Genomic DNA, 72,089 nt, shown 5'->3' with positions numbered 1-72,089 from the left:
TGTCAGTTTAAAACTTATATGACATCACAAACATAATAAGCATGTGTATGATCCCAGGATCCCAAGTGCATTCACTTCTGCAGCCATAGCTCTCTGATGAGAGAGACACTAAACAGAATGTGTATCTATTTCTCTGACACACACACACAAAAAAAAAAAAACCTTACCTGAAACAGAAAATTACTCCAAGAAGAATCCATTTTGAAGCAAGATGATGCCAGATACTTTTATTCCAGGTGTCAAAACTAGAAATAATATCCCGCTGAGACTCGGGGCCAACCAACCATAGGCTGGGGCCAACTGATGAATCACTCCACCTGCTGTAATAGCCTACCTAGTTCCTCTCTGCAGTTTTAAATATAAAAAAGGTGAATATTTCTGTGTGGAAGTTTAAATCGCGGTGCATTCAATAAAATAAATTGTTATTGAAGATGAATGATCAATTTTGAAAGGCTGTCAGTTATATGCCAATATTATATGACAGTAATGATGTTGAACTAAAATGTTGTTATATGGTGTGGGGACGAAAGGATGCAACATGACTAAAATGCGACAAAATGGTTGATGCATGCTTTTAATGATGCATTTACAATGCAATTTACATTGTATATTTATATTATAGCCCAAGGAAAAATTATATTCTCAAATCGATGCATAAATTAGGTTATTGAAAATAAGGAAAAATATATCAAAAGTAATAATAAGTCCGCAGTTGTTTGTAAATGCGTGGAGGAAGAGTCATTTATTTCGATAGCTCCGAGAGGCCAAAGCGGTGGTGGATTCCAAAGCCTCGGTGTTGCGTAAAATCGTGTCCCTAGCTAGAGAGTCCCTGATCGGCCGCAATCCAAGCTTCGCCTCGGCTTTTCAAACGAGAGGATGACATCTTTCTTTTTTTCTATTTCTCTCTCCCTCCCACCCTCGCTGTCTTTCTTCCTTTTATTTATTTTTTTAAATATCTTCCCTCTCCCCTCTCTATCTATCCCCCGCCGCCGTGTCCCCTGTTTAAAGGGAAAGTATTTTGTGTAGCCTATGCACCCTCCTTCCTCTCTGTTCTTGTCTCCTCCGTGGCGTAAGCTGTTTTCAATAGACCCGTGCATCCGCCTTCTTGCCTCCGTCAGTTCGGCCGACAGAAATACCTATTTTATCAACAGCTAGTAATGCAATAGAATTGCCCAACTCCAAACTTACATATCACAACATCCTTACAGTGAGATAATATTGAGAATACCCAACTAGCTGACATCGAGAGAAACGTATGAGCGCAATAAAACAAGATCACACGCATCTTAAAGGTAAATATACACGCTGCAGGTGCAACAGCTTCATAGCAATAGGAATATATACAGTTGAAGTCGGAAGTTTACATACACCTTAGCCAAATACATTTACACTCAGTTTCACAATTCCTGACATTTAATCCTAGTAAAAATTACCCGTCTTAGGTCAGTTAGGATCACCACTGTATTTTAAGAATGTGAAATGTCAGAATAATAGTAGAGATAATGACTTATTACAACTTTTATTTCTTTCATCACATTCCCAGTGGGTCAGAAGTGTACATACACTCTCAATTAGTATTTGGTAGCATTGCCTTTAAATTGTTTAACTTGAGTCAAACGTTTCGGGTAGCCTTCCACAAGCGTCCCACAATAAATTGGGTGAATTTTGGTCCATTCCTCCTGATAGAGTTGGTGTAACTGAGTCAGGTGTGTAGGCCTCCTTGCTCACACACACTTTTTCAGTTCTGCCGATAAATGTTCTATAGGATTAAGGTCAGGGCTTTGTGATGGCCACTCCAATACCTTGACTGTGTTGTCCTTAAGCCATTTTGCCACAACTTTGGAAGTATGCTTGGGGTCATTGTCCATTTGGAAGACCCATTTGAGACCAAGCTTCAACTTCCTGACTGATGTCTTGAGATGTTGCTTCAATATATCCACAATTTTCCTACCTCATGTAGCCATCTATTTTGTGAAGTGCACCAGTCAGTCCCTCCTGCAGCAAAGCACCCCCACAACATGATGCTGCCACCCCTGTGCTTCACGGTTGGGATGGTGTTCTTGGGCTTGCAAGCCTCCCCCTTTTTCCTCCAAACATAACGATGGTCATTATGGCCAAACAATTATATTTTTGTTTCATCAGACCAGAGGACATTTCTCCAAAAAGTACAATCTTTGTCCCCATGTGCAGCTGCAAACTGTAGTCTGGCTTTTTTATGGCAGTTTTGGAGCAGTGGCTTCTTCCTTTCTGAGCGGCCTTTCAGGTTATGTCGATATAGGACTCGTTTTACTGTGGATACAGATAATGTTGTATCTGTTTCCTCCAGCATCTTCACAAGGTCCTTTTCTGTTGTTCTGGGATTGATTTGAACTTTTCGCACCAAAGTACGTTCATCTCTAGAAGAGAACACGTCTCCTTCCTGAGCGGTATAACGGCTACGTGGTCCCATGGTGTTTATACTTGCATATATTTTTTTGTACAGATGAACGTGGTACCTTCAGGCGTTTAGAAATTGCTCCCAAGGATGAACCAGACTTGTGGAGGTCTACAATTTTTTTCTGAGGTCTTGGCTGATTTCATTTGATTTTCCCATGATGTCAAGCAAAGAGGCACTGAGTTTGAAGGTAGGCCTAGAAATACATCCACAGGTACTCCTCCAATTGACTCAAATTATGTCAAATAGCGTATCAGAAGCTTCTAAAGCCATTACATAATTTTCTGGAATTTTCCAAGCTGTTTAAAGGCACAGTCAACTTAGTGTATGTAAAACTTCTGACCCACTGGAATTGTGATAGATTGTTTCACTTATAATTCACTATCTGTACACAATTTTTGGAAAAATGACTTGTGTCATGCACACAGTAGATGTCCTAACCGACTTGCCAAAACTATAGTTTGTTAACAAGACATTTGTGGAGTGGTTGAAAAACTAGTTAATGACTCCAACCTAAGTATGTAAACTTCTGACTTCAACTGTACATCAAAATAACAAAAATGTTTTTATTTTCAATAGATTGTTAAGGCTAGAATAAACCACATTGAGGTTGGCTAATGCTCCAGAGATAGGAGTAAGAAATCTATCTGCATCTCTGTCTGTAAAAGAATGCTGCTGCGAATTTGACTATTGTAGTTACAATGGTTATTCCGTTAAACGTTAAATTACTGGAACAGTACACAAGGCAGAACAGAACACATCCAGGTTAATGGTCAGTGGCCCAAGCCCAGTTCAGACAGAAGGTGGAATCAGATCGCTATGATCTCCAGAAACTTAATTTTCAGTTCATATTTTCATTTGTTGCGCTACTAGTACTGCCTATTGATGTTTAGGAGGCAGCTACAGTAGATGGAAGATACCATCTTCTGTTTTTATCTCATTGAATGTATTTGATTTAATCTGGGTGCTTACATCACCTGCTAGCACCATGGTACTACTACTTTCTTCTCAGTCCCTGAAAACACTGAGCGAGAAAGAACAACTTGTGCATTGGAGACTGATGTGCTCCTGTTCTGTCTTTTCATAATATCATTGCAGAGTTACATTGGTGTCGCTCTTCATTTCTTGGTGGTTCTGTGATAAATCCAATGAGTGTGCAAAACAATAGGAACAATGTTCTTTCCATGACATAGACTGACCAGGTGAATCCAGGTGAAAGCTATGATACCTTATAGATGTCACTTGTTAAATCCAGTTCAATCAGTGTAGAGGAAGGGCAGGAGGCAGGTTATATTTAACCTTTCTAGGGCAGGCGTTCCGCTAGCGGGACCCCTCGACAACATTCCGCTGAAAAGGCAGCGTGTGAAATACAAAAATATTTTGGGGAAATATGTAACTTTCACACATTAACAAGTCCAAGACAGCAAATGAAAGATAAACATCTTGTTAATCTACCCATCGTTTCCGATTTCAAAAATGTTTTACAGTGACAGCACAACATATGATTATGTTAGGTCATAGCCAAGTAAAAAAAAAACAGCCATTTTTCCAGACAAAGATAGGAGTCACAAAAAGCAGAAATATAGATCAAATGAATCACTAACCTTTGATGATCTACATCAGATGACACTCATAGGACATCATGTTACACAATAAATGTATGTTTTGTTCGATAATGTGCATATTTATATCCAAGATTCTCAGTTTACATTGGCGCCTTACGTGCAGTAACGTTTTGATTCCAAAACATCCGGCGATTTTGCAGAAATACTCATAATAAACATTGATAAAAGATACAACTGTTATTCACAGAATTAAAGATAGACTTCTCCTTAATGCAACCGCTGTATCTCAAAGCATAATCTGAGAACGGCGCTCAGAGCCCAATCCAGCCAGAGAAATATCTGCCATTTTGGAGTCAACAGAAGTTAGAAATAACACCATAAATATTCACTTACCTTTGATGATCTTCATCAGAAAGCACTCCCAGGAATCCCAGTTTGACAATAAATGACTGATTTGTTCCATAAAGTCCATCATTTATGTACAAATAGCCACTTGTTGTTAGCGTGTTCAGCCCAGTAATCCATCTTCATGAGGCGCAGGCACTTCGTACAGACAAAAACTTGAAAAGTTCCATTACAGTCCTTTAGAAACATGTCAAACAATGTATTGAATCAATCGATTTAACATAAAACATCAATATTGTTCCAACCGAAGAATTCCTATGTCTGAAGAAAAGCACTGGAACGAGAGGTAACTCTGTCGGGAGCGCGCGTCATGAGACCAAGGCATTCTGCAAGACCACTCACTCAGAGGTCTCATGAGCCCCCCTTTATAGTAGAATCCTCATTCAAGTTTCTAAAGACGGTTGACATCTAGTGGAAGCCGTGGGAAGTGCAACTTTATTCATATCCCACTGTGTATTCCGTAGGCCAAGCTTTGAAAAACTACAAACCTCAGATTTCCCACTTCCTGGTTGGATTTTTCTCAGGTTTTCACCTGCCATATGAGTTCTGTTATACTCACAGACATCATTCATGGGCAAGAGAAAATATTTAAGTTCCTTTGAACGGGGTGCCAGGTGCACCGGTTTGTGTCAAAACCTGCAACCCTGCTAAGTTTTTCACGCTCAACAGTTTCCAGTGTGAATAAAGAAGGGCCCACCATCCAAAAGACATCCAGCCAACTTGACACAACAGTGGAGTCAACATGGACCAGCAGCCCTGGGGAACGCTTTCGTCACTTTGTAGAGTCCATGCCCCGACGAATTGAGGCTGGTCTGCTGTGCGAATTTGCTGAATATTGGCGGGAACTGGGGAGGGGGGGGGGGGGGGGGCAGGGATGGCAAGTTCTGTAGGAGGTGGTCCCCAGTGTGAACTGTTCCAGCTCAGTGCGTCTCCTCTGTATAGCTCAGTGATTTCAAGCTTCAGCTCTTCGATACACTCTAGTCTACCTCTCTGCAATTTTCTTCTTCTCATTTATAACATGTAGTTAGCCTGGATTCTCTCAATGGAGCACACGAGAGCAGTTAAGACCTGCACACCATCTGCTATGTCAAATTAAATCAAATTGTATGTATCACATTTCCCCAAAACAACAGTGAAATGCTTACTTACAAGCCCTTAACCAACAATGCAGTTTTAAGAAAATACCTAAAAGTAGTAAGAAAATAACAATAGCGAGGCTATATACAGGGGGTACTGGTACAGAGTCAATGTGCAGGGGCACCGGTTAGTTGAGGTAATATGTACATGTTGGTAGAGTTATTAAAGTGACTATGCATAGATAATAACAGAGAGTCGCAGCAGCGTAGAAGGGGGGGGGGGGAATGGTCTGGGTAGTCATTTGATAGGATGTTCAGGAGTCTTATGGCTTGGGGGTAGAAGCTATTTAGAAGCCTCTTGGACCTAGACTTGGCGCTCCGGTACCGCTTGCCATGCGGTAGCAGAGAGAACAGTTTATGACTAGGGTGTCTAGAGTCTGACAATTTGTAGGTCCTTCCTCTGACACCGCCTGGTATAGAGGTCCTGGATGGCAGGAAGCTTGGCCCCGGTGATGTACTGCGCTGTACGCACTACCCTATGTAGTGCCTTGCAGTCGGAGGCCGAGCATTTGCCATACCAGGCCGTGATGAAACCCGTCAGGATGCTCTCGATGGTGCAGCTGTAAAACCTTTTGAAGATCTGAGGACCCATTCCAAATCTTTCCAGTCTCCTGAGGAGGAATAGGTTGTGTTATGCCCGCTTCACAACTATGATGGTGTGCTTGGACTATGTTAGTTTGTTGGTGATGTGGACACCAAGGAGCTTGAAGTTCTCAACCTGCTCCACTACAGCCCGTCGATGAGAATGGGGGCGTAAGGCTCATATTGCAATTTTGGAAACTGGAGACTGTACCTACCTTTGAAATGTGGTTACGGGATTTAGGAAATGTAATACATATGGAAAAGATTCGATACAATACCTCCAATAGAAGTCCAATGTTTTACAAAATATGGCAGCCGATACTGGATAAATGGTCTAGTCCCGCTTCATAACTGGGTTGACGATCTGCTGCTACTCTGTGCTGTACTCCACTCAATATTTATTTTTGGCTTAACTACACTGCTTGTAATGACTATATGCTGACTTCCTATACATGTACCACCTAATAGGATTTTGTTTTATTTTGTGTATGTGTGAGTTAAGTTTTGTTTTGTCCTCTAAATTGGCCATCCCATTCAACAGTACAATGAATGTCATTGTTAGTATTGCTGTCTTTTTTATTTGATTTTTTTATTGTAAAATAATAAACATATTATTAAAAAAAAAAAAAAAAAAGAGAATGGGGGCGTGCTCGGTCCTCCTTTTCCTGTAGTCCACAATCATCTCCTTTGTCTTGATCACGTTGATCATGGTTGTTGTCCTTGCACCACATGGTCAGGTCTCTGACCTCCTCCCTATAGGCCAGGCCGTCTTGTCATTGATCAGGCCTACCACTGTTGTGTCATCAGCAAACAATGATGTTGGAGTCGTGCCTGGCCATGCAGTCATGAGTGAACAAGTGGGCGGGCCCGTCAAGAAGTCCAGGATCCAGTTGCAGAGGGAGGTGTTTAGTCCCAGGGTCCTTAGCTTAGTGATGAGCTTTGAGGGCACTATGGTGTTGAACGCTAAGCTGTAGTCAATCCAATAGCATTCTCACATAGGTGTTCCTTTTGTCCAGGTGTGAAAGGGCAGTGTGGAGTGCAATAGAGATTGCATCATCAGTGGATCTGTTGGGGTGGTATGCAAATTGGAGTGGGTCTAGGGTTATTGGGATAATGGTGTTGATGTCAGCCATGACCAGCCTTTCAAAGCACTTCATGGCTACAGATGTGAGTGCTACGGGGTCGGTAGTCATTTAGGAAGGTTACCTTAATGTTCTTGGGCACAGGGACTTAGGTAGTCTGCTTGAAACATGTTGGTATTTCAGACTCAAACAGGCAAAGGTTGAAAATGTCAGTGAAGACACTTGCCAGTTGGTCAGCACGTGCGCAGAGTACCCGACCTGGTAATCCGTCTGGCTCTGCGGCCTTGTGAATGTGGACCTGTTTAAAGGTCTTGCTCACATCGGCTGCGGTGAGCGTGATCACACAGTTGTCTGGAACAGCTGATGCTCTCATGCATGTTTCAGTGTTACTTGCCTCAAAGTGAGCATAGAAGTTATTTAGTGTCACTGGGCAGCTCTCGGCTGTGCTTTCCTTTGTAGTCTGTAATAGTTTGCAAGCCCTGCCACATCCAACGAGAGCCGGAGCCGGTGTGGTACGGTTTGATCTTATGCCTGTATTGACGCTTTGCTTGTTTGATGGTTTGTCGGAGGGCATTGCGGGATTTCTTATAAGCTTCCGGGTTAGAGTCCCCCGCCTTGAAAGTGGCAGGTCTACCCTTTAGCTCAGTGCGGATGTTGCCTGTAATCCATGGCTTCTGGTTGGGGTATGTATGTACAGTCACTGTGGGGACGACGACATCGATGCACTTATTGATGAAGCCAGTGACTGATGTGGTGTACTCCTCAATGCCATCGGAAGAATCCTATGAACATATTCCAGTCTGTGCTAGCAAAATAGTCCTGTAGTTTAGCATTTACTTCATCTGACCACTTTTTCATTGACCGAGTCACTGGTGCTTCCTGCTTTAATTTTTGTTTGTAAGCAGGAATCAGGAGGATAGAATTATGGTCAGATTTGCCAAATGGAGGGCAGAGGAGAGCTTTGTAAGCATCTCTGCGTGTGGAGTAAAGGTGGCCTAGAGTTTTCTTCCCTTTGGTTGCACATTTAACATGCTGATAGAAATGAGGTCAAATGGATTTAAGTTTCCTGCATTAAAGTCCCCGGCCACTAGAAGCTCCTCCTCTGGATGAGCGTTTTCCTGTTTTCTTATGGCGGTATACAGCTCATTGAGTGCGGTCTTAGTGCCAGCATTGGTCTGTGGTGGTTTGTAGACAGCTATGAAAAATACAGATGAAAACTCTAGGTAGATAGTGTGGTCTACAGCTTTTCGTGAGACTCTACCTCAGGCGAGCAAAACCTCGAGACTTGCTTAGATATCGTGCACCAGCTGTTGTTTACAAATATACATAGCCGCCACCCCTTGTTATTACCAGAGAATGCTGTTCTGTCCTTCCGATAGAGAGTGTAACCCGCCAGCTGTATGTTATTCATGTCGTCGTTCAGCCACGACTATGAAATATAAGATATTACATTTTTAATGTCCCGTTGGTAGGATATACCTGCTTGTAGTTCGTCCAATTTATTTTCCAGCGATTGTACGTTGGCTAATAGCATGGATGGCAAAGGCAGATTAGCCACTCGTCGCCTGATCCTCACAAGGCACCCCGATATCCTTCCTCTAAATCGCCGTCTCTTTCTCCTGCGAATGACGGGGATGAGGGCCTGTTCAGGTGTCTGGAATAAATCACTCTCGTCCGACTCGTTAAAGAAAAATTATTCGTCCAATTCAAGGTGAGTAATCGCTGTTCTGATGTCCAGAAGCTCTTTTCGGTCAAGAGACGGTAGCAGCAACATTATATACAAAATAAGTTACAAACAATGCGAAAAAAAATAAAAAAAATAGCACGGTTGGTTAAGAGCCAATAACATGGCAGCCATCCTCTCCGGCACCATTATAGTTGTGTCTCTGTTGCTGAGCTCTACAGAGTGTTTGAGCTCCTCAACCTTCAGCTGTCGCTCCTGGGTCATCTTCTGCACCTGTGCTTCAAGCTGAGCCCTCCTTTCTCCATACTTTTCCTAGAGGGAAGGTGTGTTGAGCCTTGTAGTGTGTCTCAGTGCAGAACTGACTCACATATGCCTACAGAACATCTCCAGGAGTCTGTCATGCTTCTTACACATCCTGTCGTCCAGGCTCTCCATGGGGTCGATCAGCTTGTGTCTCTTCAGGGCTGAGGCTGCAGTTGAGTCGCACAGAAAGAGGTTAGACACACCAGGAAAGAAAGAAGTGCCTTGCACTTTGTCCCAGTGCAGACATCACAGGCCACTTCTCCAGACTTAATAGGGTGCTGGCCTGGGCTGCTGGTAGCTTTCCCTGAAATAAAACTATCAACACAACAGTCCTATCAAAAGTAATTTTACACAGTGGACACTGGCACATGTAATTGCTATCCCAGTACTTTCTGATGCAGGTCTTGCAGAAGTTGTGGCGACTGGCTCAGTGAACACATCCAGATAGATAGAGCACTGGAACTGCTCTTCAGACAGCAGACTGCTGCAGGAAGCCATGTCTAGACAGGGACCAAAGATGAAATTATAAAGCTATATTACACAATTATAATGCATTTACTGGAATTATTGGTATAACTTGTGATAATACTTTATGAATAAACACATCCAGCCTAGTTGAAGTGATTAATACATTAAAGTGGATACCAGTGGAGGCTGCTGAGAGGAGGATGGCTCATAATAATGGCTGAAATGGAGTATAATGGCAGGAATGGAGTAAATGGAATGATATCCAACACATGAACCCCCCCTTCTTGTTTTTTGATACCATTCCATTCTGGCCATTATTATGAACATTCCTCCCCTCAGCAGTCTCCACTGCTGGATACCAACATTTCGGTGAAGTTTGTTTAGTTTAGTAAAACATTTTGCCTGCTTGACTTTTCAAACTGAATAGGGACCTAACTTGAAATGTAATTTTATATTCAACATTCCTTGGCTACAATAAAGTTTTTGATGTTACTGAACAAACTAATAAACACAACATGCAACCATTTCAAAGATTTTACTAAGTTACAGTTCATATAAGGATATCAGTCAATTTAAATAAATCCATTAGGCCCTAATGTATGGATTTCACATGACTGGGCAGGGGTGCAGCCTTGGGTGGCCAATAAGGAGGAGGTGGAGGTCCTGGGCTGGCGTGGTTACACATGGTCTGCGGTTGCGAGACTGGTTGGATGTACTACCAAATTCTCTAAAATGACGTTGGATACAGCTTACAGTGCATTTGGAAAGTATTCAGACCCCTTTACTTTTTCCACATTTTGTTACAGCTTTATTTTCCCCCTCATTAATCTACACACAATAACACAATGACAAAGCAAAAACAGGTTTTTAGAAATGTTTGCAAGTGCATTAAAAATAAAGAACAGAAAAATCACATTTACGTAAGTATTCAGACCCTTTACTCAGTACTTACTGTTGAAACACAATTAGCAGTGATTACAACCTAGAGTCTTCTTGGGTATGAAGCTACAAGCTTGGCACACCTGCATTTGGGGAGTTGACACCAGTCTCAACGTCAACAGTGAAGAGGTGACTCCGGGATGATGGCCTTCTAGGCAGAGTTGCAAAGAAAAAGCCATATCTTAGACTGGCCTATATAAAAAAAAGATTAAGATGGGCAAAAGAACACAGACACTGGATAGAGGAACTCTGCCTAGAAGGCCAGCATCCTAGAGTCGCTTCTTTGCTGTTGACGTTGAGACTGGTGTTTTGCTGGTACTATTTAATGAAGCTGCCAGTTGAGGCCTTGTGAGGCGTCTGTTTCTCAAACTAGACAATCTAATGTACTTGTCGTCTTGCTCAGTTGTGCACTCCCACTCTTTCTATTCTGGTTAGAGCCAGTTTGCGCTGTTCTGTGAAGGGAGTAGTACACAGCATTGTACGAGCATTGTATTTCTGATCAATTTGATGTTATTTTAATGGACAAAAAAAAATTGAATTTCTAAGAGACCCCAAACTTTTGAACGGTAGTATAATTATTTTTATTATATTATGAAAGCTACCATTTAAGTTACTATTCACCAGCTCTGTCAAAATAAGTTTGTTACTCACCAAATATGCCTGCAACTAGTCACATACTGCCGCTATGCCCGGTATGTACTTCCAAAAAACTAAAAGAAAATTGACAAGCAACTCAAAAATGAGCCAAGTTTTGTTTTTGACCGAAAGAGTCACCTCTTCCGTGTGACTAACGTACGTAAAGTTGATTACTATAGGCCCCTTGGGCCAATGTTTAATTTAGTAAATGGCGCATCAAAATTGGGCCAGTGGTATCAGATATTGCATGGGTTAGCTAGATTGATATACCTGAGAATGTCTTCCAAATTGTATCACTCCGAGTCAAACAGATATAAACAATGTGCCTGTTTTAGCACCACCTTGTGGTCAATATGATTTTTCTTGCATATGTGGAGTATTGACAGTGTTTTCAACGTGTACCAAACTTTGTTACAATACAAATATCCTTAACTGATTTATAAGCTTATATTTATGTGCCAGACCACACCCAAGTGTCTAAACATTTGAGAGACCTTAGTTACTAGATGCCACATATCAAGTTTCGTGCAGATTGGTCATTCGGTGCCGGAGTAGTAGCGTTTAAGAGTCATTCACAAAATCCCAAATAGCAGAACATTTGTTCTATGTACCGAATTTCATGACTTTAGATTCAAAGGGTGGGACCTTTCATAGTTTCAAATTGCTTGTTATAGCGCCACCACCTGGCCAATTTTGTAAATGCCGGATCTCTATGGTGTGCCACCTCATTCACCAAAGTCGTCAAAATCAGGCCAGTGGGGTCAGATATCGCGTGTGACATAGTACGTACGCTCGGAACAGATACAGACCCCTCCCAGATTTAATTGTGGAGGACAATGACGACGTTGCTAATGCCGCGAGTTGTCTTCAAAGCAGCATCAGAACTGAGTCATAAGAAGCCACACATCAGAAGCCCTAGCCCTGACTGTTATGTTTGTTACTTATATAATGACAAACCAGGGCGTAGGTTTAACTACTTTTTTAATGAACATATACTTCAGCTCGAAAATTCCTTGTTTAGCCATGCAAGGCATTCTTCAACCACCTGCCCCCCCCCCCCCCCCCGCATAGCCTGCTGGGTAACATAGTCAAAATGTTATTAACACAACACATCTTCCTTCCTTTAAAATAAAACTACACGTCACATCACATTTGTTTACTCAACCTGCATACCACGCAATTGTCAATAACACACATTTTCCCCCCTAATTTTTTACATTGCTCTCATCACTTAAGAGGCAGTAAACATATTCTGATGTATTCTTTTTTCCCCCAACTAAATAGTCTGTCCATCAATGCTCTATTGTGGCTCTATTTCTTTTCACATACAAACATTCAGTCCAGGTGCCCCTTTTGTAATTTTTTTACGCAATTCTCAATAAGACTGTCAGGGGCTCTGACAGTCCTTTTTGGTCGTTCTGCTGAAGTGCTTCCTGAAACAGTTGGACAGCGTTCGTTGTTAGTCAGGGTGTTCTGACTGAATTTTCAATTGCTTAAAGGCATTTGAAACTTCAGCAGTATCCTCCTGATGATCCTCAGTCCCTTGACGGAATGGCTGAAGCCTTAGATCCACTCTGTTTCGTCTCAGTTGTGATCCATTCTCCGTTTGGATCCCATAGGATCGCGGTGCAACTTCTCTCTGCACACACCCTCGCTGCATCCAGGTTCCTGTAGTGATGTCTCGGAGTCGTACATGATCTCCAGGTTTCAGTTTAGGTAAGTGTCTTGGACTTTTGTCGTGTCGCTATTTTTGTTTGTCTTTCTGTTTTTCCTTCGGGAGTTTGACTTTGTGAGCACCTCTGGGTGTTAGCAAGTCCTCGTGGATGTGTAGGTTGGTTCTGATGCGACGTCCCATCAACATTTGTGCAGATTATCTCCGCATATGTAGTTCTCACCGTTCTCACCGTTCTCACCGTGAAGCATGGATGAGGTGTGATGGTGCTTTGCTGGTGACACTGTCAATGATTTATTTAAAATTCAAGGAACACTTAAACAGCATGGCTACACCATCCCATCTGGTTTACGCTTAGTGGGACTCAATTGTTTTTCAACAGGACAATGACCCAACACACCTCCAGGCTATGTAAGGGCTATTTGACCAAGAAAGAGAGTGCTGCATGAGCTGACCTGGCTTCCACAATCACCCAACTTCAACTGAATTTAGATGCTCTGGGATGAGTTGGACCGCAGGAAAAGCAGCCAATGAGTGCTCAGCACATGTGGGAACTCCTTCAAGACTGTTGGAAAAGCATTCCAGGTGAAGCTGGTTGAGAGAATGCCAAGAGTGTGCAAAGCTGTCAAGGCAGCATAAATATAAAATATATTTGGATTTGTTTAACACTTTTTTGGTTACTACTACTTTTAACTGTGTATAGCATTATCATTAGCGGTGGGCTACAAACATTTAGCAGGCCATGCTAACAAATATACTGAACAAAAATATAAATGCATCAATTTCAAAGATTTTACTGAGTTACAGTTCATATAAGGAAATCAGTCAATTTAAATAAATTCATTAGGCCCGAATCTATGGATTTCACGAGTGGGAAGGGGTGCAGCCATGGATGGGCATAATCCCACACACTGGGGAGCCAGGCCCAGCCAATCAGAATTAGTTTTTCCCCTTAAAGGTGCTTTATTATAGACAGAAATATTCCTCAGCGCTCACCCTCAGATGATCCCACAGGTGAAGAAGCCGGATGTGGAGGTCCTGGGCTGGCATGGTTGGACGTACTGCCAAATTCCCTAAAACAACGTTGGAGGCAGCTTATGGTAGAGAAATTAACATTACATCTCTGGTAACAGCTCTGGTGGACATTCCTGCAGTCAGCATGCCAATTGCATGCTCCCTCAAAACTTGAGACATCTGTGGCATTGTGTTGTGGCAAAACTGCACATTTTAAAGTGACCTTTTATTGTCCACAGCACAAGGTGCACCTGTGTAATGATCAATGTTTAATCAGCTTCTTGATATGTCATACCGGTCAGGTGGATGGATTATCTTGGCAAAGGAGAAATGATCACTAATAGGGATGTAAACAAATGTGTGCATAAAATGAGAAAAGCCTTTTTTTGTGCGTCTGGAACATTTCTGGGATTTTTTATTTCAGCTCATGAAACCAACACTTTACATGTTGCGTTTATATTTTTGTTTAGTGTAATTAGCCTAGCACGCAAAGGCACACAAATGAGTACAAACATCCATCCCTGCAAACAAACTCCACTATCAACTCTCAAATATCTTACAGGAGTGCTGATCTAGGATTAGTTACACCTCTTAGATCATAACAAATAAGATTACATGGACAGGGAGGACTTGATTCTAGATCAGCACCCCTACGGGTCCTGGAGTGGTTTTCCCCCCCAAGTGAATTTCCTTTTAAAAGGATGCACAAAATGTAATCTTTACCTTACATCTTTCATGGTTAGTTCCACCAACTAATGTAGTTTGTGGGCATTCATTTGAACTGACACACAATCCAACCAAGTAGGTACAAATGAAGACAGCATCAGGAAGTCACTTTTCCGTTTTTTTATTTTTCAAAATGACTTGTGTTTCTGTACAACAAATTCTGTAGCAGACCTCCGCTCCACTTTGCATTGAACCTGAACGTAACTTGGCCTCTCTGTACAACAGTTCTATATCCCACCACACACATCCACTCCTCTTTCTATCAGATTCTCGCTCATCCCTGCCCCAACCAACTGAGTTGTAATCTCAATAGTCTTATGAGTCCCTCCCTCATCTCTCCGTTTGCAATGATGTGAAAGGACAGGTTAAAGTGAATTTCCACCAAAGTCCTTTCACCTGTGCTGTGTTTTCTATATGCCGGTAAAGGGGATGAAACAAGGAAAATGAACTTCTTTTGACTATTGAGACCCACCCCTAAGCGTAAATCAGCACTACATATGGACAGCGACAGCACACATTCTCTGTACCAGCAGCTCGGTCTCCATGCCCTAGTCTAAAAATCACAGCCTCTGAAAACGAATCCAGCATGTTCCGTCATGAACAATGTGTAAACTGAAGTAAACGACCCCAGACGTGTCGAGGTAACTTAGAGGTTAGAGTATTGAAACGCACCACTGAAGAACCAATGTTTACCACCCCACCATTCTGTTGTAATGTTGGTGCTGTTCAGAGTTGGCAGTGTGAGTTTAGGAGCCAACGGTAGATGATTCTCTACACATGGGCTCGGTTAGAATACTTTAAAATGGCTCATTCCTTTCTTTTACTTGACTACTGATGAGTGTTAAGGTGAAAGCACAAGAGTGGCGACACTTTGCCTCAATCCAATCCTGTTCTATCCAGAAATAACTTCCAGAAAGGAAGGCGGGAGTTAAGAAACGACAATATTAATATTCCATGTTATTTATAATGTATGCACTTTCTTGTTTTTGGCTGTTTATATATTTTTAAAAGACCAAATAAATTAAACCAACAAATTCAGAGTATTTTTGGTGGGGTGTAGTAGTGTACAAATCAACAAGCTTGGCTGGTCCGTATCAACATGAACCACAAGAAGAGAGGTACAATATGGCACAAAACGTGCTGGATTACAGAGGCTGACTTTAGGAGACACTGTATGGTAGATCTAGAATTCAATATATTGACACATACAGCTAACAACATGAACGGCCCCGTCCACATTTAATACTGGTTCTATAACACTACAACCTTTTGTGGTAATGCACTGCCCAGTAGACTCCGACCCTGAGACCAGAGGGAATGCTTGGGGAAAGGTAGTGTTTTTTCCTTCTCTTTAAAAAATAATAAAAACAATGAACTCATAGCGCTCCATAATAACAGTAACATTGCTCTTACTCCCCACCTAGTGGTCAAAATTGGCAATTAAAACATTTTAAAAAACGTTTTCTTTTAACAAAATTAGTGTGTACAACAAACATTACAACTGCTCTTGTAGTAATAATAATAATAACAATAATAGCAAACATATCTATTTTCCCTCAAAACTATTTTCCAATTTCTATTCACATGGCAAAATTATCATTACTCTACCAGCGTTTCAGAGTTAGTGCTTTTATGTACACTAAGTACAATGTAGGACAAAGATGTTGAACAGTGAACAATCTTCAATTTTACTGTCAAACTTCTGACAGGTATTATATACTTATATGTATTTCTATAAACATGTATGAATAAAAATGCTTTCTGTACAGCACTTTCATGCATTGAACTGTAATAACTGCTTTATGCACATGTACATTACACACACCTACCAGGCTGTGTGTCCAGGAATGGGTCAAGCGTGAAAAAAAACTAAGCGAGCATTCCGCGCTGTACACACACCCCACTTTCAGAATGTTCACAGGGAAATTATTGCTCGGCAGTGGCAGAGTCGTCTTGGGTCAGCCGAGCCACCGGATGGCAGTGTTACATTTGTCATCAATTTGAAAATCCTATTACCAAAAAAAAAAAACTGTTTCTGTAGTTGCCTCTCGAGGTTCAGCTCCTTGCTTCACCACAAATGGACAGTATATGACCCATCATTAACTAGTACGCTTCACGTGTTAGTTTCTGCGTTATTTACATAGTTTACATTGTATTTTAAAGCACCCTCTCAAATAGAGCAGTATCGCCACATCCATTAATTTCTCTCAGTTTGATGTCAGCAGAGAAACCTATTGCTGTTAAAACTCCCCTTTCCTCCCACTTGTATCCCTTCCGTCTGTCTGTGCAGACATAATACTCTATGGTGTCTGTCTACTCGAAAGCAGCTAGTCTGCTCAACTGACCCCTACTGGTGGCCAGGCCAGTCTGACCTTATTGTTAATAGGCCCCCCCCTCATCTAAACCCTTCCCCTGAATTTGTGAGAGATGACCTCTTCCAATAAAAATAATCCCCTTGAACAATAGGAACGGTGGACTTGCTTTGGCCCCACCCTTTGTGGTGGTAAACCTGTTAGCACCACCCCCTCCATCAACAAACACTCTTGCAGAAGAGAGAGCAGGGACATTCAACCCCCCCCCCACCCCACACTACATGGCAGATCTCAAACTACACCCTATTCCTCATACGAGGGTTAGGGTGTCGTTTCAGACGCAGCCTCAAAGAAGGGGCAGGCTTGGTTTGTTCTCTTACCGCGCCCCTTTAAGACCGTGGGGTGGAGCCTATCGTTACCCTTCCCCTTTAAGAGTAGGAAAGGTGGGAGCCATTGGAGATGTGTGAGGTGACCGAGGTGCTCCGACTCAGACCCCCCTCGCCCCCCCCTGCCCCGCCGGGCCCCCCTGAGGCCGTCCTCCTCAGGGGCTGGGGGCTGTTCCTTAGGGCCATCAGGCTGGGGCCCCTGGCCACCAGACCCCCATATCCCCCTCCCTGGGAAGACGAGGAGGAGGAGGAGGAGGGCGGGGAGGAAGAGTAGAGGGAGATGGGTGGTGGGGGAGGCGGAGGTGGCAGGAGAGCCAGGGACTGGGCTGAGGCGTGTTGGGAGAGGTGGTGGTGATGAACTCCTCCTCCTCCGTGGTGGTGGTGGTGGTGGTGTCCCCCCCCACCTCCCCACTCTCTCTCCCTGTCCCTCTCACGGTCCTCACGCTCGCGGCTCTCTCGGTACAGGTGTGGCGTGCTCTGGTGGTGGTGGTGCTGGGGGAGGTAGTGTTGTTGCTGCTGCTGGTGATGATGGTGGGAGGACGAGGAGGAAGATGAGGAGTTGGAGGAGTGGCCTCTACCACTCATGTTCATCTCACTATCCCTCCCCAGGCCGTGAGACGACGTGATCGACTCAGCACGGCTGAACCCTCGACCGCTGCAGCTGTTCTGGCTACGCCACGAAGGGGGCGCCACCGAGTTCTGCACACCGTGGCTCCAGTGGCTCCCGGAGCGAGGGACAGGGCGGGAGGGCCAGCCCCCGGAGCCAGAGGAGGGGCTGGGGTTGGGGTAGCCCTGGTTGAAGGCCTCGGCGGGGATGCCAGTCAGCGCCATGTTGCTGAAGCCAAGACGCATGCTCTCCGAGTCAAAAGCCTCGATCTCCCGGGCCTGGCGCTCCAGTAGAGTACGGATACGCTCTGAACGCTCGTTCTGCAGAGACAGCATCTCTTCCTCAATCTAAGAGAGGGGGGATGCAATAAGACTACAAACTGGTTGTGTCCCAATAATATTTTAAGTGGCCTATCCTTTTTGGTGTCATGTATATTGTACATATTCTCTTGCGCACACGCAACCCCCCCCCCCCCCCCCCCAACACACACAATCCCTTCAGACACCCCTCCACCCAACTCCCTGTCTCATTCTCACCCGCTGTTCCAGCAGGGCCCTGCGGATAGACACCCTTTGCTCCAGGTCATTGGCCTCTCTCTCGTGCTGGGAGTCTGTGTGGATCTTGATCTTGCTCTGGTAAGCGTTCAGCAGCTCCAATTCCTGCTGCAGCTGCATCCGCAACACCTGGTACTCTGCTTCCTGGGTCTCGTCCAATCGCAACTAGAGGAGGAAGAGGGAGAGGGCTGGACGTCAGTAGAGCACAACCTGGTCTAAATGGACAGTTTGGGGAAGTCTACCACTCAAAATGTGGTATTCGTAGTCCTAATTTGTAATTTTAGTAGTTCTAGAACTTAGCATGGACGTAGTAGGTGTTTGTTGAACTGAAACATGTTGGTATACATTTTTGGTGTAGCTGGTTTAATATGTAGGTGTGCAGTTGATAGTGGGTGTGATCTGCAGTGTGTCTTTGTGTGGGTTGTCTCGCCGCGTGTGTGTAGTTGTTCTGTAGTATAACGTCTTCGTAGTTGTCAGGTGTAGGAGAGGTGCACGGTAGGGTCCTTGCCTTACTCACAGCCTGTGTGGACAGCATGTCGTTGATGGAGTGGTCGTACTGCTCGGCCAGGATGGCCAGTTTCCTGGTCTGCTCCTCCTTCAGCCTCTTGAGCACCGCCTTGTGGTCGGCCTTGGGAGTGCTCTCCAACAGGTGGTTCCTCAGGGCCTTGTACTGACGTGTCTGGATCTTACAAGTGTCCTGAAACTGACGCTTGATCTGGAGCTCCTTGGACTGGGAAGAAGTGAGAGAGGGGGGAGTGAGGTAAGAAAGGAGAGAGGGGGGAGTGAGGTAAGAAAGGAGGGGGGAGTGAGGTAAGAAAGGAGAGAGGGGGGAGTGAGGTAAGAAAGGAGAGAGGGGGGAGTGAGGTAAGAAAGGAGAGAGGGGGGAGTGAGGTAAGAAAGGAGAGAGGGGGGAGTGAGGTAAGAAAGGAGAGAGGGGGGAGTGAGGTAAGAAAGGAGAGAGGGGGGAGTCAGGGAAGAAGAGCCTTACCTTGAGGCTCTTGGGCTGCTGGCGGACCTCCACGGTGTGTTTCTGCCGGAGCTCCTGCTCCCTCCGCTTGTTGTACTCCATCTGGTTGGTGAGCTCCGTCTGGTGCTGCGTGCGGATCAGGTCGGCCCGCGTACGCTGCACCGCACCCAGCTGACGAAACTCCAGCTCCTGGGTGGACTCGTGGTGCCTCAGCAGCATGGCACACTCCAGGTCCCTCTGGGTCTGCTTCTTGTTCAGGTCCTGGAGGGAAAAAAAAAAACAGGTATAGGAAGAAAGATGGAGAGGGAGTGAGAGAAGGTGGGAAATGTGTCAAATAAGTGATCACAATACAATTAAGTAGCTTGTCTGTGTAACAAACCCAAACTTCAAAAAAGTTGACACCTACTCATTCAAGTTATTTTCTTCATTTTTACTATTTTCTACATTGTAGAATAATAGTGAAGACATCAAAATTATGAACACATGGAATCATGTAGTGACCAAAAGTGTTTTAGCACACTTGGCATTCTCTCAACCAGCTTCACCTGGAATGCTTTCCCAACAATCTTGATGGAGTTCCCACATAAGTTGAGCACTTGTTGGCTGCTTTTCCTTTACTCTGCGGTCCAACTCATCCCAAACCATCTCAATTGGGTTGAGGTTGGGTGATTGTGGAGGCCAGGTCATCAGATGCAGCACTCCATCACTCTCCTTCTTGGTCAGATGGGACTTACACAGCCTGGAGATGTGTTGATTCATTGTCCTGTTGAGAAACAAATGATAGTGGGTCTAAGCCAAAACCAGATGAGATGGCGTATTGCTGCAGCCATGCTGGTTAAGTGTGCCTTGAATTCTAAATAAATCACTGACTGTCACCAGCAAAGCACACCCACACCATCACACCTCCTCCACCATGCTTCACGGTGGGAACCACAATTGCGGAGATCTGTTCACCTACTTTGCGTCTCACAAAGACACAGCGGTTGGAACCAAAAATCTCAAATTTGGACTCATCAGACCAAAAGGACAGATTTCCACCGGTCTAATGTCCATTGCTTATGTTTCTTGGCAAAAGCAAGTATCTTATTCGTGTCCTTTAGTAGTGGTTTCTTTGCAGCAATTCAACCATGAAGGCCTGATTCACGCAGTCTCCTCTGAACAGTTGATGTTGAGATGGATCTGTTACTTGAACTCTGTGAAGCATTTATTTGGGCTGCAATTTCTTAGGCTGGTAACACTAACTTATCCTCTGCAGCAGAGGTAACTCTGGTTCTTCCTTTCCTGTGGCGGTCCTCATGAGAGCTGGTTTCATCATAGCGCTTGATGGTTTTTGCAACTGCACTTGAAAAAACGTTCAAAGTTCTTGACTTTTTCCGGATTGATTGACCTTCATGTCTCAAAGTAATGACTGTAGTTTGTCTTTGCATAATATGGACTTGGTATTTTACCAAATAGGGATTGGCTCAAACGCATTAAGGAAAGGAATTCCACAAATTAATTCCATTATAAGCAACCATCACTCCTGTGTTCCAATGACACAAGTCTCAACAGCAACCGTGAAGAGGCGACTCCGGGATGCTGGCCTTCTAGGCAGAGTTCCTCTGTCCAGTGTCTGTTCTTATTCCCATCTTAATCTTTTGTTTGTATTGGCCAGTCTAAGATATGGCTTTTCTTTGCAACTCTACCTAGAAGGCCAGCATCCCGGAGTCTCCTCTTCACTGTTGACGTTGAGACTGGTGTTTTGCTGGTACTATTTAATTAATCTGCCAGTTGAGGACTTGTGAGGCATCGATTTCTGAAACTAGACACTCAAATGTACTTGTCCTCTTGCTCAGTTGTGCACCGGTCTCTCTCACTCCTCTTTCTATTCTGGTTAGAGACAGTTTGCGCAGTTCTGTGAAAGGAGTTGTACACAGTGTTGTACGAGATCTTCAGTTTCTTGGCAATTTCTAGCATGGAAGTCTTTATTTCTCAGAACAAGAATAGACTGACGAGTTTCAGAAGTTACTTGTTTCTGTCCATTTTGAGCCTGTAATCGAACCAAAAAATGCTGAAAAATCCAGTCACTCAACTAGTCTAAAGAGGGCCAGTTGAATTGCTTATTTAATCAGAACAACAGTTTTCAGCTGTGCTAACATAATTGCAAAAGGGTTTCTAATGATCAATTAGCCTTTTAAAATAATAAACTTGGATTAGCTAATACAATGTGCCATTGGAACACAGTAGTGATGGTTGCTGATAATGGGCCTCTGTATGCCTATGTAGATATTCCGTTTAAAAAATCTGCCGTTTCCAGCTACAATAGTCATTTACAACATTAACAATGTCTACACTGTATTTCTGATCAATTTGATGTTATTTTAAAATGGACAATTTTTTTTGCTTTTCTTTCAAAAACAAGGACATTTCTAAGTGACCCCAAACGTTTGAACGTTAGTGTGTGTGGTGTGCATGGATGCCTGCACGCAGATACGTATTTAGACAATTGCCTTGAGACAGTTGAGACATAGATTATGTACAGTGGTTCATCCTTTAAAAGTTGCAGCATACTGCAGCACAGCTTGCGTGGTGCCACAGAATTCTATGGCAACCACTGATACTATTAGTGGTACTATTTACCACCAGAGGGCATCTTTAATTCTCTCTCTCTCTCTCTCTCTCGGAGAACCTGAGCCCTAGGACCATGCCTCGGGACTACCTGGCCTGATGACTCCTTGCTGTCCCCAGTCCACCTGGTCGTGCTGCTGCTCCAGTTTCAACTGTTCGGCTTGCGGCTATGGAACCCCGACCTGTTCACCAGACGTGCTACCTGTCTCAGACCTGCTGTTTTCAACTCTCTAGAAACAGCAGGAGCGGTAGATACTCTGAATGATCGGCTATGAAAAGCCAACTGACATTTACTCCTGAGGTGCTGACTTGTTGCACCATCGACAACCACTGTGATTATTATTACTTGACCCTGCTGGTCTCTATGAACATTTGAACATCTTGGCCATGTGCTATAATCTCCACCCGGCACAGCCAGAAGAGGACTGGCCACCCCTCATAGCCTGGTTCCTCTAGGTTTCTTCCTAGGTTCTGGCCTTTCTAGGGAGTTTTTCCTAGCCACCGTGCTTCTAAACCTGCATTGCTTGCTGTTTGGAGTTTTAAGCTGGGTTTCTGTACAGGACTTTGTGACATCAGCTGATTTAAGAAGGGCTTTATAAATAAAATTTGATTGATTGATTTTATAGTCTTTTTCTTTTGTAAGAACATAGTATATGGAACTGATTTTAATACATTTGAATGTAATTCGTTTCATTAACCCTCGGTTACATTAGGATGGAACGGAAAATATGGCGCTGTACAATGTGACGGTTGGAGTAGGGTACAGTACCTGGCTATTCAGCTAAAGAATCCCTGTGTCGTGCGGGCAGGCTTGCGAATAAGAATTTGTTCTTAACCGACTTGCCTAGTTAAATAAAGAGCATAACATTTCTGCACCCATATTTTTTAATTCTAGTCTAATCAATACCCAAACGGAGAACATGGAAATAAAAATCTCATTGATTTATCAAGACCAGTCCCCTTGTTTGTCTCAGAGCAGCGCAAAACTAAAATAGCTGTAGACATTTGCTTCAAATCCGGTTTCTTCTAACTTCAATATGCACTTTAAATAAATAAGACCTTCACCTGTCGCCTACGGCAGGCCTAGAGTATATAGAAAAATATGATCTGACTCTCCGCCAAAAATTACATCTGGTTGAAGTTGGAAGTTTACATACACCTTTAAAAACTCTTCCTGACATTTACTCCAACTAAGTATTCACCGTCTTAAGTCAGTTAGGATCACTATTTTATTTTAAGAATGTGAAATGTCAGAATAATAGTAGAGAGAATGATTTATTTCAGCTTTAATTTCTTTCATCACATTCCCAGTGGGTCAGAAGTTTACATACACTCAATTAGTATTTGGTAGCATTGCCTTTAAATTGTTTAACTTGGGTCAAATGTTTCGGGTAGCCTTCCACAAGCCTCACAATAAGTTGGGTGAATTTTGGTCCATTCCTCCTGACAGAGCTGGTGTAACTGAGTCAGGTTTGTAGGCCTCCTTGCTCACACATGCATTTTCAGTTCTGCCCACATATTTTCTATAGGATTGAGGTCAGGGCTTTGTGATGGCCACTTCAATTCCTTGACTTTGTTGTCATTAAGCCATTTTGCCACAACTTTGTAAGTGTGCTTTGGGGTCATTGTCCATTTGGAAGACCCATTTGCGACCAAGCTTTAACTTCCTCACTGATGTCTTGCGATGTTGCTTCAAAATATCCATGCCATTTTTCTACCTCATGTTGCCATCTATTTTGTGAAGTGCACCAGTCCCTCCTGCAGCAAAGCACCCCCACAACATGATGCTGCAACCCACTTGCTTCGCGGTTGGGATGGTGTTCTTCGGCTTGCAAGCCACCCCCTTTTTCCTCCAAACATGACGATGGCCATTATGGCCATTTGTGTCATCAGACCAGAGGACATTTCTCCAGAAGGTACGATCTTTGTCCCCATGTGCAGTTGCAAACCGTAGTCTGGCTTTTTTATGGCGGTTTTGTAGCAGTGGCTTCTTCCTTGCTAAGCGGCCTTTCAGGTTGTCGATATACGACTTGTTTTACTGTGGATATAGATGCTTGTGTACCCGTTTCCTCCAGCATCTTCACAGGGTCCTTTGCTGTTTTACTGGGATTGATTTGCACTTTACGCACCAAAGTACATTCATCTCTAGAAGACAGAATGTGTCTCCTTCCTGAGCGGTATGATGGCTGCGTGGTCCCATGGTGTTTATACTTACGTACTATTGTTTATACAGATGAACCTGATGCCTTCAGGCGTTTGGAAATTGCTGCCAAGGATGAACCAGACTTGTGGAGATCTACCATTCTTTTTTTGAGGTCTTGGCTGATTTCTTTTGATTTTCCCATGATGTCAAGCAAAGAGGCACTGAGTTTAAAGGTAGGCCTTGAAATACATCCAATTGACTCAAATTATGTCAATTAGCCTGTCAGAAGATTCTAAAGCCATAACATAATTTTCTGGAATTTTCCAAGCTGTTTAAAGGCACAGTCAACTTAGTGTATGTAAACTTCTAACCCACTGGAATTGTGATAGATAATTTCACTTATAATTCACTGTCTGTAAACAATTGTTGGAAAAATGACTTGTGTTATGCACAAGTAGATGTCCTAACCGACATGACAAAACTATAGTTTGTTAACAAGAAATGTGTGGAGTGGTTGAAAAACGAGTGTTAATAACTCCAACCTAAGTGCATGTAAACGTCCAACTTCAACTGTATAGAGGATTGGAGAACTCTAAATGAAAAGCAAAAGCCGCCTCATGGGTCTCCCGGTGGCACCTGGCACGGGTATCTGGAGCAACGCTTTTTACAGACAGCTGTGCCACTGGGGAGGCCCCATCCACAAAGTATCAAAATACAGAGAGGTGTTGGTAAAGATATATTGTCTTGGCAAAGGTATATTGTCCAGGTCAGGATAACCAAAACATTTCTTTATTAAAGACAGAAAGAATGTTGGTACTTTTGATCCAAAGCCATGAATGAGTGAGTCACTCAGCTTTCTGTAGGTGCCACTAACTTGATAATATATAACGATATTTGAGGTTATTTCGTTTTCAAAAAACTAAAGTGAGCGATTGTAATCTGAATAAAGGCCAAAATAATATTTGTAAAGGCCAAAACATTGATTTCCGTTTTTAGAGGGAGAGAAACGCTGGGCCAATTGTGTGCCGCCCTATGGGACTCCTAATCACAGTCAGATGTGATAAATAATAATAATACTTTTGGTCTTATTACTTATTTTGTCTTTTCTGGTCAATTAAACTGAAATTCCAACCAATCATGGTCGGTTGTGATGCAGCCAACCTAACTAAGAAATGCATTTGACGATAGAATTCTCCCCCTACCCTCCTAGACAAACAAGTCTATTGTCCAGCTACCTGCCAATAGCCATAATGGCGCTGTACAACGTGACCGTGTGTGTTTGAAAGAGTATTTTCCAGTAAACTACAATTTGTTTACCTTCATTAGACAACTTTGTTACAATATTTCTATAATTCAGTGATAATATTCCCCTAGTAATTAATTACGGATCCATAACTAAATCAACATCTGCATTTAGAAGACTATTTTTATCATTATTTTATTCACAAAAACATAAAGCTGGCATTATTAGTTACATTGTTTTAGTTTGAACGTGCAGACTGGCACTAAGAACAGCGGGAACGCTTCCCTAGTCAGCACCAGTATTAGTGCAACACCCCCTTAAAGTGTTGCTCTGTGCTACCCAGTGTGGCGGCCACTCGGGAGCCATGACCAATATATATTGTCCTGCTAATAACAGGGTTAATAATACATCTGTGAGAATATCCAAGGGGATTTTATATACATTCTTAATGAATAATAATTGCTTTGTTTAAAAAAACATATATTTTGGAGATGATTTATTTACTAATTTGTAAATAAAGCTAGTTTGTTATTTGGAATGATTTATTTCTGTTTTTAGAGGGAAAGAAACCAAAAATCTACAGTCATCACACGGGTCTCCCAATCGAGACCGGCACAGGTATTGAACCAGCATCTGTAACACAGCTTGCACTGCAATGCAGTGCCTTAGACCATTGCGCCACTCAGACGCTGTACACTGTGACCGGTCGGGAGTGGGCTACACTACTACAGTAAGAGAAAAATAATCCTAACAAAATAAAAAAACCTTAGTCTAATAACACTTTTAGCAAGTAATACTGAATTTCGTTCACAATTATCCATTTCTATTTAGGTTTATGTCACCCATTCACTGTCAGACACACAGTAGGACCCAAAAGCATAAATCAGTGCTCTAACTCCCTCTTGCCTGGTCTGGAGCAATGAAGTTACCCCTAATTACTGCGGGAGAGGGGTTAGAACACTGATCATGCTTTTGGTATTTAACCCCTTTGTTATGGCAAGCATAAACAAGCTCAGGGGTAAAAAAATAAGTCACATGCACTCACTGTGTGCAATAATTAACATGATTTTTGAATGACTACCTCATCTCTGTACCCCACACAAACAAATACCTGTAAGGTCCATCAGTCAAGCAGTAAATTTCAAACACAGATTCAACCAGGGGTTTTTCCAGTGCCTCGCAAAGAAGGGCACCCATTAGTAGATGGTTATAAAAAAAAAGCAGACATTGAATATCCCTAGCAGCCTAAAGTTTGCCTCGCTCTGGTTTTACTTAAAGTTGTAATATGTAACTTCTTGGGTGCCTGACCAAATAAAAGATCCCTGACCAAATGTTATTCTAATTGAAAGCAAGTTCTAGAAGCGGTAGATCTGTGTGCCATTTCTATGCTTCCGTTATTAAGTTTTGTTTTTGCGTCTTTTACTTTCGATTTTGTACACATTTCAAACAGGTGAAAATATATTTCTAGTTATTGAAAATATATTACATACTGTTGCCTTTGGAAAGTATTCAGACCCCTTGACTCTTTCCACATTTTGTTATGTTAGAGCTTTATTCTAAAAATGGATTAAATAAAAACTATTTCCTCAGCAATCTACACACAATACCCCATAATGGCAAAGCAAATACAGGTTTCAAAATGTAAAAAACAAAATAAAAAAAAAACAGAAATACCTTATTTACATAAATATTCAGACCCTTTGCTATGAGACTTGAAATGTAGCTGAGGTGCATCCTGTTTCCATTGATCATCCTTGAGATGTTTCTACAATTTGATTTGAGCCCACCTGTGGCAAATTCAATTGACTGGACATGATTTGGAAAGGCACAAATATATAAAAGGTCCCACAATTGACAGTGCATGTCAGAGCAAAAAATCCAGGAGGTCAAAGGAATTGTCCGTAGAGCTCTGAGACAGGATTGTGTCGAGGCACAGATCTGGGGAAGTGTACCAAAATATTTCTGCAGCATTTAAAATCCCCCAAAACATAGCGGCCTCCATCAATCTTAAAATGGAAGAGCCCTAGTGTTCCTCTGTGGAGATGGGAGAACCTTACAGAAGGGCAACCATCTTTGCAGCACTACACCAAATCAGGCCTTTTGAGGTAGAGTGGCCAGACGGAAGCCACTCCTCAATAAAAAAGGCACATGACAGCCCACTTGGGAGTTTGCCAAAAGGCACCTAAAGACTCATGAGAAACAAGATTCTCTGGTCTGATGAAATCAAGATTGAACTCTTTGGCCTGAATGCCAAGCGTCATGTCTGGAGGAAACCTGGCACCATCCTTAAAGTGAAGCATGGTGGTGGCAGCATCATGCTGTGGTGATGGTTTTCAGCGGTAGTGACTAGGAGACGAGTCAGAATTGAGGCAAAGGTGAACAAAGCAAAGTACAGAGAGATCCATGATGAAAACCTGCTCAGGACCTCAGTCTGGGGCGAAGGTTCACATTCTAACAGGACAACAACCCTAAGCACACATCCAAAACAACGCAGGGGTGGCTTCGGGACAAGTCTCAATGTCCTTGAGAGGCCCAGCCAGAGCCCTGACTTGAACCAGATCTAACATCTTTGGAGAGACCTGAAAATAGCAGTGACTCTCCCCCATACAACCTGACTGAGCTCGAGAGGATCTGCAAAGGATAATGGGAGAAACTCCCCAAATATACAGTGGGGCAAAAAAGTATTTAGTTAGCCACCAATTGTGCAAGTTCTCCCACTTAAAAAGATGAGAGGCCTGTAATTTTCATCATAGGTACACTTCAACTATGACAGACAAAATGAGAAAAAAAATAATATTTTATTTGCAAATTAGGGTGGAAAATAAGTATTTGGTCACCTACAAACAAGCAAGATTTCTGGCTCTCACAGACCTGCAACTTCTTCTTTAAGAGGCTCCTCTGTCCTCCACTCGTTACCTGTATTAATGGCACCGGTTTGAACTTGTTATCAGTATAAAAGACACCTGTCCACAACCTCAAACAGTCACACTCCAAACTCCACTATGGCCAAGACCAAATAGCTGTCAAAGGACACCAGAAACAAAAATTGTAGACCTGCACCAGGCTGGGAAGACTGAATCTGCAATAGGTAAGCAGCTGGGTTTGAAGAAATCAACTGTGGGAGCAATTATTAGGAAATGGAAGACATACAAGACCACTGATAATCTCCCTCGATCTGGGGCTCCACGCAAGATCTCACCCCGTGGGGTCAAAATGATCACAAGAACGGTGAGAAAAAATCCCAGAACCACACGGGGGGACCTAGTGAATGACCTGCAGAGAGCTGGGACCAAAGTAACAAAGCCTACCATCAGTAACACACTACGCCACCAGGGACTCAAATCCTGCAGTGCCAGACGTGTCTCCCTGCTTAAGCCAATACATGTCCAGGCCCGCCTGAAGTTTGCTAGAGAGCATTTGGATGATCCAGAAGAAGATTGGGAGAATGTCATATGGTCAGATGAAACCAAAATATAACTTTTTGGTAAAAACTCAACTCGTTGTGTTTGGAGGACAAAGAATGCTGAGTTGCATCCAAAGTACACCATACCTACTCTGAAGCATGGGGGTGGAAACATCATGCTTTGGGGCTGTTTTTCTGCAAAGGGACCAGGACGACTGATCCGTGTAAAGGAAAGAATGAATGGGGCCAAGTATCGTGCGATTGAGTGAAAACCTCCTTCCATCAGCATGGGCATTGAAGAGGAAACGTGGCTGGGTCTTTCAGCATGACAATGATCCCAAACACACCGCCCGGGCAACGAAGGAGTGGCTTCGTAAGAAGCATTTCAAGGTCCTGGAGTGGCCTAGCCAGTCTCCAGATCTCAACCCCATAGAACATCTTTGGAGGGAGTTGGAAGTCTGTGTTGCCCAGCAACAGCCCCAAAACATCACTGCTCTAGAGGAGATCTGCATGGAGGAATGGGCCAAAATACCAGAACCAGTGTGTGAAAACCTTGTGAAGACTTACAGAAAACGTTTGACCTCTGTCATTGCCAACAAAGGGTATATAACAAAGTATTGAGATAAACTTGTGTTATTGACCAAATACTTATTTTCCACCATAATTTGCAAATAAATTAATAAAAAATCCTACAAATGTAATTTTCATAGTTGAAGTGTACCTATGATGAAAATTACAGGGCTCTCATATTTTTTAGTGGGAAAACTTGCACAATTGGTGGATGACAATACTTTTTTGACCCACTGTAGGTGTGCCAAGCTTGTAGTGTCATACCCAAGAAAACTCAAGGCTGTAATCACTGCCAAAGGTTCTTCAACAAAGTACTGAGTAAAGGGTCGGAATAACTATGTAAATATGATATTTAAGTTTTTAGCAAACAAATCTAAAAAACTGTTTTTGATTTGTCATTATGGGGTATTGTGTGTAGATTGTTTTTCTCAAACAATTTAATACATTTTTGAATAAGGCTGTAACATAACAACACACACACACACAGGAAATAAAACATAAGTGTCTCGGGTGTAAGGTGCAGAGATGGATTGGGCGAGGCTTAACCTCATCCCCAGGCTCAAATTGCTGGCGCATAAAGCCTGGTAAGGCAAGGGCTTCCTGGTAAGGCAAGGGCTTCCTGTTAAGGCAAGGGCTGATTTCAAGGTTTTACTGTTAACCTACAAAGCATTACATGGGCTTGCTCCTACCCATCTTTCCGATTTGGTCCTGCCGTACATACCTACACGTACGCTACGGTCACAAGACGCAGGCCTCCTAATTGTCCTTAGAATATCTAAGCAAACAGCTGGAGGCAGAGCTTTCTCCTATAGAGCTCCATTTTTATGGAATGGTCTGCCTACCCATGTGAGAGACGCAGACTCGGTCTCAACCTTTAAGTCTTTACTGAAGACTCATCTCTTCAGTGGGTCATATGATTGAGTGTATTCTGGCCCAGGAATGTGAAGGTGAACGGAAAGGCGCTGGAGCAACGAACCGCCCTTGCCGTCTCTGCCTGGCCGGTTCCCCTCTCTCCACTGGGATTCTCTAACCATATTACAGGGGCTGAGTCACTGCCTTACTGGTGCTCTTCCATGCCGTCCCTAGGAGGGGTGCGTCACTTGAGTGGGTTAAGTCACTGACGTGATCTTCCTGTCTGGGTTGGCGCCCCCCCCTGGGTTGTGCCGTGGTGCAGATCTTTGTGGGCTATACTCGGCCTTGTCTCAGGATGGTAAGTTGGTGGTTTAAGATATCCCTCTAGTGGTGTGGGGGCTGTGCTTTGGAAAAGTGGGTGGGGTTATATCCTGCCTGTTTGGCCCTGTCCGGGGGTATCATCGGATGGGGCCACAGTGTCTCCTGACCCCTCCTGTCTCAGCCTCCAGTATTTATGCTGCAGTAGTTTGTGTGTCGGGGGGCTAGGGTCAGTCTGTTATATCTGGAGTACTTTGTCTGTCTTATCCGGTGTCCTGTGTGAATTTAAGAATGCTCCCTCTAATTCTCTCTTTCTTTATCTCTCTCGGAGGACCTGAGCTCTAGGACCATGCCTCAGGACTACCTGGCATGATGACTCCTTGCTGTCCCCAGTCCACCTGGCCGTGCTGCTGTTCTGCCTGCGGCTATGGAACCCTGACCTGTTCACCGGACGTGCTACCTGTCCCAGACCTGCTGTTTTCAACTCTCTAGAGACAGCAGGAGTGGTACAGATACTCTCAATGATCGGCTATGAAAAGCCAACTGACATTTACTCCTGAGGTGCTGCTGACTTGTTGCACCATCGACAACTACTGCGATTATTATTATTTGACCATGCTGGTCATTTATGAACATTTGAACATCTTGGCCATGTTGTGTTATAATCTCCACCCGGCACAGCCAGAAGAGGACTGGCCACCCCTCATAGCCTGGTTCCTCTCTAGGTTTCTTCCTAGGTTTTGACCTTTCTAGGGAGTTTTTCCTAGCCACCGTGCTTCCACACCTGCATTGCTTGCTGTTTGGGGTTTTAGGCTGGGTTTCTGTACAGCACTTTGAGATATCATTTGATGTAAGAAGGGATATATAAATAAATTTGATTTGGTAACAGTGTGGGACTGTTTGGAATTCAGGGGGTGTGGATTTACTGAATGACATGCTAATTAGGCTTGGGCGGTATACCGTATATCAGGGTACTTGATGAGAGTATTGGAAAAAACATCCTGTGGCTGTCAAAACTTAACTATTTCAATACATTTTTAAAATATTTGTAGCTACACTGAACAAACATATGAACGCAACATGTAAAGTGTTGGTTCCATGTTTCATGATGAAATAAAAGATCCCAGAAATTTTCCAGACGCACAAAACGCTTATTTCTCTAAAATTTTGTGCACAAACTTGTTAACATCCCTGTTAGTGAGCGTTCCTCCATTACCAAGATAATCTATCTGCCTGACAGGTGTGGCATATCAAGAAGCTGATTGAACAGGTGCACCTTGTGCTGGGGTCAATAAAAGGCCACCAAAATGTGGTGTCACACAACACAAAGCCACAGATGTCTCAAATTCAACTATAGTTTTCCTTTACAGAAAATTCATTAGTGCAACACATTATGCAGAAAATAGCTTAATTGTCATCAGTAGCAGCCATAGAAGTAAATGAGCTTACAATGAAAAAGGTCATTTTTGCAAGAACGATAATGGCCATCCTATTTCTAATGTTTATCATTCATATTCCCTTGTAAAATGTCCAACCTCACCAAAAATGGCATTCTGTAGCTCATACCTATTCATGTATAACTTTATGACCTGGATTTCCCCATCTTGAAATTAATTTATTAACATTTGCGCTCGTTAACATATTTAGCAAGCAGCCTCTATGGAAATGTGCTATTACTTGTACAAATTTTGTTAGCATTCTAGTAATAGACACCCAATGGGCTTTGTGTTTTTTGGCACCCCCTTGTGTACTTAGGCAATAATACCGTAAATCCTGGGATGAGAGAAGGATGGAATGATAATATGAAAATATATATAGCGCCCAACCTGGATGCTAAATCAATTCATATTCTGAGCGAATCACACGACTATGACGTGTGGCTCTTCATTGAGGCAACAGTTGAATTAGATGTGACTTTGAAAAATGGCAAAATTGCCTATCAAAATAAATGTTATCACATTAGCCATATTAGTTTTGGGAAGCCCAATTGATTCTGATTTGAGGCATATAAAGTTAATGTAAAAAACATTTTTAAGATGCAAACTTTCAGATTTTCCCGAAGTCACTATGTTTAAATAACTTATGCTTGAAGTTGATAATGTTGCGGGGAGATTCTACGGTATATGCTATTTGGTGATGGACAGATCTGCCAATTAAAACCGGCGGCTGTTTTCGCCGCTCCTGCCAGTCAACTAGATTTAAGTTCGGTTCTGAGGCGCTGTGAAACCAGATGGTTTGACAGAGAGAGAGAGAGCGAGAGAGAGCCGGCTGGTAGACGAGACATCTGAGCAGGTCAATCTCCCCCAGTAATATACCTACTACAATAGGCCTGCTATACCTCTCTGAGTAGGTCTTGTTCCAGGTTGTGTCGGGCCAGCAGCATCTTCCTCTTGTACTGGCGACACTGCAGCTCGTAGTACTGCCTCTGTCTCCTCAGCAGCCCCGCCTCCTCCTCTGCCTGCAGCTGCTGCAGACACTCCTTCTGACGCACCAGCCATTCCTGCTTCTCCCGCTTAGGGGTCGACTGGTTCTCATTCAGTTCCTAGTTGAAACACAGGGGGAAGGGTTGGAGTGTGACACCATCGACTCATTACAACACAGGGGGGGAAGGGTTAAAACGGTAGGGACGTGACAAATGGCTCAAAATTCCACATCAATTCACAATGCAGAGTAATGGTCCTAATACGCATGTATGAACACTAGGGCCGGGCAATTAAGTTACATGTACCGCAGTCATATACCCTTGAAAGTGCCACGGCTATTGCATGTTTGTTTGTCTGTAAGGGTACACTGAGGCTTTTTAAAAATGCAGACGAAACGATCTCCAGAGGAGGTTTTACGAGGGGCCACTGAACAGGCATTTTACTTGTCTGTAAAGGAATGCTGCTATTGAAGCGGAAACTAATGTCCATCACTTGGTGATCAGAACGGTCAATCAAATGGTCTCAAGCTGCCTGCATCTTCCATAGCAAGCTAGCAAGGATCGGAGGGAGAGGGGAGGGGCACAGTATAAGCAGGTCGGCCACCAGACAGACGGAGTCAGAACCGTGCACTAGGCCTATCTATCGGCAATCAAAAGCTGTATCTCTCAATGTTTTTGCACTAAATCAACTTCAGTAAAGCAGGACCTACCAATGAATAGGCTAGGGGAACAGACCGAACACACACTTGCATCATTAGTGAAGACAAAAGAGCAGACGAGTCAGCTGCACTGTGATTAAACATTTGTGGGGGGGACAAAAAGGTTTTTCCCTTTAGGATTTTTTTCTTAACGTTAAGGATCCCAATTTCATTTAGACGACCACGCCCCAAGTTAAAGACTGACACCAGCCACCCTTGCTTCTCCCTTTTAGGGGTCGACTGGTTCTCATTCAGTCCCTAGTAAAAACAACACATGGGGATGGGTTAGAGTAGAGATCATCAACTAGAGTCAGCCACGGGCCGATCATTTCTTGAACGGATGGTCGGGGGGGGACATAATTACAAATCAATTGTAGACTGCAAACAGATACAATGTTTGGTTAAAACGTAACAATTTATAATTTTGCTTACATTTGTATATGACTGATTTGTTTCTCTATTATGCATTGGAATACTTAGGAATAGATTTCTAAATTTAAAAAAATGTCAAACCTGGAGCTGATTTCCTGGGTGTTTTTACAGTCTTATGTGAAACAAGAAAAAATACATTTGTTTTATATTTTGCTCAGAAAAAGTAGGGGGCCCAAATAACATTTGGCCTGTGCGCCACCAGTTGGGGAACCCTGGGTTAGAATGTGACACCAGCCAATCAAAACAACACTCTGGGAAGAGGGTGACACCAGCCACTCCTGGGTCAGCCCCATGTGACCACAATTGTATGGTTGTCCTGTATGGTTGTAATAAGGTAGTCGTGTGGTTGGAACATGTGGATGGAATAAGGTTGTACCTCTTTGAGCTGGTCCTTGCGCTGACGGTACTGGCGTTTCTGAGACTCCAGTAGACTGGTCAGCTCCTTTTTCTGCTGGCTCAGGATATGCTGCTGGAACTTCTTCTCCTCAGCTAGGGCTGCCTTGGTCTGGGGAGAGAGAGGCATTTGGTATTTTATTAGGATCCCCATTAACTGTTGCAAAAGCAGCAGCTACTCTTCCCGGGGTCCTCATTGAAAACATCCAAAGTTCTTCAAAGGTAAATGATTTTATTTGAATGCTTTTCTTGTTTATGTGAAAATGTTGCCTGCTGAATGCTAGGCTTAATGCTATGCTAGGCTATCAATACTCTTACACAAATGCTTGTGTAGCTATGGTTCAAAAGCATATTTTGAAAATCTGAGATGACAGTGTTGTTAACAAAAGGCTAAGCTTGAGAGCAAATATATTTATTTAATTTCATTTGCGATTTTCATGAATAGTTAACGTTGCGTTATGGTAATGAGCTTGAGGCTATAAATAGGATCCCGGATACGGGATTGCTCGTCGCAACAGGTTAACTAGGTCTTTCCTTGCAGCACTACAAGGCTGGACAATAGTCAATATAAGACAAAACTAGAGCCTGCAGGACTTTTTGGGATGTGGTGTCAAAAAAGCAGAGCATCTCTTTACTACGGACAGACCGCGCCCCATCATTACAACCATTGAATCTATACGTTTTGACTAGGGATGCACGATATATCGTTAAGCATATCGGAATCGGACGATATCGGCTAAAGATGCCAACATCGGTTCGATGTCTAGTTTAACGCCGATGTGCAAAACCGACGTCAAAGCTGACGTGCATACCTATATAACGTAGGTAGATGACGTGCATACCTATATAACGTAGGTAGATGACGTAATGACGCCACAGGAAAAAATACAGCACTACACTTGCAACACAGCATTCCGAACCTAGCCCACGATGTCTGTCGTGTGGATCTATTTAGAAGTTTCAAAGGAAGATAACAAAAAGGTCATATGCAACTAAGCGCACACTTTCAACAACTAAATAAGTTTGAAGTCAAACAGTCATTTGAAAGAGTAAGAAAATATCAGCGAGACAAAGGCGAAATCCATTAACGGCAAGATAATGGAATTCATTGCCCTTGATAATCAACCGTTCTCTGTCGTGGATGATGTTGGCTTTTGCAGACGGGTCGAGCACCGGTACACACTACCAAGTAGGCGTTATTTTTCAGATGTTGCCCTACCGGAGTTACACACTATTGTTGAAACGCACAACCATGAGCTACTTGCTATGGGCGTCACTGCTACTAGCTTCACGACTGACATTTGGACCAGCGATGTCAGCCCCATGAGCATGCGGAGTCTGACAGCACAGTGGGTCGATGAGGATGTCATACTGAGGAAAGCAGTATTGCATGTTTAAGAATGGCATTTGTGACTCTGGGTTCGAGCCCAGGCTCTGTCGCAGCCGGCCGCGACCGGGAGGTCCGTGGGGCGACGCACAATTGGCCCAGCGCCGTCCGGTTTAGGGAGGGTTTGGCTGGCAGGGATATCCTCGCGCACTAGCGACTCCTGTGGCAGGCCGGGTGCAGTGCATGCTGACCAGGTCACCAGGTGTGCACATGGGTGCGGCTGGCTTCCGGGTTGGATGTGCGTTGGGTCAAGAAGCAGTGGGGCTTGGTTGGGTTGTGTTTCGGAGGACGCATGGCTCTCGACCGTCGCCGCTCCCGAATCCGTACGGGAGTTGCAGCTATGAGACAAGACTAACTACTACCAATTGGATACCTCGAAATTGGGGAGAAAAAAAAAGGGGTATAAAAAAGTTCTAACAGTCAGTTTCTTAACAGGTCCATGTTTATCAATAATTGGAAGAAGCAATTTCATAAATGTATCAAGTGCAGCGTCTGGATGCTCCTTATTAATCACATAAGACCAACAAATATAAATTTTTTCATGCTCACAAGTCTCACAGCAAAATCTTTTGTATGATCTCTAATACAATATTTTAGGCCCAGCTTCTGGAACTTTGGCCTTCCTGGATATAGGCCCAATATTGGGATGAAGGGAGAAAAATACTACATTCTGTTCATCTGTTTCTTGCCCGGTTTGACCCCCTCTCCTCCAAAGTGCTAGTTCTCCACCCCTCCTTTCCTCCAGTCCTGCCATCGCTCACCTCCTTCTCCAGGATGGCCTGGTGTTTCTTGCCCAGTTTGTCCCCCTCTCCTCCAAAGCTGTTCCTCTGGTTCTCCAGCTCTTTGTCTAGTCTCAGCTGGTGCTCATCCATCTCAGCCTTCAGCTTGTTCTCCAGGCCCATCAACTGTTTCTGGTGCTGCCTCCTCATCCTCTTATAGCCAGACATCTGCTCCCTCAGCGCTGAGCCCTGCTCGTGCTCCTGGATCTGACGAGTGACCTGGAGAGAGGGGAGAGAGAGTGGAGAAATAGAAAGGGGAGGAAAAGAGAGAGAAAGGGAAGGAGAGAGGGAATGTGTTTCAAAAGTATCTGACATCTTTGAGTTTTCTATTGAGCCTGCCTTGGAGAGACAGGTGGGTGGGGTTTCCAGTTGTGGGACTGTTCCATTGGACCACAGGCAAACTCAATCAAGCTTAGGCAAAGTGGTTGTAAGAAAACAAACAAGCGTTCATAGTAGTATGAGAGAGGGGTCAGGGGGTTGTGTTAGCAGTCGTATCAGAGAAAGAGAGGTTTAGGGGTTAGCGTTTGCGGTCATGTCAGAGAGAGTGGTTAGTGGTTGGGTCAGAGAGAGGGGTTTGGGGATGTGCTCACCAGGGAGGCCGTGCGGATGGTGGCGAAGTGGTCCCGGTTGCGGTAGTAGGCCCTGCGGCGGGCGGCTGACGAGGGCTGCTGCTGGTCCATCTCTGGCTGGTATGGGTCATCATAGATATTATCCTGACCCTGGGGGAGGGGGACAAGGCGAGAGAAAGATAATTCAGGAGAGGGATGTTTAATTAATGTCCACAAACAATTGCACACACCTGACATATTTACCACATACACACACCACAATATTCTCTCCCTCTAGCACGCACACCACACACCACCTCTCTCAGACTTACAGTAGGGCGGAGTATAATGGAGGAGACTTCTCTCCCTCAGTCATCATTGCCATCTCCCCCCACTGCAGACACACCCCCACCTCACCCAAACCCCATTCACACACACATACACCTCTCTCAGACTTACGGTAGGGCGGTGTATAATGGAGGAGTTGGAGGTGACCGTGTGCTCTCCCTCGGTCATCATAGCCATCTCGTTGCTGTCGTCGGAGCCGTCCGCCAGGCTGTTGACAGAGGAGCTCTGGGAGCTGGCGGAGATGGACATACTGGGCACCGACTGGGAACTCTCCATGCTGCCCACAGTGCCCGTACGCAGCAGGTACTGCTCCACCTCCTGGGTGAGGGGGGGTGAGGAAAAATAGAGAGACGTTATAGACAGGCAGATACGGACAGTCAGAAACATGCAGAGAGAGACACAGGCAGGCAGAGGCAGAAAGTTAACATAAGATACAGTGCCTTCAGAAAATATTCACACCCCCAGACTTTTCCCAAATGTTGTGTTACAGCCTGCATTTAAAATGGATTACGTTGAGATTGTCTCACTGGCCTACACACAATACCCAATAGTGTCAAAGTGGATTTGTTTAGACATTTTTACAAATTAAAAATGAAAATATCAAAAGTCTTGAGTCAATAAGTATTCAACCTCTTGCGGCAAGCCTAAATAAGTTCAGGAGAACAAATGTGCTTAACAAGTCATACGTTGCATGGATTCACTTTGCGCGATAATAGTGTTTCACATAATTTTTGAATGACTACCTCATCTCTGTACACACATAATTACTGAAGGCCCCTCAGCCAAGCAGTGAATTTCAAACACAGATTCAAGCACAAAGACCATGGAGGTTTTCAAATGCTTTGCAAAAAAGGGAACCAATTGGTAGATGGGCAAAAATAAAATAAAAAAGACATTGAATATTCCTTTGAGCATGCTGAAGTTATTAATTACACTTTGGATGGTGCATCAATACACCCAGTCACTACAAAGATACAGGCATCTTTCCTAACTCAGTTGCCGGAGAGGAAGAAAACCGCTCAGGGATTTCACCATGAGGCCAATGGTTACTTTAAAACAGTTTGAGTTACATGGCTGTGACAGGAGAAAACGGAGGATGGATCAACATTGTAGTTAATCCACAACACTAACCTAAATGACAGAGTGAAAAGAAGGAAGCCTGTACATAATAAAATATTGAAAGACATACTTCCTGTTTGAAATAAGGCACTAAAGTAAAACTGCAAAAAAATGTGGCAAAGAAACATAACACTTTGTATTCAGGACAAAGTTATGTTTGGGGCAGTTCACTTCATATGAAGTTCACTTCATATTTTCAAGCATGGTGGTGGCTGCATCGTGTCATGGGTATGCTTGTCATTGGCAAAGACTAAGGAGTTTTTTATGATACAAAGAAACAGAATAGAGCTAAGCACAGGCATAATCCTAGAGGAATGCCTTGTTCAGTCTGTATTCCAACAGACACTGGGAGACAAATTGACCTTTCAGCAGGACAATAACTTCAAACAAGGCCAAATACACACTGGACTTGCTTACCAAGACGACAGTGAATGTTCCTGAGCAGCCTAGTTAGTTGACATAAATAGGCCTGAAAATCTATGGCAAGACTTGAAAATGGCTGTCTAGTAATGATCAACAACCAACTTGACAGAGCTTGAATTATTTGTTTAAATAATAAATGTGCACATAAGTAATCCAGGTGTGCAAAGCTCTTAAGAGACTTACCCAGAAAGACTCACAGTTGTAATCGCTGCCAAAGGTGATTCTAACATGAATCAACTCAGGGGTGTGAATACTTATGTAAATTAGATATCTGTATTTTATTTTCAATAAATCAGCTAACATTTATAAAAACATGTTTTCACTTTGTCATTATGGGCTATTGTGTGTAGATAGTGGAGAAAAAATATTTTGAATTTAGGTTGAAACAACAAAACGTGGAATAAGTCTACCTCCTCCTCCTCGCCTCCCTCTGGGGTGGGTCCGTTGTGGGCTTCATGGAAGAGGATCTTCTTCATCTTCCTGTACTGAAGGTTGTCCAGCTCCCGCACTGCGTCCTTGGTCCTCGCTATGAGGTCCATCACCGCCGTTAGGGGACGCTCACGACACAGAAACCGGTGCTACAGACAGGGGGGGAGTGCAAAGAGTTAGAGAGAGAAATTGAGGAAGAGAGGAGGAACAAGAAAAAGGTGTTTGTGCTGCACTCTTACATTCAGCAACACATCGGAGATAGGCCTGTCTTGTGGAATCTTCTGTAGACAGGAGTCCACAAAGTTACGGAAATAATCAGACCTACGGCACGAGAGAGAACAGAGTTCAGTCAGAGAGAAGACAGAAAGAGAGCTGATGCGTGAGAGAGCTGGTGAGTGAGCGAAAGAGCGTTAAGAGACAACGAGACAGTGATGTAAAGGAGACAACGAGACAGTGATGTAAAGGAGAGCTCAAGAAAAAAAGGAGTTCAAGAGTTAAGCAAGAGAGAGGCAGTTAGGTGAATGACAGACCGATAAGTGAGTGGAGAAATGTACATGAGGGAGAGTGACGCTCACCAGTGATTGGACGCTAGGATGGGGCTCTCGTTCTGGGCGATGTGGTATAAGGCACTCATAGCATTCATATTGAACAGAGGAGGCTTCCTCTCCGCTAAAGGGAGAGAGGGAGAGAAAGAGAAAGGGTATAAAAAGAAGAGAGATCAATCGAGAGAAGGAAAGGGAGATAGAGAGAAAGTAACAAGTGATAGAGAGAGGAGGGAGAGAGAAGACATGTTAGCTAACAGCCAAAGGAGCTTAGCGCTGAGTCTCTTAAAACCCAGTAACAATGCCGGGACAAACATACACAACATAGACTATTACCAACTCCCAGGGGTTAGGGATTTGGTCAGACCACTCAGACAGGGGTCACACTGAGGGCCTGGGGTCAAAGTTCACTGTGGAGCCATTTGCCAAGACACCTTCATATTTCCTTTATTATACTACATTGTTAGATTTCTTTCTTGATGTGGTGTCCAAGGGCGGCATTCCCTCTCTACAGTACCATAGAGATTGTGAATAGTTTGTTGCCATGAAGATCCTAGAGTGGTTTCTTGCCCTGGCGATGCCTACCCAGCTCTATACAGGTGATGCCCAGAGACCAGACGTCCACCTTGCCGTCGTACTGACCCTCGTCCATCGCTAGGATCACCTCCGGAGCCATCCTGGAAAAAGAGTGAATCATCCCTTTATAATCAGCCACTGGTTAAAAATAGTGTACCATCCCTTGTGTGTAGGGCAGGGGGTGGGGGAGGATTTGGAGATTCACAGGAGAAAACCAGCAGCAATTTGGCCCACAAGGAATTGAATAGTCCACAGTTTGCAGTACTATCTCCTCACCAGTAGGGGGTTCCTACAAAGGAGTTGGCGGGGGCAACAATGGAGGCAGAGCCAAAGTCTCCCAGCTTCACTTGGCCAGGCTCTGTCAGGAGGATGTTCCCTGCCTTCACATCCCTGAGAGGAGAGGAGCACTGTTAACACAATGTGACAAAAACAATGTTGACACAGCGCAGAGATAACAACGTTGAACATATTCAATTAAACCAGGGGTGGGCAAAAGTTTTGGCTCGAGGGCCACAACGGGATTTCAAAATTCAACAGAGGGCCACACAGATTTTAAAAGGGACCGATTTGTTTGTTAAAATTAATTTGCAGGACAGAAAAAGGGCAGTTATTTGAAAATAAATAAATAATGTATATATAGTATATAGGTCCATTATAATTTCTGCATACTTTCTATACAATTGTAGACACTCAAGAGCGGCCTGGAGTGTTTCCTTAACCAATGATAATTTCCACCCCCTAAAAAAATTATAATAATCATATATACCCCTGATTTAACCCTTAACCAGGAAAGACCCTTAAAACTATTTTGGGATAGGGGTCAGCATTTTCACTTTTGGATGAATAGCGTGCCCAGAGTGAACTGCCTCCTACTCTGTCCCAGATGCTAATATATGCATATTATTAGTAGTATTGGATAGAAAACACTCTGAAGTTTCTAAAACTGCTGGAATGAGGTCTGTGTATAACAGAACTCATATGGAAGGCGAAAACCTGAGAAAAATCCAACCAGGAAGTGGGAAATCTGAAGTTTGTAGTTTTTCAAAGCTTGGCCTACAGAATACACAGTGGGATATGGATAAAGTTGCACTTCCTACGGCTTCCACTAGATGTCAACCGTCTTTAGAAACTTGAATGAGGATTCTACTATAAATGAGGGGCTCATGAGACCGGTTTGAGTCAGTGGTCTGAAAGAGTGTCTCAGGCTCGTGACGCGCGCTCCTGACAGAGTTACCTCTCGTTCCAGTGCTTTTCTTCAGACATAGGAATTCTCCGGTTGGAACATTATTTATGTTTTATGTTAAAAACATCCTAAAGATTGATTCCATACATCGTTTGACTTGTTTCTACGACCTGTAATGGAACTTTGAGTTTTTGTCTGGACGTAGTGCTTGCGCCTCATGAAGATGGATTACTGGGCTGAACACGCTAACAACAAGTGGCTATTTAGACATAAATGATGGACTTTATGGAACAAATCAGTCATTTATTGTTGAACTGGGATTCCTGGGAGTGACTTCTGATGAAGATCAAAGGTAAGTTAATATTTATGGTGTTATTTCTAACTTCTGTTGACTCCAAAATGGCAGATATTTCTCTGGCTGGATTGGGCTCTGAGCGCCGTTCTCAGATTATGCTTTATGAGATACAGCGGTTGCATTAAGGAGAAGTCTATCTTTAATTCTGTGAATAACAGTTGTATCTTTTATCAATGTTTATTATGAGTATTTCTGCAAAATCACCAGATGTTTTGGAATCAAAACATTACTGCATGTAACGCGCCAATGTAAACTGAAATTTTTGGATATAAATATGCACATTATTGAACAAAACATACATGTATTGTGTAACATGATGTCCTATGAGTGTCATCTGATGATCATCAAAGGTTAGTGATTAATTTGATCTATATTTCTGCTTTTTGTGACTCCTATCTTTGTCTGGAAAAATGGCTGTGTTTTCTTGACATGGCGGTGATATAACAATCATATGTTGTGCTTTCGTTATAAAGCATTTTTGAAATCGGACACGATGGGTAGATTAACAAGAAGTTTCTTTCATTTGCTGTATTGGACTTGTTAATGTGTGAAAGTTACATATTTTGAAAAAAATATTTTTTAATTTAGCGCACTGTTTTTTCAGCTGAATGTTGTCGAGGGGTTCCGCTAGCGGAACGCCTGCCCTAGAAAGGTTAAGGCTAGAAACCTCTTTTGCAATAGTGACATACCCTATATAGCATACAGTGGGGCAAAAAAGTATTTAGTCAGCCACCAATTGTACAAGTTCTCCCACTTAAAAAGATGAGAGGCCTGTAATTTTCATATCTACACTTCAACTATGACAGACAAAATGAGAAAAAAAATCCAGAAAATCACATTGTAGGATTTTTTATGAATTTATTTGCAAATTATGGTGGAAAATAAGTATTTGGTCAATAACAAAAGTTGATCTCAATACTTTGTTATATACCCTTTGTTGGCAATGACAGAGGTCAAACGTTTTCTGTAAGTCTTCACAAGGTTTTCACAGCACAGCACAGCACTGTTGCTGGTATTTTGGCCCATTCCTCCATGCAGATCTCCTCTAGAGCAGTGATGTTTTGGGGCTGTTGCTGGGCAACACGGACTTTCAACTCCCTCCAAAGATTTTCTATGGGGTTGAGGTCTGGAGACTGGATAGGCCACTCCAGGACCTTGAAATGCTTCTTACGAAGCCACTCCTTCGTTGCCCAGGCGGTGTGTTTGGGATCATTGTCATGCTGAAAGACCCAGCCACGTTTCATCTTCAATGCCCTTGCTGATGGTAGGCTTTGTTACTTTGGTCCCAGCTCTCTGCAGGTCATTCACTAGGTCCCCCCGTGTGGTTCTGGGATTTTTGCTCACCGTTCTTGTGATCATTTTGAGTGTAACTGTTTGAGGTTGTGGACAGGTGTATTTTATACTGATAACAAGTTCAAACAGGTGCCATTAATACAGGTAACAAGTGGAGGACAGAGGAGCCTCTTAAATAATAAGTTACAGGTCTGTGAGAGCCAGAAATCTTGCTTGTTTGTAGGTGACCAAATACGTATTTTCCACCATAATTTACAAATAAATTCATTAAAAATCCTACAATGTGATTTTCTTTTTTTCTCATTTTGTCTGTCATAGTTGAAGTGTACCTATGATGAAAATTACAGGACTCTCTCATCTTTTTAAGTGGGAGCACAATTGGTGGCAGACTAAATACTTTTTTTAAGTGGGAGCACAATTGGTGGCAGACTAAATACTTTTTTTGCCCCACTGTATATGGTATAGAAGAAGACAGGGCCTGGTTTCTCAAAAGCATCTTAAGGTTAAGTTCATCGTTAGAACCTTCATAGGGGAATGGTTAAATCGCCAAGCAATTGTTATTAACGTTGTACTTGAAAGTGCTCGTAATCTAACGCCTACCTCAGACCACTTGTAGAACAGCTAATTGTGTCATTACATGCTTTTTTTGCCCTCCCGAATCACTTTATACACAGATCTCAGCTAAAACAGAATCACGTGGTTTATCCGCATCTCTGTGACTGCGAAAACTTCAGAACAAAGTTGACTACAAATACGTTGCCAATGTCTTTACAATTAATACAAACAAGCAACGTATAAAAATATGCTTCGAATGAAAACAGAGTTGAATGCTCAAAAATATAAACAGTAAGCTATAGGCCTATTTCAATCATATCAAAATACATTTCATGTTCAATCAATTGAGTTTTATTTTGCTACTTGTAGGCTACCAGTGTATAACTTGTCTCAATATATTATGTGCCAAATCTGTGATTTTTTTGCATTTTTATTGGGTAAGCATTGGAGTAAACTGCCTCAATATTTGCAGCCGTAGGTGGTAATCTCTCTTTCTCTGCGTCAGTATTGTGAAATAATTTGAAAGTTAAGGAAATATTTGAATGGAGAAAGCTGTTCCGAGAGCAGCGCTCCTTTTCTTTCGATCCTATTAGTGACGACACATGCTCCAACGATGCACTTGTAGTGGTGTTTTGGAAAAACTCATGTTACATCTTCGGCCATTGTCGGAAAGATCCATAGTTAAAACACTTGTAAGCCTAAGCTCCATCGCTATCAGGAAAATGAGCCCAGGCTATTAAGGCCACAACGGAATGATTATTGAAACGACACTGAGTAAAATCCCTGATGACAGACTAGACTGAAAGACATAGCATTGAAAACAGAACTGGAATCGAACGGCCAGAATTGCTCTAAGACACTGCACAGTGACAGCATATGGACAACACAGTAGCATGGACCAAGAGGCTGTAGTAGTTATTTGACTTTGGATAAAAGCATCTGCTAAAATGGCATATATTTTTATAATATTACCTATGGATCATGTTGTGGGAGTGAAGATAGGCCAAGCCCAGTAGTGCACCATGGGTAATAGCAGCTATTTCCACCTCCTGTAATGGCTTCTTGTGAACTACAGACACACAGAGACACACAGAGACACACAGAGACACACAGAGACACACAGAAAGAGGGAGAAAGAGGGAGAAAAAGTCTAGTTATATACAAAGCTTCAAAAACATGCTAAACGCCCTTAAACATGACTCAAAATAATCCCTGCAGTTGGTCTCTGGTGTACTAACCTTCTAGAAGATCGGAGGCGGAGCCTAAACAGTACTCCATCACCAGCTGAGGGAGGGGGGGACAGATTATTAGTACACACTCAAATAGTGTACTGGGAGCACACACACTGCTAATACCGACCCATGCTGTGTGTTCTCTGAGGTAGCATCCTCTGTACTCGATGGTGTTGGGATGACGGAGCTTCTGGAGGAACTTCACCTCCTTGATGATATCCTGCCATTTCTGAGGAGAACGAGAGAGTAGGGGTTAATACTTAACATCATGTCACAGGGAATCATGGAAAATAGACAAAAAAGTAGATTGGCTTAGAATTGTCCCTAAACATCCTTGAAAAGCCTATGTAAGGGTCCTGAGTGTGCAGGCTTTTGTTCCAGCCAAGCGCTAACAGATCTGTTTCTATTCCTAAACTTAAGTGTGTGCGCGCGTTGGCTCACCTCGTTGGACTGCTTGCCGGTGTAGGACATCTTCTTGATGGCCACCACCTCGTTGTTGCGCACATCTCGGGCCTGTCGGACACAGCATCGAGAAGGACAGACACGCTTCATACAAACTCTCAAAACACCTTGTTACACACTTTGATAAGGAGAGCAAACGCACACACTTTCTTAATCAAGACTCTCCCCTCCCCCTAATATAAGGTCCCCTTACGAAGTAGACGGCCCCGAAACTGCCATGGCCGATCTCTCGGAGGTCAGCGAAAAGCTTCTCGGGGTCATCTCTGTAGAAGAGCTCAGCCACATCCGGGTCCTTTAGATTGCCCGCCCGCACACTCGAGGGCATAGCCAGGGCCTGGTGGACAGAAAGAGAAAATTATGAGGGAAAAAAACATTTTTAAAAAGAGCGGGGGGATGTGGATATGGTGGGAAAAGTGTGAGAAAAAAGAAAGTGAGAAGGACAGAAGAGAGTGGAAGAGAAAATGCAGAAGATAAGGTAGAGAGAGAAGGGTAGGGGAATAGAGGAAGAGGTAGAGAGAGGAAGAGGAGTAAAGAAGGGTATAGAGATAGAAAGGCAGAGAACAAGTGCGGAGAGAGGAGAGAAACCGAAAGAGAGGGAGGTTAGTTCTCACAAAGTGCACTTAATAACAAACCCATATTAAAAATGTAGAACTCGTTTCAACCCTCGGCAGAGAGTGCTTGCGTACATATTATGGTGAGGGATACACAAACTTTCACTACAGCCCGCATGGCATGTGCGCGCACACACACACAACAGTCCCTCTGTAACTGTAAATCAAAGTGCTGTGAGAGCAGAGACATGGTTTACTCATAACTTAAGGTGCTACACATAGGATTTTATTTTTACATTGAAATTTCATAAAATGGCCATAATATATCTGCAGGGATTGTGGAATTATAGTGTTTCACAGTATTACTTCCACGCCAGTGTTTTGATTGGCTGTGATATTCGCCTATTGATTTCTCCCACTGTTAAACTGGAAAAGCTGTTTCGACTTTCTGGCTGTGTTATCTAGTGGAAATCGCACTCATTTCCTTGTTGCTACAATTATACACTGCTTGCTCAATTTCAGTTTCTGTGAGAAAACAAGCAATGAATAGTGTAGGGAATAGGGAATCATTGTACCACCTAAATCGCTAGAAACATTTCCAATAGCAGAAAATATTGTTTTTACAGCTGTTTGAAGCTGGTGGACCAACACCGAAAGTAAAAGGCTCAAACCCAGAAAACACAGCCACATATTCAGAACAGATGCCGCTAAGGCGTGAGAAATCAACAGCCAATCACAACACTGACAGGTAAGTAATACTGTGAAACATTACACAGTTACTGCAGATATTATGGAAATTCTGAAATTACAATAAAATCCTGTGTTTGCTACCTATCAACACGGACTGATCCTTTTCAATTAAACATAGTTGAACTTCCACCTGACAGGTGTGGCCTATCATGAAGCTGATTAAACAACATGATCATTACAGGTGCACCTTGTGCTGTGGAGAATAAAAGGCCACTCTAAAATGTGCAGTTGTGTCAAACAACAATGCCACACATGTCAACATTTTTGAGGGAGTGTGCAATTGGCATGGTGACTGCAGGAATGTCCAACAGAGCGGCTGCCAGAGAATTTAACATACATTTCCCGACCACAAGCTGCCTGAAACGTCATTTTAGAGAAATAACAGTAGACCAACTAGGACTGTGGCGGTCACGAAATTTAGTCTGCCGATGATTGTCAAGCAAATAACTGTTGGTCTCAGGGGAATTGACCGTTAAAAACAAAACACATTTAGCATCTCCTGGCTTCCACACATAGCCTACAAGCCACTGATGGCGACCTTTGGAACATCTACATTTAAAAAAATATAATAAATCCATGTAATATAGCCTACACCTTGACAATAAATCTGTTATTTATTTTAGACAAGTCTAAAGAAACATGATATGAAGAAAATGTAGTCTATTTCAGAAGCGCAGAAAAGCATACTCGGAGTTGTCCTTACGTTAGGTCCTGATCTGGCTATGCCAAATTGCTGTGGGTTACACAAGCTCATTACACTAGCTCAAGATTTGCTTAAAGTGGCATTTTATAGTAGTGATGCACCGATATGACATTTTTGGCTGATACCGATATCCAATATTTTCTTTGCCAAAAAAAACGATAGCAATATTTAAAATTTTAGCGGCCTTTTAAGCATTCTAGTACAGTTAAATAGTTAACGCACACACACATGGACGCAGCGGTATAAGGCACTGCATCGCAGTGCAAGAGGCGTTACTACAGTCCCTGGTTTGAATCCAGGCTGTATCACATCCGGACGTGATTGGGAGTCCCATAGGGTGGCGCACAATTGGCCCAGCGTCGTCTGGGTTTGGATGGGGCAGGGCGTCATTGCAAATAAGAATTTGTTCTTAACTGACTTACCTAGATACATTTAAGATACAAAAAGGTCAACACACACACACCAACCACACTGACAAAAAGTTTTTTTTTTGCATTTACGCATGTCCCCAATAACAGTAAAACAGAATAAAAATGTATCTCTTTCACTTACTGGCTGTGAAGTATCGTTGTTCATTTGTTCAGTTTCATTCTCAACCAGGATTTCTATGGAACGCCGTTTGGGTCTTTGCGTGTCAAAAATATACTATTTAACACTATTTTTAAAAATCCACGTGTAAAATAAGTTTGTTGACCAATCAGGACCTGAATAAGACCACACGTCACATAATTTAACGCGTTCATAATTTTTTCGCATAGTTATTACACAATCACTCGTATTTCATATGTCACAACGATTCATCGATACGTATGCTATGATGCTGGTAAAGTTGTCTCGCACACCGAGAGTGCCGTCATAAAAAAAGCTAGCTCATGGATGCAATATTGTTCCCCAAAAACATAGCAAAACAACAATCTGTGTCATCATCTAAAATAACCCTAATTTATAAGACAGTTCGGATTTGATTAATGGTGGTCGGATCCATCCATGTGAAGCTAGCTGCAAAAAGGATTAGCCACAATAGTGGACTTTGCGGTTAGCCTCCAAAAAAAGTATGGCATAATTCTACTATTTGTATTAATTCGCATCTGTTAATGACATAGTTTTATTTAGAAGGCAAACCACAAATTCCACTATTGTGCCTAATCCTTATTGTGGCTAGCTTCACAACACATAACCCGGTCCGGTGGAGCCTCACTAGGCAGATTACGTTAGTTGGCTGCTTATAACATTAGCTTAGGGCAACAAGGTTAAGTAGCTGGCTAGTTATTTAATTTACTGAAGTTCCAATTCAATAGGCGACCAACAAGTGACAACCTAGCTAATACTTACTAACAAGGATTCCTAAATCATTGCTAAGAATAATGAAAATGACTGCAGTTTCCACTGGTCATTGTTTTCAGGCTGGTTGTATTGGTGCTAGCTAGGTACCAAGCTAAAGCTAGCTACCCCAGAAGTTGCGGTCAAAAAAATAATGCTTTATTACAAAAACAGAATTGTAAACACAATAGCGCACTTGGTAGAGTTAACCGTGGCCGGTGTTTGCTGACTTTTTTGTACAGCTTTGACATTGCTACTTTATTTTTGACATGCAAAGACCCAAACGGCATTCCATAGTATGTATGTTGTGAAAATAATAGCAAGGATGCGATTACTGTGTAATTCCGGTAGGGCAACATCAGAAAAATAGCGCACTTGGTAGTGTTAGAGGTCGACCGATTATATTTTTTCAACGCTGATACAGATTATTGGAGGACCAAAAAAGCCGATACCGATTAAATCGGCTGATTATTATTTTTTATGTATTTGTAATAATGAGAATTACAACAATACTGAATTAAACACTTATTTGAACTTAATATAATACATCAATAAAATCAATTTAGACTCAAGTATATAATGAAACATGTTCAATTTGGTTTAAATAATGCAAAAACAAAGTGTTGGAGAAGAACGTAAAAGTGCAATATGTGGTATGTAAGAAAGCTAATGTTTCAGTTCCTTGCTCAGAACATGAGAACATATGAAAGCTGGTGGTTCCTTTTAACATGAGTCTTCAATATTCCCAGGTAAGAAGTTTTAGGTTGTAGTTATTATAGGACTATTTCCCTCTATACCATTTGTATTTCATGAACCTTTGACTATTGGTTGTTCTTATAGGCACTTTAGTATTGCCAGTGTAACAGTATAGCTTCCGTCCCTCTCCTCGCTGGGCTCGAACCAGGAACACAACGACAACAGCCACCCTCGAAGCAGCGTTACCCATGCAGAGCAAGGTAAACAACCACCCCAAGGCTCAGAGCGAGTGAAGTTTGAAACGCTATTAGCGCGAGCTAACTAGCCAGCCATTTCACTTCGGTTACACCAGCCTCATCTCGGGAGTTGATAGGTTTGAAGTCATAAACAGCGCAATGCTTGACGCACAACGAAGAGCTGCTGGCAAAACACACGAAAGTGCTGTTTGAATGAATGTTTACACGCCTGCTTCTGCCTACCACCGCTCAGTCAGATACAAGTATGCTCAGTCAGATTATATGCAACACAGGATACGCTAGATAATATCTAGTAATATCATCAACCATGTGTAGTTAACTAGTGATTATGATTGATTGTTTTTTTATAAGATAAGTTTAATGCTAGCTAGCAACTTACCTTGGCTTACTGCATTTGCGTAACAGGCAGTCTCCTTGGAGTGCAACGAGAGAGAGGCAGGTCGTTATTGCGTTGGACTAGTTAACTATAAGGTGCTCGACCAGTCGCCGAAAGCCAACATCACCCACGACAGAGAACGGTTGATTGTCAAGGGCAATGAATTCCATTATCTTGGCGTTAATGGATTTCACCTTTGAGTTGTCTCGCTGAAATTTTGTTACTCTTTCAAATGACTGCTTGACTTGTTGACTACTCGATCCACACAGACATTGTGGGGTAGTTTAGGAATGCTGTATTGCAAGTGTAGCGCAAAATGTACGTAGCGTCATTACGTCATGTACCTTCGTTATATAGGTATACACGTCAGATAAACAAAGAAATAGGCACACCTATATGCTTAATTTAGATTTATTAATGTGTTAACTTTAGTTGCTCTACAAACGTTGGGCTATACGTTTTGATGTTTAATACATGGTAAGGCTGCATGATGCGACTAACGATGATTTGAAAAAAGTTGCTTGAAAGGCATGAGCTCTGCTTTGTTTTTTTTTGCGCAGGCTACACACCCACACACACTTCAGTCTCATTCACAATTTGACAAGAACTTGATCATGCTTCAAATTTCCTGGCGGCATCCCCTTTGTGTGGCTGCAATGCACCCTAAGAAAATCCATGCCTTTTGTGGCCAGTGTGCCCTTGGCCTGGAGTGCTGCGTTGTAACCTTGGCCTGGAGTGCTGCGCGCTCCGAAGCACCTCTCACTCACATTGCTCTCCATCACATGGTGGAGTCTTTCTCATAGGCTACAAGTGAAGACAGACCCATTGAATATGCAACTGAGCGTGCCCTTATCTAATTCCGAGGTGCATATTGAAGATATTGGAAGAACTGTCCACATTTACTTTTCATCAACCAACAAGATGAGGAGGCCTAATGAACAGCAAAAGCACTAGACTGTCAATCTACTATCCCCCACAGTACAAAAGAAGACCTATTATATGCTGTGCAAGAAATAAAAAATATTCCAAACAGTCTTGCACAGTTGTGGGATGCGATAGATTTCAAATTAATACAACCACTAGTAGGGTTGGAAGACTTCCAGGAAATTTTCCATGGGAAGTTAAGCCCGGGAATTTTGGGAATGTTGCTTAACTTCTCTAGGATAGGGGGCAGCATTTGAAATTTTGAATGAAAAGCATGCCCAAATTAAACTACCTTCTACTCAGGCCCAGAAGATAGGATATGCATATAATTAGTAGATTTGGATAGAAAACTCTAAAGTTTCCAAAACTGTTAAAATAATGTGAGTATAACAGAACTGATTTGGCAGGCAAAAAGCTGAGAAAAATCCATTCAGGAAGTAGTTTATTTTTTGGTTTTGTAGTTTTCTATCCAATGCCATTACAGTATCCATTGACTTAGGACTCAAATTGCCTTCCACTAGATGTCAACAGTCTATAGAAATCGTTTCAGGCTTGTATTCTGAAAAATGAGGGAGTAAGAGCAGTCTGAATGAGTGGACCCTGCCGTGTCACAGAGCTTTTTCCATGCGCGTGACCAGAGAGAGTGCCTTTCTTGTTTACCTTTTATATTGACGACGTTATTGTCCGGTTGAAATATTATCGATTATTTAGGCTAAAAACAACCTGAGGATTGAATATAAACATTGTTTGACATGTTTCTATGAACTTTACGGATACAATTAGGATTTTTGTGTCTGCCTGTTGCGACTGCGTTTGAGCCTGTGGATTACTGAAGAAAATTCTAACAAAACTGAGGTTTTCGGATATAAAGAGAGACTTTATCGAACAAAAGGAACATTTGAATAAATTAATGTCTTCTGAGTGCAAACATATGAAGATCATCAAAGGTAAGTGATTAATTTTCTCTCTATTTCTGACTTGTGTAACTCTTTTACTTGGCTGGTTACTGTTTGTAATGATTTGTCTGCTGGGCTATGTTCTTAAATAATTGTAAGGTATGCTTTCGCCGTAAAGCATTTTTTAAATCTGACACTGTGGTTGGATTCACAAGAAGTTAATCTTTAAACCAATGTAAAATAGTTTTATATTTTCTGAAATGTAATAATTAGTATTTTTGTATTTGAATTTGGCGCTCTGCAATCTCACTGGATGTTGGCCAGGTGCGTCCCACATACCCTAGAGAGGTTAAATTCAACCTTTTTTTGTGGGAAACACAAGGCAATTCTAGATCTTGTGGCATATTTTGTTTAAACTACAACCAATTGAATGGAATTGCAAACCTCTGCATGTACAGTGCATTCTTCCATCACATGTGCAGCTGATTCTCAAGACCTTGCACACTAATGAGATGCTATTGAGCCCACACCACTAGTCAGACAAGGACTACATGCTTTCTGGTAAGTTTTGATTACAATACTGGGTGAATATAAGTTATATGACATACATGATTTTGTGTTAACTAGTAAATAGTAGCCTATAGAAAAGTGTGTTTAAATAATTTATAACAAGTTAACAATTTCTGCTAGTTAGTTTTTGCTACCATGTGGGTTTTTAGCCTGTTTCCATACAGGTTTCATTTTAAACATTTATCTTACAAAGCAGTTGTTTAATCTAACTGCTTAACCAATTATCTGTACATGGATTTTTTTTTTTTTTTTTTTACTCATTATTTTTCTAATCTTTACAGGAAAATGCCACAGGCACTATCTGATGTGTGGAGACATTTCACTGCAGCTAATGTAGAAGAAAAAGCTGTGTACATGTGCAAATACTGTGCCAAATCATATGTGAATAATTCAAAAAAGATGCAGAATCATCTGGTCAAGTGCATAAAGTTCCCTCAGCGCTCACAACAAGCAACCTCTGACAAAAGTCCATCTACTTCTATTCAAGGTGAAAATGATGAATCAGACACCTTATCGATAGCAACAGCTCATGGTCCTCCTGTGATCAGAAGTTTTTTTGACTCCATGGAGGAAGGTAGTCAGAGAAATGCTGATGAAGGTCTTGCTCGAGCTGTGTATGTAACTGGTTCACCTCTGATGCTCACAGGCAATGTGTATTGGAAGTGATTTCTGAATGTTCTTCGCCCAGCATACACCCCTCCAACCAGACATGCTTTATCTACTCATTTGCTGGATGCAGAGTTCAACAGAGTTCAAGTGAAGGTCAAGCAAATCATAGAGAAAGCAGACTATTGCAATCATCTCTGATGGGTGGTTAAATATTCGTGGGCAAGGAATAACTAACTACATCATCTCCACCCCTCAATCAGTATTCAACAAGAGCACAGACACAAGGGACAGACACACCGGTCTTTACATTGCAGATGAGCTCAAGGCAGTCAATGACCTTGGACCACAGAAGGTATTTGCATTGGGGACAGACAATGCTGCCAAACATGATGCTTGCTTGGTCTAAAGTGGAGGATTCCTAACCTCACATCACACCCATTGGCTGTGATGCTAATGCATTGAATCTGCTCCTCAAGGACACCATGGCACTGAAAACCATGGATACACTACAAGAGAGCCATGGAAATGTTTAGGTATGTGAAGGGTCATCAAGTTATAGCAGCAATCCACCTCACCAAGCAAAGTGAGAAGAATAAGAGCATAACGTTGAAGCTTCCCAGCAACACCCGTTGGAGTGGTGTTGTCATCATGTTTGACAGTCTCTCCAAGAAATGGCCATATCACAGTCTGCCGATATGGACAGCCACATCAAGAGGATCCTCCTGGATGATGTATTTTGGGAGAGAGTGGTAAGCAGCCTGAAACCTATAGCAGTAGCCATTGCCCAGATTGAGGGAAACAATGCCATCCTGTTTGATGTTCAGACTAATGGTCGACCGATTATGATTTTTCAACGCCGATACCGATTATTGGAGGACAAAAAGGGCGATACCGATTAATCGGCCGATTTTCAGATTTATATATATATATATATATATAGTACACATTTGTGTGTGTATGTGTGTGTATATATACATACAGTGCCTTGCGAAAGTATTCGCCCCCCTTGAACTTTGCGACCTTTTGCCATATTTCAGGCTTCAAACATAAAGATATAAAACTGTATTTTTTGTGAAGAATCAACAAGTGGGACATAATCATGAAGTGGAACGACATTTATTGGATATTTCAAACTTTTTTAACAAATCAAAAACTGAAAAATTGGGCGTGCAAAATTATTCAGCCCCCTTAAGTTAATACTTTGTAGCGTCACCTTTTGCTGCGATTACAGCAGTAAGTCGCTTGGGGTATGTCTATCAGTTTTGCACATCGAGAGACTGACATTTTTTCCCATTCCTCCTTGCAAAACAGCTCGAGCTCTGTGAGGTTGGATGGAGAGCATTTGTGAACAGCAGTTTTCAGTTCTTTCCACAGATTCAGAAATACGAGCCTTAGGTCAAATCCGGAAACTATCACCTCGAAAACAAAACGTTTATTCCGTTCAGTATTTTATCTAACGGGTGGCATCCATGAGTCGAAATATTCCTGTTACATTGCACAACCTTCAATGTTATGTCATAATTACGTAAAATTCTGGCAAATTAGTTCGCAAAGAGCCAGGCGGCCCAAACTGTTGCATATACCCTGACTCTGCATGCAATGAATGCAAGAGAAGTGACACAATTTCACCTGGTTAATATTGCCTGCTAACCTGGATTTATTTTAGCTAAATGTGCAGGTTTTAAAAAATATACTTTGATTGATTTTAAGAAAGGCATTGATGTTTATGGTAAAGTACACATTGGTGCAACGACAGTCGTTGATTGTTTTTTATAAGATAAATGTAATGCTAGCTAGCAACTTACCTTGGCTTACTGCATTCGCGTAACAGGCGGGCTCCTCGTGAGGCAGGTGGTTAGAGCGTTGGACTAGTTAACTGTAAGGTTGCAAGATTGAATCCTCCGAGCTGACAAGGTAAAAATCTGTCGTTCTGCCTCGTTCCTAGGCCGTCATTGAAAATAAGAATGTGTTCTTAACTGACTTGCCTAGTTAAATAAAGACTAAATAAAAGGTGAAAAAAAATAATATCGGCAAAATCGGCGCCCAAAAATACCGATTTCCGATTGTTATGAAAACTTGAAATCGGCCCTAATTAATCGGACATTCCGATTAATCGGTCGACCTCTAGTTCAGACTCTGCTTGCAGATGTAAGAGAAGAAATCCGTACTGCCCTGCCCACTTCACTACTGCTCCAAGCAGAGCAAATTGCAGTTCTGAAATACATCAAAAAGCGTGAAGACTTTTGCCTGAAGCCCTACACACTGCAGTGTACATGTTGGACCTCAGGTATGCTGGCAAGAGCATCATGTCTGGTGCAGAGAAGTCATCACTACCGTGTCTCGCCACCTTGGCCTGGATGAGGGCAAGGTTCTTGGCAGTCTGGCAAAGTACACTTCCAAGCAAGGGCTTTGGGATGGAGATGCAATATGACAATTGTGCCAACATATCTCATCAGCCACCTGGTGGAAAGGACTTTGTGGATCTGAGGCTCTTTCCCCCTCCAAATCCCAGCCGCCTCAGAGCGCAACTGGTCCTTTTTTGGGAACACACACAGCACGCAACAGGCTGACCAATACAAGGGTTGAAAAATTGGTGGCCATCTGGGCAAATTTGAGGCTTTTTGGACCTGACAACAAGCCATCCTCAACAAGGTTGGAAAGTGACACTGAAGATGAGGCCTCAAAGTCTGATATTCAAGAGGTGGACATTGAGGAGGTCAAGGGAGAAAACATGGAAGCCTGAGAGGAAGACAACCAAAGCCTTAGTTTCTAGACTACCATTTTACAGATGTTGAAAATGTATTTGGGAGATGCGATGGGATCACTGGGGATCATTCAATATTCCCTTTTGTTGTTCAGTGAAATCATCCCATGTGAAGAGTCAACTCATTTAATTAAAGTTCTGCTACCAACTGGTTGCTAAATTGTTTGTTTTTTCCTATTTGAAGGATTTAATAATTTGCAAATATGTCTACTTATAAGATAAAAGGTTTATGTTTGTCTCCATATGATATGGTAAACATGTCCAATGCAAAAAAACATTACATTTAAATGGCATTAATATTACTTTGCATATTTTTCCATTAATTCCCATATATTCCTGTTAATTCCGACAGAAAGTTACCATTCTGAATATTCCAAAATGTGGAACCCTAACCAATAGCATCAAAAATAAGCACAAATGTTCTATTAGCTGGAAAACCACATAATCAAAAGTGACCACAAATGCAATTATGCATGTAATGCTTTGATTATAAAAGGTGCATTTTTAAGGTGAAAATTATCTACCCCAAACTTTAAACTCACGCTCTGCTTATGCCAGTTAGGCCCTACACCCCTTGTAAAGGAAAACATAGGTCTATGGGTGCGACTATGATTCGAAAAAGTCGCACAAAAAAAGGCATTTATACATAATTTAAAAGTGATAGGCTAATATTGTCGCCCATCAGACTATTGTTGATTTAAAAATGTCTTTACATTTACTAAATAAAAAATAAATAGTTGCAGTCAGAAGTTTACATACACTTAGGTTGGAGTCAATAAAACTCGCTTTTCAACCACTCCACAAATTTCTGGTTAACAAACTATAGTTTTGGAAAGTCGGTTAGGACATCTACTTCGTGCATGACACAAGTAATTTTTCCAACAATTGTTTACAGGCAGATTTCACTTATAATTCACTGTATAACAATTCCAGTCAAAAGTTTACATACATTAAGTTGACCGTGCCGTTAAACAGCTTGGAAAATTCCAGAAAATGTAGAAGCTTTAGAAGCTTCTGATAGGCTAATTGACATCATTTGAGTCAATTGGATATACCTATGGATATATCTCAAGGCCTACCTCTCAAACTCAGTGCCTCTTTGCTTGACATCATGGGAAAAATTAAAAGAAACCAACCAAAAAATTGTAGACCTCCACAAGTGCAGTTCATCCTTGGGAGCCATTTCCAAACACCTGAAGGTATCACATTCATCGGTACAAACAATAGTAAGCAAGTATAAACACCATGGGACTACGTAGCCGTCATACCGCTCAGGAAGGAGACGCGTTCTGTCTCTTAGAGATGAACGTACTTTGGTGCGAAAAGCGCAAATCAATCCCAGAACAGCAGCAAAAGGACCTTGTGCAGATGCTGGAGGAAACAAGTACAAAAGTATCTATATCCACACTAAAACAAGTCCTATATCGATACAACCTGAAAGGCCGCTCAGCAAGGAAGAAGCTGCCATAACAAAGCCAGACTACAGTTTGCAACTGCACATGGAGACATGCAGTACTTTTTGGATAAATGTCCTCTGAAATGTCCTCTGGTCTGATGAAACAAAAATAGAACTGTTTGGTCACAAAATAGATGGCTTCATGTGGATGGAAAATTATGTGGATATATTGAAGCAACATCTCAAGACATCAGTCAGGAAGTTAAAGCTTGGTCGCAAATGGGTCTTCCAAATGGACAATGACCCCATGCATACTTCCAAAGTTGTGACAAAATGGCTTAACGACAACAAAGTCAAGGTATTGGAGTGGCCATCACAAACCCTGACCTCAATCCTATAGAAAATGTGTGGGCAGAACTGAAAAAGCGTCTGCGAGCAAGGAGGCCTACAAACCTGACTCAGTTACACCAGCTCTGTCAGGAGAAATGGGCCAGAATTCACCAAACCTAATGTGGGAAGCTTGTGGAAGGCTACCCAAAATGTTTGACCCAAGTTAAACCATTTAAAAGGCAATGCTACCAAATACTAATTGAGTATGTAAACTTCTGACCCACTGGGAATGTGATGAAAGAAATAAAAGCTGAAATAGATAATTCTCTACTATTATTCTGACATTTCAAATTCTTAAAATAAAGTGGTGATGCTAACTGACCAAAGACAGGGAATGTTTACTAGGATCAAATGTCAGGAATTGTGGAAAAACTGAGTATAAATGTATTTGGCTGAGGTGTATGTAAACTTCTGACTTCAACTGTATGTATATGTGTGTGAAATTTGTTTGGATTTAGAATGGACCATTGTCATGCACCTGTCTCTAAACAGGGGCAGGGGGAAAAAATACATGTCATCTATGCACTTAAATAGCGAATGGAGAACGCTTTTCCCGTGGTTCATTTTCATGCCAGCCAGGTAGGCTAGACTCCTGTTGTAAAGATAAGCAATGTGCTTAATATTAGGAAAGTTCAGAAACAAATATAGTATGCCTAGCCTATAGAAAGCTGATGGGATCCACTTTTTTAGCGAGACCATCACTCTTTTCTCGCGCAATTGCATAGCCGTTAGCTCATGTTGCTCAACATTTCTCTCATGAAATATTTGATTAGATTTCTGAATACAGTTGCACTGACGTCAAAGTGATGAGGGACAATAGAGTGCTGAGTGACAGGCAGTTAGCAAGTTTGGTAGGCTACTAATGACCAGCCGCAGGATCAGAGCTAGTAGAAGCCTAATTACCGCGACTAAACGGTCACATGGTATTTGACTGCCTTCATGACCGCCGGTGAGTCGGTAACCATAACAGCCCTACGTCTAACCGGCCTCACAACCGCAGACCATGTGTAACCCCACCAGCCCAGGACCTCCACATCCGGATTCTTCACCTGCAGGATCATCTGAGGTCAGGAACCTGGACAGCTGATGAAACGGAGGAATATTTATGTATGTAATAAAGCCCTTGTGGGGGAAAACTCATTCTGATTGGCTGGGCCAACCCTTCCAGGCCCCCCACGGCTGCACCACTGCCCAGTCACGTGAAATCCATAGATGAGGGCCTAATTTATTTTAAATAGACTGAAGATCTTCTATGAACTAACTGTAAAATCTTTGAAATGGTTGTATATTGCGTTTAAATTGTTCGGTACATTATATAATTACTTAATTTTTATAAAATAAAAATTACATCATTCCCCCCACCCGTGTTAAACCTTCAATTATCTAAAAATGTGTCAACTCAGATTTTCATATTCGCATGTTGTAGCTTAGACCCTATTTTAAATCATCAGAATTTTGTTATGTGCCCACAATGGGTGGGTGTCATGTTATGACTGAAAAATTTACTAAAATGTGAATATAATTGAAATTTCAACTTTCAAAAATGGTACCACAAAGATGGTTGGAGGTTCACAGAGAATTTTGACTTGAAATGTAATCTGTCATTTTAAATGACACAGTCAATCTTCCATAGGAAACATATTGAAAACACAGAAATATAGACAAAGGGAATCTCAACATCAACTTTTCAGAGGAGACTGCGTGAATCAGTTCTTCATGTTCAAATTGCTGCAAAGAACCACTACTAAAGGACACCAATAATAAGTAGAGTCTTGCTTGGGCCAAGTAACACGACATTGAACCGGTGGAAATCTGTCCTTTGGTCTGATGAGCCCAAACTAGAGGTCGACCCATAATCGGCATGGCCGATTAATTAGGGCCGATTTCAAGTTCACACAACAAATCGGTAATCTGCCTTTTTGGATGCCGATTACGGGCGATTACATTGCAATCCACGAGGAAACTGTGGCAGGCTGACCACCTGTTACGCGAGTGCAGCGTCAAAAGGACCTTGTGTCTGCAAGGAGCCAAGGTAAATTGCTAGCTAGCATTAAACTTATCTTATAAAAAAACAATAAATCTTCACATAATCACTAGTTAACCTAGTAATATCATCAACCACATGTAGTTAACTAGCTTGTCCTGCGTTGCATATAATCAATGCGTTGCCTATTAATTTATCATCGAACCACAGTCTACTTCAACTTCGCCCAACGGGTGATGATTTAACAAAAGTGCTTTGCCGAAAAAAGTACAATCTTTGCACAAATGTACCTAACCATAAACATCAATGCCTTTCTTAAAATCAATACACAGAAGTATATATATTTTTTTACCTGCATATTTAGTTAAAATAAATTCATGTTAGCAGGCAATATTTAACAGCACAGCGCTGTTTATGACTTCAAGCCTATCATCTCCCGAGATTAGGCTGGCAATACTAAAGTGCCTATAAGAACATCCAATAGTCAAAGGTATATACAAATAGAAATGTTATAGAAAGAAATAGTCGACGCGTCATAATTCCTATAATAACTACAACCTAAAACTCCTTAACTGGGAATATTGAAGAAATGGGAATATTGAACCACCAGCTTTCATATGTTCTGAGCAAGGAACTTAAACATTAGCTTTTTTACATGGCACATATTGCACTTTTACTTTCTTCTCCAACACTGTGTTTTTGCATTATTTAAACCAAATTGAACAGGTTGCATTATTTATTTGAGACTAAATAGATTTTATGAATTATATTAAGTTAAAATAAAAAAGTGTTCATTCAGTATTGTTGTAGTTGTCATTATACATCAGCATTGGCTTTTTTTGGTCCTCCAATAATTGGTATCTATGTTAAAAAATCCTAATCAGTTGACCTCTGAGATTTTTGGTTCCAACCACTGTGTATTTGTGAGACGCGGAGTAGGTGAACGGATGATCTCCACATGTGTGGTTCCCACTGTGAAGCATGGAGGTGGTGGTGTCATGGTGCTTTGCTGGTGACAGTGTCAGTGATTTACTTAGAAATCTGCAGCGATAAGCCATCCCTTCTGGGACAATCATTTGTTTCTCAACAGGACAATGACCCAACACACCTCCAGGCTGTGTAAGGGCTATTTGACCAAGGAGCGTGATGGAGTACTGCATCAGATCACCCAGCCTCCACCCAATTGAGATGGTCTGGGTTGAGTTGGACCGCAGAGTGAAGGAAAAGCAGCCAACAAGTCCTCATTATATGTGGGAACTCCTCCAAGACTGTTGGAAAAGCATTCCAGGTGAAGCTGGTTGAGAGAATGCCAAGAGTGTATGAAGCTGTCATCAAGGCAAAGGGTGAGTACTTGAAGAATCTAAAATATATTTTGATTTGTTTAACACTTTTTTGGTTACTACATGATTCCATGTGTTATTTCATAGTTTTGATGTCTTCACTATTATTATACAATGTAGAACACAGTAAAAATAGAAATCATTGAATGAGGTGTAAACTTGACTGGTACTGTATATTTTTTAAACAAATATTACAATAGTTTTACAACCATGTTTGTAAGCTTTTAAAATTACAGACAACTCAGCTGTTCATCTTATCCAGTGATGAAGACATCGATGTCTCATGGTATGGTGGAGTATGCAAAATGGGTCAACTTTGAGCAGCTTTATCTCCTGAATGTTTTGGCATTCAGGTCCAAAAAGTAACTTTCTAACCATATCTTCCACTGGCAAACATGTATAGAAAGTTAAGTTTGAATCAAAAGGGATGCTGTCAAAAAGTGATTGAATTCAAATGGATTTACCCGGCACCTATATTTCCCATTCATTCAAGATCGATATTTGACCTGCAGATAGCGGACAAATTGAGATTTTGATGATGAACTATCCCGTTAAACAACCAAGTCCCTATTCAAACACTCGTCAAATGCCACCTCCTTCCTCCCTCCCTCAAAATAATAATTGATCTCACATGGTTGTATAGGTGCGAGCATGGCCTTCCACCTACATGACACGTGAGATCAGTGATTAGCTTATTTCAAGAAATAAAGAAAGTTTGATGCCCAAGTCTTGGTTTTGAGTGTGACCGCTGGAGAGAAAAGAGCAGAGCTAACGTAACCAGCTCCAGTGATTCAGTCTGGAGTGAATGCATCAAGACATCGCCCCTGGGCCCCCACTGGGTTTGGGATGCTCTCTTTAAAGCAAACCTTTAAAATAATGTGTGTGAGACAAGTGTTTGTGAGTGTGCATGCGTGTGTGTGTAGAGGGGTGGGGTGTGTGTGGAAAGGACATGCCATGTCTGTACATTATATGGACTTTATAGAAATCCAGTGAACCAAACCCACCGCTTTAGAGTAAAATACTAAATATGCTACGCTCTGTTACACAATAACAGTCGATTGGGGCTCAATTCGAGACTCATGTTAGCACAGAAGAACTACATCTTGATCTAGTTAACTGCGATGTCATCAGTGGCTGCACTGAGCATATCACTGATAGGTGTTGTCAAGTAATAAACACCAGGGAGATATTGAGCTGTTGTGAATTCATGGCCTATATTTTTGGTTTGGAATTGATCCAATTCTTCAATGTTACACTAATTTCCATTCCCTATTTCCCCCCATTTTGTTATAGTATGTATTCACCGTTTTTACAGCGTGATGTGAATCATAGTAAAGTAGGAAGCTAGTAGCTAAACTGTGGGTAAATGAACATGGGGGACCGTGCATCGAAATCTGCTCTAGCCATGTAGCTAGAGGAACTAATTCTGGAAGAAAGGAATTGGGTCATGGAATGCTTGGCTACAATAAAACCATAATGTGTCGTTCACTTATTTCTATGGTGTCATGGCATGTAATGGGTCTTGAGTGACAGATGGGGTTCAAACCCGGGTCTCGCCCTAGGTTGAGGATGGGATATATTTTCAACTAGGACCTTGGCTTGGCCTCGCAAGGCATTTAATTTGTATTTAACTAGGCAAGTCAGTTAAGAATACATTATAATATACAATGAGTCTCACTCACTTTCAACTTTGTTAAACTACACGTGTACAAGTCAGTGTATGCTCAAATAAGTGTGGTCATTTAGAAAACTATCTAGCTAGTTATCCATATTAGACAATGGCATAGGATGGTACTGTAAAGAAACAGGCAAGGTGCAGGTCTCGAACCATCGGCCTTCTAGCCGGAAGTCCAGCGCTCAATCGACTGTGCCCCAAAAGCATGCTCAAGCGGCAGGGTCGATATCCGCGCTTATAAACCCAGGGTCGTTTCAATACATTTTTGGGCTCAAGCATGTCACTGTCAGCTGACTTAAGTTTAGCATGATGGCTAATTAGCTATCGATGGATGTCTGCAAACACCATACAGTCGTTAGTTTAGCAAGCTAGTTAGCTGGTTAGCTAGCTAGCTGGCCAGTCAATTGATAGGTAACCTATTCCGATGCTAAATACAAGCGAAGGCCAGAATCGCAAACTGGCTAAATAGCGCTAACGAGCTAGCCATCATTGTTGACAATAAATTGCAACACTTACCACGGCTTGTTATGATCCCGCTCTAGCTACGAAAAAAAATAATTATCCAATAATAGTAACGTTAGTGGTGGTCTCTTCAATGGAGCATCTCAAATCGACGTACGATGCATTGTCATCGATTTCCTTCTCACATACATCCGATGATTAATTTGATTTATTCTCAATGTCCCAGGCTGGCAATCGGTAGGGCTGAGCATAAGCTATCTCGCCTAGCTAGCTGTCTGACTAGCTACTTAATCCGTACCGAACTGGTTAGCCAGTTAGCTTAGCTGGCTAACTACTAGCTAACGTTAGCTGTATACGGGGTGCGGCTGGTCTTCTTCCACCTCACCTGCTCCCTTTCCTTTCATATCGTATTGTATCACTACATCCGTCTTTCCGTCAAGTCTCTACAGTGTCTAATATGCTTCTCCCCGTCAGTGTTTTTCTGTCTCACCCCCTTTTTTTGTTCAGAAAAACCAAGATGGCTGTGAATGGGGCGGGAGCGGAAACCGGAAGTAAGGCGCATGGTTGTCAAATATTTGTATAACAAAATCTTATTGTTCTATCTATGTGGGTGGCTTCTTCTTATTCGTTTCCGTTTCCGGCGCACTAGACGCTGTAATGCGTATTGCTGCCTTTCTCAAGCTGGAGAGTGAAATATACACCCGTAGGTGCAGGCAGGTGGACTAAAGAAACCCCAACAACTTGCTATTTCTTCCACCCATCCCAATGACCACTCTACTGCTTGTATCTCAGCAGAGAAGAATGATACCCTGTCAGACAGCCGCCTCCACTGGTGTATCTGAAACCGGGGAACATGCACCCCAAACCCTGCTGTCCCACTGCCTGGATCCTTTCAAATCAAATCAAATGTTATTGGTCACATACACATGGTTAGCAGATGTTAATGTGTGTGGCGAAATGCCTGTGCTTCTAATCAAATCCAATTTTATTAGTCACATGCACCGAATACAACAGGTTACAGTGAAATGTTTACTTACGAGATCCTAACCGACAGCGCAGTTTAAAAAAAATACAGGTAAGAATAAGAGATAAAAGTAACAAGAAATTAAAGAGAAACAGTAAAAAATAACAATATTTACAGGGGAGTGCCGGTTAGTTGAGGTAGTATGTACATGTAGGTAGAGTAAATTAAAGTGACTATGCATAGATGACAACAGAGTGGCAGTGGTGTGGAGAAGGGGGGGGGGGGCAATGTGAATAGTCTGGGTAGCCATTTGACTAGATGTTCAGGAGTCTTATGGCTTGGGGATAGAAGCCTACTGGGCCGTTCGCACTACCTTCTGTAGTGCCTTGCGGTCGGAGGACGAGCAGTTGCAATACCAAGCAGTGATGCAAGCATACCAAGCAGTGATGGTGCAGCTGTAGAACCTTTTGAGGATCTGAGGACCCATCCCAAATCTTTTTCAGTCTCCTGTTTTGTCGTGCCCGCTTCATGACTGTCATGGTGTGATTGGACCATGTTAGTTTGTTGGTGATGTGGACACCAAGAAACTTGAAGCTCTCAACCTGCTCCAGTGCAGCCCCGTCGATGAGATTGGGGGCGTGTTCAGTCCTCTTTTTCCTGTAGTCCACAATCATCTCCTTTGTCTTGATCACGTTGAGGGAGAGGTTATTATCCTGGCACCACACGGCCAGGTTTCTGACCTACTCCTTATAGGCTGTCTCGTTAATGTCGATGATCAGGCTGATGTGTCATCGGCAAATGTAATGATGGTGTTGGAGTCGTGCCTGGCTGTGAAATTATGAGTGAACGGGGAGTACAGGAGGGGGCTGAGCTCGCACCCCTGAGGGGACTAATAAAATTTGATTTGATTAGAAGCACAAGCATTTCGCCACACACATTAACATCTGCTAACCATGTGTATGTGACCAATAACATTTGATTTGATTTGAAAGGATCCAGGCAGTGGGACAGCAGGGTTTGGGATGCATGTTCCCCGGTTTCAGATATCCCAGTTTGAGGCGGCTGTCTGACGGGGCGTCATTCTTCTCTGCTGAGATACAAGCAGTAGAGTGGTCATTGGGATGGGTGGAAGAAGTGGGGTCTAAAAGGGTAATTTTGTGTTGAAACTCTGCTGCTAGTCTGGTTGCGCCCACAGCATCACTCCCATTCCACAGGCGCTCTCATTTGTTAACTTCTGTAACCGTAAAATATTTGGTTTCATGCATGTTAACATTAGAAGCCTCCTCCCTAAGTTTGTTTTATTCACTGCTTTAGCACACTCCGCAAACCCGGATGTCTTAGCCATGTCTGAATCCTGGCTTAGGAAGGCCACCAAAAATCCTGACATTTCCATCCCCAACTACAACTTTTTCCGACAAGATAGAACTGCCAAAGGGGGCGGAGTTGCAATCTACTGCAGAGATAGCCTGCAAAGTTCTGTAATACTATCCAGGTCTGTGCCCGAACAATTCGAGCTTCTACTTTTAAAAATCCACCTATCCAGAAACAAGTATTTTACTGTTGCCGCCTGCTACCGACCCCCCTCAGCTCCCAGCTGTGCCCTGGACACCATTTGTGAATTGATTGCCCCCCATCTACCTTCAGAGTTCGTACTGTTAGGTGACCTAAACTGGGACATGCTTAACACCCCGGCCATCCTACAATCTAAGCTAGATGCCCTCAATCTCACACAAATCATCAAGGAACCTACCAGGTACAACCCTAAATCTGTAACCAATTGCACCCTCTTAGATATCATCCGGAACAACCTGCCCTCTAAATACACCTCTGCTGTCTTCAACCAGGATCTCAGCGATCACTGCCTCATTGCCTGCGTGAGTACTGGGTCCGCGGTCAAATGGCCACCCCTCATCACTGTCAAACGCTCCCTAAAACACTTCAGCGAGCAGGCCTTTCTAATTGACCTGGCCCGGGTATCCTGTCATAAATATGTGAGAGAAGGTACTGTAAGGATGTGGCCTGGTGCAGGAGATGCGGCAAGCATTTTCATTGTGTCTTGTTTGTGTCATGTCGTCAATGTGCGTGAATTTGTCTGTCCATCGTGTCCGTCGTCTGTTATCTGTTTAGTCTGTTTTCCCCTCCCTTGTTTTCACTGCTTGGCCAGCTCCCCACCTCAAGATGGTTGGTGTTTTACTACATTGCATGCTATTGTAAATAACCTGTTGTAATATTGTTTTAAATTTCTTGCAGACATTGGCTATGAAGTTGGTAAGTTGATTGGTAAGTATATGGCATATGTATCTGTCTTGTATTCAAAGTATAATGACACAATGTGAGACCCAGATGCAGACAAAGGAGGCAGACGGTTAGAGTCTCTGATATTTATTGAACAACGGGGGACAGGCAGGAGGCAGGTCGAGGACCTGCAAGAGTTCATAACCAGGTCAGAGTCCAAACGGTACAGGGCGGCAGGCAGGCTCAAGGTCAGGGGCAGGCAGAATGGTCAGGCAGGCGGGCTCAGTGTCAGGGGAGGCAAATGGTCAGAACCGGGAGGACTAGAAAAGAGAGACTAGGAAAAACAGGTGCTTGGAAAAATGCTGGTTGACTTGGCAAGACAAGACTAACTGGCAACAAGCAAACAGAGAACACTGAGGGTAATAGGGAAGCTGGGTGACACCAAGTGAAACAGATCAGGGTGTGACAGGACCCCCCCCCCCCCCAGGGGCACCACCTGGCTTTCAATATGTGCGCGTACCTGGTCGACCAGGGTGCCAGCGATGAGAGCCGGGTCCAGGATGTCCTTAGCGGGGAACCAGCACCTCTCCAACGGGCCATAACACTACCAGTCAACCAGGTACTGGAAAACCCTGACCCGTGATCGAACACTCAGGAGGCATCTCACAGTGTACGCAGAATGACCATTGATGACAAAGGGAGGGGGGGCCTGGAAACAGAAGACAAAGGGATGTGAGAAAGTAGGGTGTATACGGAGGGTACATGGTAACAGAAGACAAACAGCAGTGGAACTAAGGACTCTGGAGATGGGGAAGGGACCAATGAAATGGGGGGAAAGTTTACGGGAGTCCCGTGTTGATAGCCATACCCACTGCCCAAGACGATAGCAAGGATCTGGAGTCCGGCGGCGGTCCGCTTGTCGACAATACCTGGAATTGGTCTTGAGACCATGAGCTGGGCCGTCTCTTTGTTTGAGGGTAGTTTGAGGAGAGGAATTAAATGGGCGGCTTTGGAAAACCAATCCACTACCGTCAGGATGACGATGTTGCCATCCGACGGAGGAAGCCCAGTGACAAAATCCAGGGAAATATGGGACTAGGTGTGATGAGGAACGGGCAGTGGGTGAAGGAGTCCCGACGGAGTTTGCCGCGGAGTCAAATACTGGGCACATACCGTACATGCGCAGACGAAGGAAGGGGCATCATGAAACATAGTGGGCCACCAGAAGCCTTGTCGGAGGAAGGCCAGGGTTCAACGGGAGCCAGGTAGACAGATAAGCCTGGAGAAATGAGCCCATTCCAGGACCTGGGCCCTGGCCGAATCAGGGACGTTCATCCGGGGCCCCTCCAGGGTCCGGCTGGGACCTTTGTGCCTTGCAGACCAGGGTCTGAAGCCGCAAGGCATGGGGATGGGAGGATGGTCTCAGAGTCAGAGGGAGTGGCAGCGGAACCTGGTGAATAACAGAGCCCAACGGGCCTGCCTAAGGTTAAGGCTATTGGCTGTGCGGAGATATTCTAAATTCTTATGGTCGGTCCAAATCAAAAATGGATGTTCCGCTTCTTCCAGCCAGTGCCTCCACTCCTCCAGCGCCATCTTGACCGCCAGAAGTTCCCGGTTACCTATGTCGTAGTTTCTCTCAGCGGAGTTGAGACGATGGGACAGGAAGGCACAGGGATGGAGGGAATGGCTTTGCTGGCAAGCTTCTAAAAAGTGCTTTTGGAGTTTACCCCACCAAGATTTACATGAGTATTGTCTCTGTTTCAATGCAGCTTAAGCCTGTTGGATGAGCTAAATTGAAACTACTTGGGAAGAGCTAACTTCCACCATCATCAATGTAGCTAATGGTTTTAGAAAATAAACAAAATACTGTATTTACTAGATATATTTAAAATACTTTCTACTGACTATTAAACACTTTTTGTTAAACAAGTTTGTTCCCCTGACTGTTTATTGATGAATTGGTAGCTGAAAAAGTAGCAAAGAGGCTGTTTTGGTGCAATTTGGCTAATAAAGAATATGTATGCATGTACAGTGCCTTGCGAAAGTATTCGGCCCCCTTGAACTTTGCGACCTTTTGCCACATTTCAGGCTTCAAACATAAAGATATAAAACTGTATTTTTTTGTGAAGAATCAACAACAAGTGGGACACAATCATGAAGTGGAACGACATTTATTGGATATTTCTAACTTTTTTAACAAATCAAAAACTGAAAAATTGGGCGTGCAAAATTATTCAGCCCCCTTAAGTTAATACTTTGTAGCGCCACCTTTTGCTGCGATTACAGCTGTAAGTCGCTTGGGGTATGTCTCTATCAGTTTTGCACATCGAGAGACTGAAATGTTTTCCCATTCCTCCTTGCAAAACAGCTCGAGCTCTGTGAGGTTGGATGGAGAGCATTTGTGAACAGCAGTTTTCAGTTCTTTCCACAGATTCTCGATTGGATTCAGGTCTGGACTTTGACTTGGCCATTCTAACACCTGGATATGTTTATTTTTGAACCATTCCATTGTAGATTTTGCTTTATGTTTTGGATCATTGTCTTGTTGGAAGACAAATCTCCATCCCAGTCTCAGGTCTTTTGCAGACTCCATCAGGTTTTCTTCCAGAATGGTCCTGTATTTGGCTCCATCCATCTTCCCATCTATTTTAACCATCTTCCCTGTCCCTGCTAAAGAAAAGCAGGCCCAAACCATGATGCTGCCACCACCATGTTTGACAGTGGGGATGGTGTGTTCAGCTGTGTTGCTTTTACGCCAAACATAACGTTTTGCATTGTTGCCAAAAAGTTACATTTTGGTTTCATCTGACCAGAGCACCTTCTTCCACATGTTTGGTGTGTCTCCCAGGTGGCTTGTGGCAAACTTTAAACGACACTTTTTATGGATATCTTTAAGAAATGGCTTTCTTCTTGCCACTCTTCCATAAAGGCCAGATTTGTGCAATATACGACTGATTGTTGTCCTATGGACAGAGTCTCCCACCTCAGCTGTAGATCTCTGCAGTTCATCCAGAGTGATCATGGGCCTCTTGGCTGCATCTCTGATCAGTCTTCTCCTTGTATGAGCTGAAAGTTTAGAGGGACGGCCAGGTCTTGGTAGATTTGCAGTGGTCTGATACTCCTTCCATTTCAATATTATCGCTTGCACAGTGCTCCTTGGGATGTTTAAAGCTTGGGAAATATTTTTGTATCCAAATCCGGCTTTAAACTTCTTCACAACAGTATCTCGGACCTGCCTGGTGTGTTCCTTGTTCTTCATGATGCTCTCTGCGCTTTTAACGGACCTCTGAGACTATCACAGTGCAGGTGCATTTATACGGAGACTTGATTACACACAGGTGGATTGTATTTATCATCATTAGTCATTTAGGTCAACATTGGATCATTCAGAGATCCTCACTGAACTTCTGGAGAGAGTTTGCTGCACTGAAAGTAAAGGGGCTGAATAATTTTGCACGCCCAATTTTTCAGTTTTTGATTTGTTAAAAAAGTTTGAAATATCCAATAAATGTCGTTCCACTTCATGATTGTGTCCCACTTGTTGTTGATTCTTCACAAAAAAATACAGTTTTATATCTTTATGTTTGAAGCCTGAAATGTGGCAAAAGGTCGCAAAGTTCAAGGGGGCCGAATACTTTCGCAAGGCACTGTATATGTACACATTAGTTTTTCATTAGTTAGCACAAGTTCATGTTTTTATTGTTATTGCATTTCAGGTGGAGAGGGAGTAATATCATTAGAAAGGAGCATGCTGACAGACCAGGAATAAAGCTGTTGTTGCACAGCAGAGGTTTTACAGTCAATGAACTGAAGTGTGTGTAAATTTCCCATTTACAGTTGAAGTTGGAAGTTTACTTACACCTTAGCCAAATACATTTAAAATCCTGACATTTAAACCTAGTAAACATTTTCTGTCTTAGGTCAGTTAGCATCACCACTTTATTTTAAGAATGTGAAATGTCAGAATAATAGTAGAAAGAATGATTTATTTCAGCTTTTATTTATTTATTCACATTCCGAATGGGTCACAAAATTAGTATTTGGTAGCATTGCCTTTAAATTGTTTAACTTGGGTCAAATATTTTGGCTAGCCTTCCACAAGCGTCCCACAATAAGTTGGGTGAATTTTGGCCCATTCCTCCTGACAGAGCTGGTGTAACTGAGTCAGGTTTGTAGGCCTCCTTGCTCACACACACTTTTTCAGTTCTGCCCACAAATTTGCTATAGGATTGAGGTCAGGGCATTGTGATGGCCCCTCCAATAGCTTGACATTGTTGTCCTTAAGCCATTTTGCCACAACTTTGGAAGTATGCTTGGGGTCATTGTCCATTTGGAAGACCCATTTGCGACCAAGCTTTAAGTTCCTGACTGATGTCTTGAGATGTTGCTCCAATATATCCACATAATTTTCGTTCCTCATGATGCCATCTATTTTGTGAAGTGCACCAGTCCCTCCTGCCGCAAAGCACCCCCACAACATGATGCCAACACCCTGTGCTTCACGGTTGGGATGGTGTTATGTTCAACATAGGAGGGCCAAGCACAGGAAGCAGCTCTTTCAGTAGTTTAGTTGGAATAGGGTCCAGTCTGCAGCTTGAAGGTTTAGAGGCCATGATTATTTTCATCATTGTATCAAGAGATATAGTACTAAAACACTTGAGTGTCTCTCTTGATCCTAGGTCCTGGCAGAGTTGTGCAGACTCAGGACAAGTGAGCTTTGAAGGAATACGCAGATTTAAAGAGGAGTCCGTAATTTGCATATATATATATATTTTTTTTTTTGAATTTGACCCCTTTTTCTCCCCAATTTCGTGGTATCCAATTGTTGTAGTAGCTACTATCTTGTCTCATTGCTACAACTCCCGTACGGGCTCGGGAGAGACGAAGGCTGCTTCTTAACACAGCGCGCATCCAACCCGGAAGCCAGCCGCACCAATGTGTCGGAGGCTACACCGTGCACCTGGCAACCTTGGCTAGCGCGTACTGCGCCCAGCCCGCCACAGGAGTCGCTGGTGCGCGATGAGACAAGGAGATCCCTACCGACCAATCCCTCCCTAACCCAGACGACGCTAGGCCAATTGTGCGTCGCCCCACGGACCTCCCGGTCGCGGCCGGTTACAACAGAGCCTGGGCGCGAACCCAGGGACTCTGATGGCACAGAGTCTGATGACACGCCCTTAACCTCTGCGCCACCCGGGAGGCCGTAATTTGCTTTCTAATGATCATGACCTTTTCCTCAAAGAAGTTCATGAATTTGTTACTGCTGAAGTGAAAGCCACCCTTTCTTGGGGAATGCTGCTTTTTAGTTAGCTTTGCGACAGTATCAAAAATTCATTTTGGATTGTTCTTATTTTCCTCAATTAACTTGGAAAAATAGGTTGATCGAGCAGCAGTAAGGGCTTTTTCGATACTGCACGGTACTGTCTTTCCAAGCTAGTCGGAA

General features: G+C 42.7%; 2 protein-coding genes across 5 annotated transcripts in view; both read right to left on the bottom strand.

Moving 5' to 3' along the window:
* Nucleotides 1–1,134, bottom strand: part of LOC139406846 (myc-associated zinc finger protein-like) — a 10,386-nt gene extending 9,252 nt beyond the window's left edge. The window contains exon 1 of one of the 2 annotated variants that reach the window (XM_071149929.1): nucleotides 168–1,134. In XM_071149929.1, the coding sequence (XP_071006030.1) occupies nucleotides 168–200 (33 nt within the window). In that variant the 5' untranslated portion in view covers nucleotides 201–1,134. The remainder of the gene's footprint in view (nucleotides 1–167) is intronic. The other variant, XM_071149928.1, reaches the window with a different exon arrangement.
* A 13,619-nt stretch (nucleotides 1,135–14,753) lies between these two features.
* On the bottom strand, nucleotides 14,754–63,941 carry LOC139406845 (serine/threonine-protein kinase TAO2-like). 3 transcript variants are annotated; one of them, XM_071149925.1, is made up of 20 exons: nucleotides 63,502–63,941; nucleotides 45,978–46,118; nucleotides 45,764–45,835; nucleotides 45,450–45,551; nucleotides 45,329–45,374; nucleotides 45,063–45,159; nucleotides 40,981–41,094; nucleotides 40,714–40,805; nucleotides 40,162–40,255; nucleotides 39,826–39,907; nucleotides 39,568–39,735; nucleotides 37,727–37,933; nucleotides 37,310–37,438; nucleotides 36,702–36,938; nucleotides 34,537–34,665; nucleotides 32,947–33,150; nucleotides 19,494–19,733; nucleotides 19,014–19,235; nucleotides 18,488–18,670; nucleotides 14,754–18,298 (listed from the first exon to the last, which is right to left on the bottom strand). In XM_071149925.1, the coding sequence occupies exons 2-20, from the start codon at nucleotides 46,107–46,109 to the stop codon at nucleotides 17,387–17,389; spliced, it is 3,462 nt and encodes a 1,153-aa protein (XP_071006026.1). In that variant the 5' UTR covers nucleotides 46,110–46,118; nucleotides 63,502–63,941; the 3' UTR covers nucleotides 14,754–17,386. The 3 variants fall into 3 exon arrangements, with proteins under 3 accessions (XP_071006026.1, XP_071006028.1, XP_071006027.1); XM_071149927.1 differs by having other exon boundaries at nucleotides 19,023–19,235; XM_071149926.1 differs by having other exon boundaries at nucleotides 37,727–37,930.
* Between the last annotated feature and the right edge of the window lie 8,148 nt (nucleotides 63,942–72,089).

The sequence above is a fragment of the Oncorhynchus clarkii genome, chromosome 4 (genome assembly GCF_045791955.1).
Source record: "Oncorhynchus clarkii lewisi isolate Uvic-CL-2024 chromosome 4, UVic_Ocla_1.0, whole genome shotgun sequence".
Classification (NCBI taxonomy): domain Eukaryota; kingdom Metazoa; phylum Chordata; class Actinopteri; order Salmoniformes; family Salmonidae; genus Oncorhynchus; species Oncorhynchus clarkii.
Note: the sequence above shows the minus strand (reverse complement) of the source record. Positions and strands in the feature narration are given on the sequence as shown.

Excerpts from the sequence above, each read along its gene's own strand:
- LOC139406845 (XM_071149925.1), bottom strand. The coding sequence starts at position 46,109 with ATGCCCTCGAGTGTGCGGGCGGGCAATCTAAAGGACCCGGATGTGGCT. Across the intron at positions 45,160-45,328 it reads CGCCTCCGATCTTCTAGAAG|TTCACAAGAAGCCATTACAG; the intron begins GTTAGTACACCA and ends GTGTGTCTGTAG. Across the intron at positions 41,095-45,062 it reads TCCCACAACATGATCCATAG|GGATGTGAAGGCAGGGAACA; the intron begins GTAATATTATAA and ends CTCTCCTCTCAG.